The sequence below is a fragment of the Notechis scutatus genome, chromosome 1 (assembly GCF_049901735.1).
Source record: "Notechis scutatus isolate UNSWTSFEM ecotype Mainland chromosome 1, rNotScu1.2, whole genome shotgun sequence".
Classification (NCBI taxonomy): domain Eukaryota; kingdom Metazoa; phylum Chordata; class Lepidosauria; order Squamata; family Elapidae; genus Notechis; species Notechis scutatus.
Window position 1 is genome coordinate 279,195,840 of NC_142009.1, and position 72,089 is coordinate 279,267,928.

Sequence of the window (72,089 nt, forward strand, 5' to 3'; positions counted from 1 at the left end):
TAGGTGCAGGACCTTACATTTTTCACCACTGAACTGCATCGTGTTGGATGGAGTCCAATGCTCAAATCTGTCAAGAGCCTTGTGAATCTGGAGTTTATTTTCTAAAGTTTGGCAATACTCCTCAGTTTGGCAACATCTGCAAATCTGATGAATCCACGTCTATCCACTCATCTAAATCATTTATGAAGATACTGAAGAGCAGAGATGGTATTCAACTGGTTCGCACCTACTCGGGCAAACTGGTAGCGGTTATTTGGCATGGGTCGCCGAACCGGTGGCAACCCCTGGCTGGCCACGCCCCCAACCCGGTTGCCGTGTCGCTCACTTGCGATTGCTCTCCTAGCTTTCCATTCCCCATGACCTCTTTCTCCCTAGGGAAAAGGAAGAAAGGCATGGACACTGCAAGTATCACTTTCCCCGTGTGAGTTAAAGTGTCTGGAATGAGAGAGTGTGATCTGACAGAGGGGGTGGGGGTGAATCGAGCCTTGGAGCACTTTTGCAATGTAAAAGAAATGCATTTTGGAAGCAGGTCCTTTAAAAACTTCTCCAAGGATTCCCCATGGACACTGCAAATATCCCTTTCCCCTTGTGAGTTAAAGTGCTGGAGTAAGAAGGAGTGCCGTCTAACAGAGGGGGTGGGGGAATCCACTCAAGCCTTGGAGAAATTTAAAGGAGCTGCTTCCAAAATGCTTGTCTGTTAAGTGGTGTGTGTGTGTGTGTGTGTGTGTGTGTACGAGAGAGAGAGAGAGAGAGAGAGAGAGAGAGAGAAGGAAAGAAAGAAAGAAAGAAAGAAAGAAAGAAAGAAAGAAAGAAAGAAAGAAAGAAAGAAAGAAAGAAAGAAAGAAAGAAAGAAAGAAAGAAAGAAAGAAAGAGGAAGGTAGAGAAAGAAAGAAAAAATAGGAAGAGAGAAAAGAGATAAAACTCTGTGCTATTATTTTTAATTGTTCCATTATTTATCATGTGTTAATATTTTACACTGTCTCTACACCTAGAGTGATTCTTCTGCCTTTCTTTTTGCCCAGGGCTACCACATATTTTTCAGGGTTTACATGCATTCAATGTCAATAGTCCAGAGCATAAAATACACATGTGTTTAACAAGAGTTGAAAGGGATCTTGGAGGTCTTCTAGTCCAACCCCCAGCTCAGGCAAGAAAACGGGATGCCAAACTCTGAGTAGAGATCCTGGGAAAGGTGTCAGAATAATACTTAGAAGGGACCTTGGGGTGGACCCTATACCATTCCAGAGAAATGGCTGTCCAGTCTTGTCTTAAAAACTTCCAGTGATTGAGCACCCAGAACTTCTGGAGACAGGCAGTTCCACTGGTTAATTGTTCTCACTCAGAGGAAGTTTCTCCTTAGTTTTAGGTTGCTTCTCTCTGTTCAGTTTCCATCCATTGCTTCTTGTTTGCATTCTGCTTCTTTGGAAAATACATTGTCCCCCTTTCTTTCTGGCAGCCCCTTAAAAGCCTGTTGCCTATCACACTTGGGTAAAGCGTGTGAGCCATTTCATCCTTTCAGTGGTCCATGAAAGTACATCTATAGTATGCAGATGATAAAGTCAAAAAAGGTGAACAACATTTTTACAGAACTATAGATAAGTTGAGGCTGGGTGACAAGGAATGGCTGGGAGGGGAGGGGCCAGGTGAGGCACCCCTTGATGTGAGTGACATTGAGTTGGCCACGCCCACCCAGACACATGACCACCAAGCCATGCCCACAAAGCCACACCCACCCAGTCACATGACCACAAGCCACACCCACCAAATAAGCCACGCCCACAGAACTGGTAGTAAAAAAATTTGAATTCCACCACTGCTGAAGAGTACTAGACCCAAGACAGAACACTGAGGAACCTCACTGTATACTCTCCTCCACATACAATAAATGCAGTTCCATTAAGGACCACCTGCTCAGTATGATTGGTCAGCCAACTGCAAATCCATCTGGGTTCTATTTGTTCTATTTCTATCCACACTGTTCTATTTGTTGTCTACTATATCAAATGCCTTACTGAAATCTAAGTATATTCTATCCGTAGCATTTCCCTGGCTCATTAATTTAGTCACTTTAGCAAAGAAGGCAATAAGATTTGCCTGGCATGATCTGCTTCTAATGATCGCTTTGTGCATTTCTAAGTGCTCAGAAATTTGCTGCTTGATAATCTTTTCAGGATTTTTGCAAGAATCGATCTGAACTTGATGGATCTGCTAGATATTTTTTTTTCCTCTTTTTAAAGACTGGAACCACATCGGCTCATCTTCAGTTCCCTGGCAGTTCTCCAGCAGCCTCTCAAAGATTTCATTTATTGGTTCTGAAATTACATCTGCCAGCTCCTTCAGCAACTTGGGTCCAGGAGAGTAGCTGGGTATTCTCTAATTCCTTACCTATTTTGACCTGCATTCCTTTTCTCGCTCCACAACCTGCTTTTGACAGGTTGAACTATTTTTTTCCCTTTTGTGTAAAGACAGGATTAGAAACGGAATTAGCAGTTCTGGTTTGTCCCTGCTGCCTGTCACCTTCTTGCCATTCTCTCCCATTAGTTGCTCAATCATTTCCTTGATTTTCCTCTTATTCGTTACATATCAAATGAAACTATTTTGTTGTTGTTGTTGGAAGTCTTAGATCATTCTGAGTCTCAGCCTTCCTGACTATGTCCTTGCAGATTTGGGCTATTTGCTGGTGTTATGCTCCACTTATAAGCCCCTCTTTCCATTTTTTTTATACTTGTCCTTCTATATTTTTGTCCCTTATTTTTTCAGAGAGCTTTGTGTAACCAAGCTTGCCTTGTCAGGGGTCTCCTGTTTTTCTTTCTCTGTTTTGTTGGGGGCAATTATCTCATTTTTTAGAGGTTCCCAAGCATCCTGAACTGCTTTTCCTTCTAGAATTTCCAGCCCATTGAATCCTTTCTGTTCTTTCTTAGTTTGTTGAAGTCAGCTCTCTTAAAATCTAGAACTGTAGTCTGACTGTATCCTTGCTTGCATTATGGTGAAATCTCATATGACATAGTTATACCCTCCCAAAGTTCTTACAACCTCCACTCCCTCAGTTTCTTCATTCCTTTCAGTAACTCCAGTAAGTCTAATATAACTGACTGTTTAGTTCTCTCTCCATCTACTGAGTGATAAAGTTATCAACAATGCATGTCAGAAACCTATTTAATATTCTACTTGCTGCAGAATTTTCTCCCAGGGGATATCAGGGTAGTTAAAGTCCTATATTAGTAGAGTGGCGTGTTTTTTTGGACACCTCCAATCAATCAGAATAGAGCACAAGAGAACCTGTAGGTCTTCTAGTCCAACCCCCTGGTCAATTGAGAGACCTATACAATTTCAGACAAGTGGCTGTCCAGTGTCTTGTTAAAAACCTCCAGTGATGAAGCACCCATGACCTCTGAAGGCAAGCTGACTCTGCTAACTGATTTACAAATATATCTATTAAACAACGCTCCATGGAATACATCAGTTAAATAACTCTCATGGAGTTTTCAACAGAATCATAGCAATGGCCAAAACTACAGAATTTGGTTAATGATCACCTCAGGTTCTTTTCTATATTTGATAAACAAGTCAAAGCACTGCAATCCTTCCGTCAAAATAGAACACTGTTTTTGAATTAATCTGAAGGCTGAATTTCTTATAGAAACTTTTCTCTGTTTGAGCAGGGGATGTCTTCTTTTCCATAGGTCAATCAATTCATTTGAATTTGGTGTCAAGAGAAGGCATCTGTGGACAAAGGCGAAGGGAATGGTGTATAATACTAACCAAAGTCTAGGATTCCTGAGAGCAGCTGTGGATTTCAATGAGACTTTAAAACAGCCAGTTAATTATAATTGTAAATGTGTAGTTAAGGGGAAGGCTTTTCAAAATATGGAGCTATTGTTAAACTGGGGCAGGATTTGGTTGATCTCTGACTCTTAGGGTTAAATGTTTGCTTTAGTAACACAGCAGGGAAATGCAGATACTGAGAGAGGCAATGGACTTGTGGTTGAGATAAGTTCCAGCCCCCCCCTTTTTTTTCTGGGATACTGAACCACCGCAAGTACTTTTTTGATGACACAAAGGAATATGTCAATGAAATTCATTCAACAGAACCAAGGCATGTCTCCCTCATGCTAATGATTCCCAGGATTGAATTCTTTCATTAAAAAAAAGGCCTCTATAGCTTAGTGACGATAATGCAAACACACATCTCATCTTAATAAGAACTGTGTTTTTATAGTAATATCATCACTGAGATCAAAGTAATGGCTAAAGGTTTGGGTCTTCCCATACACATTGGGCTTTAAATGTTGTCTGCTCTGAATTGGCATCCTCCCAGTTTGATTGTTTTTATTGTGATATTTGTGGGTTGTTTTTTTTTTAAAAAAAAATCATGTTGCAAGCCACCCAAAGCACTTGGCAAATTGATTAAATGAAGAAATAGTTTGAAGGAACAAATGCATTCTCTGGTATAAGAAGTGAGATTGTGAATTTACTTACCTTTTATTTGTACTTCATCACAAAAACAGGTACTGCTAGTGAACAGAAAATAAAGGGTAAGTAGCACTGAAATGAGAAGATAGGAAGTTACTATATGTTGGTTTGGAATACTGTTCCAGTGGCTTCTGGAAGGAGCTTTTTCCAGCAAGATTATAAGAGAGATTAATTGAATTTAGCACTTTGCCCCTGCAGGAGATGTATACTCACGTAGAGCTAATAGCCACTTTAAAAGAATGAATTTCAAATGGAAAAAAATGCATGGAAAGAAGATTAAATACCCTTTTCCCCAGTATTCTTTCCCAAATCAATTTAGTAGTTCCATATGTCTAAAGTGAAGGAGAGAGAGAGAGAGAGAGAGAGAGAACAAACGAGATAAATGGATTTCCTGTGTAGTTATGTGCTTACAGTTTTGGAATGAAGTTATTTGTTAGATGTTGAATAAATTGTTATTCTTAGAGAATTAAACATTGGCAAAGATTGTTACTTTTTACATTAAAGTACTAAAACATGGAATTGACAACTGCCAGTTTAACTTTTCTACTGAAACTTCCTCTGGGCCATCTGACATGGGTAAGCTAATTAAATTGTTATCTGTGAATTTGGAAACCTTTTCATTCCATCTGACAGCATAAATTAGAATTCTGTAAATATTTCAGTCCTGGAATTTAACATTAACTCATACGATACCTCACTGCTGTTTGTATATGTTGAATTGTTTCCATTTATTATCTTCCTACATTTCCTATCCTAGTTAGTATCCATGTACGCTTTATCATTTTTGCCATCTCTTCACTGACAAGTGAGGGAGACCAACCATTCAGAATAAGTTGGATCCATATTTCCTGCTGAAAAAAAGCACCTGATTGCTAAAAGACTATCTTCCAAAGTTCATTATTTTCATAATCACTGTGGATAAGAAACATTTGTAACAGAATAACAGAGTTGGAAAGGACCTTGGAAGTCTTCTAGTCCAACTCCTTGCTCAAATAGGAGACACTATATACCATTTCAGACAAATGGTTGTCCAATCTGTTAAAAGTCTCACACAACTTCTGCAGGCAAGTCATTCCACTGATTAATTGTTCTAATTGTCAGGAAATATTTCCTTAGTTCTTGGTTGGTTCTTTCTTTGATTAGTTTCCATCCATTACTTCTTCTGCCTTCAGGTGCTTTGTAGAATAGATTGATCGAATCTTTGTGGCATCCTCTTAAATATTGGAACATTGCTATCATGTCAGCCCTAGTCCTTCTTTTCTTTAACTTGCACATTTATAGTGAATATCTCTTTAAAAATGTGCAATATCCTGACATTTCTTTTGTATTTGCATAGTACTGTATTAACTGGTGATCCTTAAGCAAAATCACATCCTTTGAAGGATTAACCCAAGTATCCAAATATTACTTTTTTCTCACATCAGTACTAATTTCTAAAAATGCAAAGAAAAGAAACTTATCAGTCTCAATCTATTTTGAAGGATTATTCTTTAAGCAGTGTGTGTCTCTCTCTCTCTCTCTCTGTGTGTGTGTGTGTGTGTGTATGGATGAGTCATATTGTATTCTTATTTTATTTATTTATTTGTCAAAGTTAGATTCTGCCCATTTCACTGTCTAAGTGATTATGGGCAATTTACAAACAAAAGCTCTAAAACCATAAATAATATATTTAAAAATAGGGTTAAAAAGCAGAATTAACACACAATAAAAAAAAAGTTAAAAGATGGAGGGAGCACTTTCAAATTTATTTATTTGATTTGATTTGATTTGTCAATCGCTTACAAGATAATAGGTATAAGTATATACATAGTTATGAATACATGAAATGGGTACATATAAGAAAAATAAAAGAAACAATAGGACAGGGATGGTAGGCACATTGGTGCGCTAAGGGGTGAGGTCAATAGTAGACAGTCTAAGGTTAAAGTTTTTGGGGTTTCGGGAAGAAACCACAGAGTCAGGAAGTGTATTCCAGACATTGACCACTCTGTTGCTGAAGTCGTATTTCCTGCAATCAAGTTTGGTGCGGTTAACTTTGAGTTTGTATCTATTGTGTGCTCACAATATCTGAATATCCACTATCTGAGGGTTGCATTCTTCCATCAATTTTTATTAGCTGCGTTCCTAGTAAAAACTGTTGCTAGAGAATCTGTTGCTAAATGAATCATGACATAAATTAAATCCTGTCACAATGTTTTTCTTAGCAATTGGGAGCAAGATGTGTGATTTTTTGATCTGCTGGTTTGATCCATTTTCTTCCTCCTCCTGATCTCCTATGAGCCAGAACTTCCTTTCAGTCATCAAGAAACTAATAAAAACAGATGCCATGAAGAAGATTATCACAATATTTATGGTTTATAATTATTTCTACCAAAGATTGTGGGAGATCTTCTCTTTCTCCTTCTGTCCCTCCCTCTTCTGGTTATACTCAAGTACTATCTTGGCTCTTAATATTGGAATAGTCCCTAAGGCACTAGGCTTCTGCACAAGTCTATCTTTTTCCCGCCAAGAATTTTATTAAGATTATCATAGTATAAAATACAAATGAAAATAAAGGTAATAGGAAGACTTAGAATAACTTTATTGTCATTTTGAATGTACACTAATCGGCATACATTAAAATGAAATTTTATTGCACATTGCTCTCAAAGGGTCATCACCTCCAATATATACATAAACATGACTAAATTAATAAATCAATAAACAAATACAAAATCATGCATACACCCAAATATATTATATGATACAGAGAAATAACACAGTCTAGTTCAGATGTATACATGCACATGGCGAGAAAAACTAATCTTGTGAGTTTACCAGACAGATGGCATAGGGAACAAAGGTGTTACAGAATCTTGCTAGAAATACTTTGAAACCTCCTCCCAAAGGCGAGCAACAGAAACAGACTGTGAAGTGGGTGTGTAGGGTCTCTAACAATACTTTGAACGCCAAGTACATAGTGCTTATAAGCAGCATCCTGAATAACAGAAGCGAGCTTCCTATATTCTTCTCGGCTATCCTTACCACTCTCTGTATGGACTTTCGATCTGAGGCACTGCTACCACCAAACCAAACAGTGATGCAGTTTGTTAAAACCCTCTCAATTGTGTCTCTGCAAAAAATGGCCAGAACAGAAGGAGAAAAATGTGCTCTCCTCATCTGACGCAGGAAATGCAGGTTTGCATGCTTCACTAAGGATGATGTGTGGAGATACCAGTTCAGATTATTAGTTATCTGCACCCCCAGATACTTAATATTGTTGATCTCTACATCTGCACCCTTGATACAGAGGGGAGTATGACTGTGCCTGCTCTTTCTAAAATCTACAATGATTTCTTTTGTTTTATTAACAATTAGAACCAGATTACTTTTATTGCACCAGTCCACCAGAGCCTTCACCTCTTCCCTATAAGCATCTTCACTGTTGTGCTGGATGAGACCCACCACTGCTGTGTCATCTGCATACTTCACAATATGATTTGTAGCAGATTTGGCATAGCAATCATGGGTCATCAAGGTGAACAGTAGTGGATTCAAAACACAGCCCTGTGGGTAACCTGTACTCAAGGAGAAGGAATTGGAAACTTTTCTTCCAACTCGCACAAACTGCGGCTATCAATAAAGAAATGGGGAAGAGGAAGAAAGGGAAAGGAAAACATATAAGGGAGAAAGCATTGATTTTCAACTTTTTTTCAGCACAGTAAAATACAAAATAAAATTACATCCATATTTTTCTCTACCAACTTAACAAGTACTCACCATTTCTACAGCAACAAACTAGATTAATCAGCAAAATCCAAAGTCCTGTCACATATGCAAAGCTCCAAAGCAGTTTCCAAGTAGAAACATGATTGTTTCTCTAATTAAAATAGTCGGTTTTGCCATCTCTGCTAACTCTGTCACTTTTTCCACCCATTCTTCTCTTGTGGGATTGACATATGTTTCCATCTCTGTCCATATAGAATTCTCACTCCAGACAACATGTACAATAGCAACGTTCCAAATCGTTTTCCAACTTCTTGTCTAAAACTTCAAGTTTCAATTTTATGTTAATTTTAAGAATCCTTTGCATTATAACATGAATCTGGGCCCATCAAATCTCTATAATAAAGTCTGGTGTTTAACCAAAGAATTGCATTACACAGAGCATTTGCATTACACAGAGCAGCATTTCTCCACCTTGGCAACTTTAAGAAGTGTGGATTTCAACTCCCAGAATTTATCAGATTTAGTTACTGCCCATCTCACTGTCTAAGTGAGGCTTGATATCTGGGAATTCTGGGAGTTGAAGTACATACATTTTAAAATTGCCAAGGTTGAGAAAGATTGGTGTATAGAATGAAGGTGATTCCATCTTTCTTCCAGCATGGTCCCTGTTGTTTTTGCACTCTTCTAGCTCTTTACCGGAGCCTCCCTTAAAAGCATTATGGCCCTAATTTCAGTAATGACAAGACTATTTCTCCTATCTCTTTCCCTGGCCTTTTTGACTTGTTAAGCTGTGATACTGGTAACTGTATGGAGACTGTAAAGCAATGAACCCAAGTCACAGAAATGCAATTATAAACAGACATGACTCCCCTAGGTCAGTTCAAACAGGATGGAAAAAATTCTTCCCAGCCAATAATGAGCAGCCAATACCTTATGGGCTGAACTCATTATCATCAAGAGGATGGAATGCTATTTGCTGGCTGAGAATGCAATCTTTCTGTGTGAAAGAAAGCTTTCCATTTGCCTCACCCCAAGCTTAGCTTTCCAAATCAATTTCTTGATTAAAGATTAGAGGAAAGAAATGCATGCACTCTTGAAAGGGAACCTCTAGGGGTATCTTAATAAGGATTTTCTTGCATGATGACATAGATTGGATTTGAATTGACAACTGGTGCATACTGCATACATCCCCACCTGTGTCCATCTGTTTGGAATAGAAATAATTTGGCAATTGAAATGCAGCCAGAGAAAAAGTCAGAAGTAGAAATGCACAACAACCATAAGATTCCATTCAAATTAAGCCAATTTGAGAATCCTCCACCATTGAAAAAGAGTTTAGGCCAATTTGGAGGCCATCAGTTCAACGTGAGGCCTGAATTCAAACTTTTCTTTGGAAAGCAAAAGTTGACTATCTTTGGAACTTGACAATTGACAGAACTGGATGTATTCCTTACCAGTAGCCATTACTTAGGAAAGAAAGAAAAATATTTTAAATGTAGATGTATTGGTTAAGCACTTTTTTTAAAAAAATTAAAATATACTGAACTTTTATTCTTAGGCCTCAATGGATGAAATTTATAGAAAGATCTGACCCTATAAAAAAATATAAAGTGTTGACAATGTTTAAACAGATCACTTTGGGGTTTCCCCCAAAATGTATTCATCTCTGATTCTTATAAATAACATTTGTCAACTAGAATCATCTCAATGCATTTCTTTTGAAATTTACCTCGGGATTTAATGAGATTAAGCATGCTTAAAATCTTTACCTTTTTTCTGGGTTTTTATCTACTATTTTAAATCAAGGGCTATGAGCAGAAAGAATGGAAGACAATAAAATAAAGCATCAGACACTAACAGCAATCAGACAATAAAATAATAGCCTTTACATAAGCATTTTGAATTATAAATCATTATGAATGTAAGCATTTGGATACAACTGTACTTTTTAACTACACCTACTTTACTATTGTAAGTTTGCATTTGTAATGACATTAATGTTAATATCCTGTAGTGTCAAACACTCTTTAAGGGCGTTCTTGGATTAGATTTTTTCATAAAGAAGCCATTCAAAACAAACAAAATGACCTCACCCCAAAACAGTCTGTAACTTACTGTAAACGGAAATTCCTTAAAACCTTAATGAGAAACATACTTCGACAAATGTAGGACAGAAGATAAAAAGTGAGATTTAAATTGGATAAGATTGCCTTTTTTCTCTCCAAAAATTTTACATTGTGTTAAAAAAAAAAGATGAAAAACTTTGCAAAGGGTGTTTTAAATTTATATGTGCTATTAGGGTAAAAAGAAAGCCAAAACAGCTGGAAGATCCCACAAAGAAACTACTACCACATTTCTCAATACATGGATAAATCACGCTACGTGATGGTTGCCTGCTTTACAATGGACAAAGATGGCCAATTTTAGAGCCAAATATGATATGATTTGAGAGGAGCCTCTCCTTTATGATACCCATTCATCATAATGGAAAAACTGCTTGTGCTAAATACATCATAATATATATGCATATAGATTTGTTATGTGTATATATATGTGTGTGTGAGAGAGAGAGGGGGTGGGGGAGAGACAGAGACTACACTACATATACATATAACAATAAAATAACAATATACACATACATACCTGCATACACACGCACACGCACACACACACATATATTTGTATACACACATTATATATTCATTCATTCATTCATTCATTCAATTTTCTTCAAGTTGCTTAAAATAATCCACAGTCTTTTTTTAATATTATATATTTACTGGTAATAGATAACATATTAATGTATTTCAACCCGGGTTTTCAGTGTAGCTATATGAAGCAGTCTGTTTAAATAGTCTGAAACAAAACCATTTTAAAATCATGTAGCAGATTTAGCTAAAATAGGTAATAGCAAAAAAAAAAAAAAAAGTAACAGAAAAGACAAACCAATTTAACAAAACCAATAGGATCAAATATATGAAACTATAAAATCTTTTTTTTTAAAATGAATCTGTTGCCAAGATTCACAGTCTAGGATTGATTGATCTGACTTTATAGAATCATTCAGCTCACATGGGTGACTCTGGATTGCTTACAATTAAACAGATAAAATCTAATAAATACATTTTATTTTATATATAATATAAAATAAAAACACATAGCATCTGAGCTTCATAATGGTCAACAAAGTAAAGAGCCTGTTGGTTTTTTTTATTCTTCAAAGTGACTTCTGAAATACTTGAAAATGTTTCCCATACCTTATATTCTGATAGTGAGATAATTTTAAAAAACATTTATTTAATATTTAGATTTTTAAAAACATTATAGTTAAAATTTTCTGTAGAAATATTACATATTGGTAGCTGATAGGAAATGCTATATTTGTATTTATATTATAGGTCTATGTTATATAATCTGAAGGATCAAATTAGCAACTGATCATTATAGAGAACATCTGTGCATATGGAATTGACAATGGCACATAGAACATGGATGGAGACCCTATACCATTCTGGACAGAGGACTGTAGTCTCTTCTTAAAAACTTTCAGTGACCCAACCATTTCTGAAGGCAAGCTGTTCCACTGATTCACACTGTTAGGAAATTTCTCCTTAAATCCTTAAGGCTGGATCTCTCTTTAATGATTTTCCACCTGTTAGTTCTTGTCCTGCCCTCAGGTGTTTTGGAGAATAAATTGACTCCCTCTTCTCTGTGACAGCCCCTCAAATACCGAAAGACTGCAATCATATCATTTTTCTCTTCATTATAGACCTAGTTTCCTCAATCATTTATCAGATGGTTTATCCAGTGGTGGGATTCACACTTTTTTACTACCGGTTCTGTGGGTGTGGCTTGGTGGGCGTGGCAGGGGAAGGATACTGTAAAATCTCCAGTCAGAGGTGGTATTTGCCGGTTCTCTGAACTACTCAAAATTTCCGCTACCGGTTCTCCAGAACTGGTCAGAACTTACCACCTCTAGGTTTATCCTCGAGTAGCCTTATCATCTTCGTTGCTCCTCCCTGTACTAGGATCTCAACATCTTTTTTGTATGGTGGTGACCAGAATTGGATGCACTATTCCAAATGTGGTTTCACCAGTGCTAAATTGGAAAAATGACAAGAATTGCTTTACATGGTATTCACACTACAAAATCCTGAGTACCTGGATTTGTTTTGATTTATTTGAGACTATTTTCAGATGACTAGCATTTGGAAAAAGGTGTGTTCTGTACCATGTGCTACTCTTCTTCTTTTGTTAATAGAAAAAAAAATCGTCAAAAAGTGTCTGTTCTCTCATCAAGAGGGGTTTGTTTAACTTTGAATAGAAGTTAATCATATAAAAGTGTTCTACTGTATAAACATTTCTTAATATTCCCTTTTAGAATATGTTATTGCTCACATTCTAGGATTAGGTTCCCTCCCTTGTTAACAATGAAGTTAATTTTAAAAGTTTTCCTTCCATCCTCTTAAATCCTTTGTCACAATATTTTTTTGTGATGAGTCACTACTGTTCAGTGGGAATCTCTATGCTCAAAGGGATTCAAGATCCTTTCTCTTAGCAAATCTACTTTATAGTTAAACTGACTTCATCTTTAAAGCACTATCTTAACTGCTGACATGATAAAGAATCTGTTCTCTTAGGTCATTGACTTCTTACACATCTTGTTCTGTTTTCCATGTTTTATATAGAAACCACCTTACTGTGGTTTCTTAGTGGGGCCAATTGATTTTCTGTAGCAAGTTAGTGGAAATGATATCGCCTCTCTCAAAATTATTTAAAAAAATTCAATGTCACAAGCTTTTGTTAAAGCTTTGATTGAGAATGTAGCAAACATGACAAGAAAGACAGAGGACAAATATTTTCAATATCAGAAATGTACCTTCTGAAACAAGCTATACACTTATCATAAATAATGGCTAGATTCTTGGCTAAACAATATATATAAGAGCCATGGTGACGCAGTGGTTAGAATGCAGTATTGCAGGCTAGTTTTGCTGACTGCCAACTGCCTGCAATTTGGCAATTCAAATCTCACCAGGCTCAAGGTTGATTCAGCCTTCCATCCTTCTGAGGTCAGTAAAATGAAAACCCAGATTGTTGGGGGCAATAAGCTGATTCTGTAAACTGCTTAGAGTGGGCTGTAAAGCACTGTGAAGTGGTATATAGTTCTAAGTGATTATTGTATATATATAATGTGTGTGTGTGTGTGTGTGTGTGTGTGTGTAAAGCTATTGTCTAAATCATTTCCATTACCAACAACTAAAGTCAAATAAATTGAATATTTATTGGGTCTTAGAGTATATACTCATATAAATTTACCAAACTTTGGTTTCTGCAACAATTGAGATTCAAATACCTTATTTAGAAGTAGATGGGATTGTCCCAGCTGCTCACATAGGGAGTAAGTTTAGTTGAATTTTAAGTCACGAATGCAATCAAAATTCAAACGGAATTAAGAACTTGCTGGAAGTGAAAGGGGAAGGATCTAGCAGGAACTGGAGATAAATTATGCAAAGTTAACTTTTGTTCTAGGACCAAATATTTAAATATATCTAGAACCACGCTCCTAGTATCTACTTCAGCACAACTGACACTGTTCGTTCCTGATCCTCAATGTCAAGCTAATAAATATACCCAGGGGTGGGATTTGACAAGGTTAACTACCAGTTTGGGATTTACGAGCTTCCCTGCCCGCGCCTGTTAATTGTCATTAGCACGCTGCATGCCGAGAAGCAGGCTTTGAAAAAAGCCCTCATTTCTTGTTTTTTTAACTGCATCTGTGCCTCATTTGGCAGCTGAAGTTGAAAAATCAGGAAATAAAGATCAGGTAAGAGCCCAGGTGGGTGGGTGGGCAAAAACATCAGCAGACATAGAACCAGTTCTGTCTGCTGCTCTTCAGAGCTACCAGTTCTACAGAGGTGGACAGAAGTGGTAGAAACCCACCCCTGAATATACCCATTCCAGATGTTTACTTCTTAGCCATGTATTCCTTGGTTTCCTTGTTCTCCAGATGGATAGGCCTTCACCTGAATATCTGTGTCAATTACCAAAGATAACCCTGCCTATCGAGTCAGGTCACCTCAGGATGGCCTGCTGAAAATTCTGTCAGCCAATTGATTGTGGGTGGACACATTTGCTTGCATATTTTAGTATGTTGTGCTAGGTATTTTTGGACAAGAGGGGAGTTTTGGGGGATTTGTTGTGACAGTAAAAACAAGGGACTGAGGTGACTAATAAATATCAGTTGATAAATAAATAGAGTTTGGGTCCAAAGGGAGGCTATTGTTGCCTCACTATTATTGCTTGGATCAGGACTTTCAGTGACTGATTCCTTGAATTGTTCCTACAGTCTTCTTCTGGTTATAAATTCTACAGGTTACAAATCTGTAAGGTTCTCTTTATGTGAAGCAATAGACATCCATTAGCAGAGAATGAACTGGGGGGTGTTGGTAAAGTCTGTTTACTGGCCACAAGTAGCAAATTGGAGGAGTATACCTAAGCTACAGTTTATGCATACCCTTCTAAACACTGTGCTGTGGAAGAATTGTCCGGTTAAACATAAGGACATATGTTCATTAGCAGGGCCTATAACAGTGTTGGCTAAACTTTTTGGACTTCTGTGCCAAAAATTGTGTGCACACTTGCGCTCATGTGCTTGCATGCTTGCGTGTTTGCATGCCAGCACCCAGAAGGCAATGTGTGTGTCCCCCCAAGCCTCCTGCGCATGCACGTGCAATCCCCCCTGCCACCCCCTTACCTTCACTGCGCTTCACAGCTGATTTTTTGGCTGGTTTGAGGCCTTTTTTGGCCTCCCAGAGGCTTGAAAAAAGCCACTGCAGGCTTTGCAGGATGAATAATAGGCCCGTTTCATCACTTCCAGTATTACAGGAAGCGACAAAACGGGCCTATTATTCATCCTGCAGAGGCTTTTTTCAAGCCTCTGGGAGGCCAAAAAAGGCCTCAAACTAGCTGAAAAATCAGCTATGTGGTGCGCACATGCACAGTATGGTAAGTTTGCTTGCGGCTCGCATGCTGGCACAAATGGCTCTGCGTGCCACCTGTGCCATAGGTTCACCATCATGGGCCTATAATATTAACAGCTATCAGAACTCAGCAAGATTTTTAAGCCACAGTTCTGTGGTCAGTTTTCATTTCTCAGTATTCATTTTGACAGTTGCTGTTTCTTCTCAAAATTCACTAGTAACACTTTTATTTCTTAACAAAAGCATGCCATCTTGGGGGAGGGGGGGAATGGCTGGAACAAAACAAGTAAAATTATTACCAGCTGCTTTCTATTCATCTAACAGAATGGCAGAATATAAATCCATTTTTTGTTTTGGACATTCCTGAAACTTGGAATGTTTCTCTGCTCATTAAACTCCCCAAATCAAAGAAGTTTAAAAATCAATGACCAAAAGATTGAGAATTGAGATGAGAGTGCTCTGTGCTATTAAGACATCTGGGATATACTGTATAATCATATTACTTTAGTCAGCTACATTATTAACAGTGATCCATTGTGATGGACCATAGAAGATAGAGTTTGTTAGGAATTGATAGTCACCTAACAATTGGGAAATATATAAACCAGGGTAAACATTTAATACTGTCTCTTTAAGGGAATGATAAAATTGTAATTGGGTGTGGTTCCTCAAATGGCCATAAGAAACCTGGGTTGTCCTGTTGTTGATAGATGTTCTGATGTTCGGTGTTTTTGGTTCCTGTATTTTTCCCTATTGACTGTTGCTGATCGTCATTCTTCTTGGATTGCTGTAAGTCTGTTACTGAACTGTGTATGATACTGGACTTTGTTATTTGGATTTTCCGTGGACTGAAAACTGACTGCTTTAACTGTGTATGACTTGGACTGCTTGTTGGACTTTGCTTAACCGTTTACTGGAAGTAAAATCTACATTTTACTGCTCAGTGTATCTGTGTGCTGGTCATGTGTTATTCAATACCACTCTCACTACGTCTCCCTGTATGCACTCATTCTCCTAACAGGGAATTACTTCAACAGAGTTTAATCTCAGTTCCATAGTAAGGAGACATATGGCATATCAAAGCCATATGTCTCCTTACAATGAAAAGGAATCTCTCCCTGTTATAAAATCCAGAAAAGAATTTCTACTCCTCACATTACAAAAAAGTTAGAAACTTGGTTAACAACAAAAAAGATTTTACTCTTTGGTTACTTTTTCATTTGGAGTTTTGGAAGGTACTGGAATGAACCCAATTTAACCACAATATCTTCCTTCCATTCTTTCCCAGCTTCCAAAGCTCACTCCTACACCTATTGTTCCCCTGGCAATATGACTTTCCCCCATGGAACCTTCTGTTTGCCAAAGCCTATTGTAAGACCATGATTAAGCCTACAAGTTTCAACTGCTCATTATCTGACTCAGAAGAGCATCTGTCTTGAAGGGTCTGCTGGTTAAGACACGTTGCACAGCTGCACCAATTCGTATCCAAACCAAAGCCCAGCAGATGTTTACTACAGCTTACTGTTATACATGTTTATACAACCATACTGTAACCACATACAACTCCCAATTTCTTAGGGAGCTATTGTCTTAAATATTGTAAATTCAGTATTAGCATGTTAAAAGTGTGTTTCTTTCTCTTCCTGCATATATATTTACTTTTGCCCAGGAAAAAAAGTTTCCTGGATGGATGTCTGTCAAAAATAATAAAAATAAATAAAAATACAGCGCAATAATGATTAGTACAAATATAAAAAGATTAAAGCATATAAAAACACCTTCACAACCAACAAATTTAGACTTAAAACATTAAAATCTAACAGGTTTTAAGGAAGAGCACCATACTCACATTCAGGACAATATTCCAGGTCACAGAGTAGACAGACAGATGCTAATGAACAGGATATGGGAGTAAAACTTTTCTTCCATGTTGTGTCTCAGCAAATATTTTGCCTGTGATTAAGGAAGTAATAAATATACTAGTAGCCACTGATGGCATTAATGAATCCTTTTAAACTTATAATCATCACCTCATCAGGCAGCAGCAAATTTCAATGCTGAATTTAAAAAAACAACCACAATCAATCTTTATTCGGTTTCAATAAATTCTCCTAAGTTCTATTGTATGAGCCATGAAGAAAACTCTGTTTTCTATGTAGAATATCTGTAGCTTGGGTGGAGGATGAGGGTAGTGGTTTTTTCTCTTAGCTTGTAGGTTGGTTTCCGAACATTTCATGTGATCAGTAGGTCTTGTGATGGTGAGGTCCGACCCACAACCTACCTTCCCAACCTCTCCCAACCAGCATTTCATTTCCCAATGATAATTTATCAGTACTTTTTTTGCATTAAAATTTTATGAAAATTTATGAAATTTTGAAACAGTGATGTTGGTAACTTTCGTAAATAATCTAATCTGGGAGGTAATTAACCAATTAAAAGGTTAGAGGTATTGGACATCCAAGGGAGGTGAGTGTTACATTAAATAAACAAACAAACAAACAAACACATACATACATACATATTAATGAACAATAAAGTACTGTCTTGATTCCTCAGATTTTTTCACCATTCTGTTTTGGTATCTGGCAAAAAAAAAACAACGGATGATATCTCCATTACAGTTGTTTCCATACAACTCACAGTTTTCACACAACTAGTCTGCAAAGCATGTCCCAAAGAACAAATCTAGAATGTTCACACACTTCCCAGAAATTCAATTTCCCTCCCTTTTACACCAACGGAATAACTTGCCAATAGAACAAGGAGGAAGTGGTGATTACATATTTCCTTCTCCAACTTCCAACTTGTCCTCAAAACCTTTTTAAGAGGATTAGAGAAACCTTTGAATCTGAACTGGACTAGAAGGAGAGGAGGGGAGAATTAAATCACACAAGTGGAAGTATACTCACACAACATGGGATTTAAACCTTTCTTGAAAGAAGCAATAGATTATATTTAGACCATGATTCCAACAGTGATGTAAACTTGGCTGGGGAATTCTGGGAGTTGAAGTCCCCCAGCCTTAAAGTTGCCAAGGTTGGAGAGCCCTGATGTAAACCATCCCCCAGGAAAGAACTGAAAAAATTAGAATGAGAAATTCAGGCTATAAAGCAGACATTCAAGTTATCTTGATTCAAGAGGTATCAAAGAAGTCACTGTTATCAAGGTGGCTCAGGCCATTCTGAAGAATGACAGGAAGAAGCATATCATAATGCAGGGTGATCTTGTAAACGAATTAACTCCCATTTCAAATTTGCCACAAGGGCTTTATGCTATCATAAAACAAAAGACCCAACATATATTTTAGTGTCTTTTATTCTTTTTGTCCAATCCCTCCTTTTTCTACTTCTCCCCCCCTCCTTTTATTTTCAGGATATATGGATTGCGGTATTATATCTTCTGAAAACTGTTTTGGATATCCTTCTGTTTTTATGAGAAGAACCTTGGCTATTAATCCAGTCACACTATTAATTTAGATTCCTTGTCTCAGTTCAAACACTCTTTTATGCTTTATTATTTTCATGTGTGCCTTGGTGAATAAACTAACCGATTTCTTATTGCCAGCTCCATTTATCTGGACTACAAAATATTATCTCTGGTTCACTTTATCTAATGCCAGCTTTATGAAGTTATTCTTTGAACTTTCTGTTAGGATCTGAGTTAATATAATTTTAAAAGAGGAACTAAAAACAGTGTTATTTGACGTCCTGCTCTAGTGGAAAAATTATTACTACCTTAGATGATTTTTGGCTAAGTTTATTACCTTATAGAAATTCACTGGGATTAAATGTTTTAAAATAGATTACCAATATCATGTTAGTTGTTGATCTGATGTACATATTTATTATGCTGTATCTTACTGAATTTATTGTGCTAGTTAGTTTTTTGGCTATGGTACTACTATTGATGTTACATTGTGTTGAGGAACAATTTCATTTCAACTGTATATTGTACTGACTACTCGTTAGTTTGCATTATGTATTTTGCAACATTTAATTATAACACAAAATAAATTCTAGCCATTGAGGGCTGCAGAAGACTTCACTAGCCCTTTACTGGCATCTAGCGGTTTTTTGGAGTTTTACAGCTGAAAATCAGCAATTCTATTTCTATTGCTTCTGTATCTACTAAATGGAAATATGGGTTTTCTCTCCTATTTTTGATCCTTATATTTGTTTGTGGAGATATTTGGGTTGTTCTTTATTTAGGGATACAATTTTAATTTCTCATATTATACAGAAATTTTAGCTTGGCTTCCAGGATGACTGTTGAAAAAGCATATGATGAACAATGATGAATTTCTTTATTTTGGTTTTCAAAGTACTCAATGTCTACTAGTGCTGTACTTGCAAGTAAGCTAAAGAAAGGACTTGATCATGGGTAATATCTGTAAATAGCATACATTTATATATCATAGTTCACTTCATTACTTTTATTAGTGTAGCCATACAGAGTTTTATAACTAGCAGCAGCAACATCTAGCAATAGGAGAAAAACACTACTATAGCAATGCAGATGCTACCTTGTGCTAAACTTGCACAAATGTATGTGCTACACACAGAGAGAACCACAAGCAGCTTTACATGAGAGGACAAGAAATTAAACCAGTTATGGAAACATCCATAAGAATATTTGTGGGCTTATTATATTTGCCACTTTTTTGGTGCTGTATTATTTCATACTCCAGTTAATTCATTGTAGAAATGGCATAAGTCCAGGTGTCTGTTCCAAAATGGAATATTGTCAGTCTGGAAACAATCCAGATTGTCCTGAGGGATAGTAGGCTACAATTTTCATTTCCTGTCATCACAATTCACCAGCATCCTACTACAATAATAGATGGAATGCCATCATTGTTCACTGCAACTAAATATTCTGTTCTTCTCTTCAAAAATAATATTAAGGCTAAGAGTGAATAGCTTCCTTACTCTGTAAATTATGCCATTGTTTTTACTTATTTTGTTCACTTACCACTTTTTCTTAAATTCTGCTTAAAAAAGAAAGAGAATAGGGTACTTCCAAACTTTAAATTCTCCTATTTTATCAGTTGTTTTGGAATTCTGGCCTAAACTGAATAGGTACTGCAACCTTCCTCAAGCAGTAGTAGTACACGATCAGCTTGTTTTATAAATTTGCTAGATAACCTGGGGGTCCCACTGGGTTATCGCTTCAGAGGTATTTTCTTACCTAAATAGAGAAAGAAGAATGGCCACAAGTGGGCAAAAAAGCAATGGGAGCAGGAGCAACTTCCAACTTTCTACTACTGTCAGGTCCCAGAGTTCTCTATAGGGATGCTGCCATTCTGGCGGGAGCAGGGAAGCTTGGGGGGGGGGTTTCTGTACATGGGGTTTCTTTTGCTTTGCTTTGTGGGACCTTGTGGGAAATAGGAAGGGGGGGGGGAGAATGTGCTTTGAGCCATCTGTTTTATCTCACCACTGGAAAAGTGAAACAGAAGTGCCTGGGAGTTGACAGTTATCACCTTCTCTGCCAGAGGTTCTCAAAACATCTTCCCACCTAGGAATTGGCTCGATGTTGATATGGACATTGGGAGAGGCTTTGCTTGTAGCGGTTTAACCTAATGCTTTGAGTGGGAAACTTCAGATCCTGCCTACATTTCCTTTGCTATCACTGTCTTTCAATAAAGGTGCCTTTTGAAATGATAATCGTTTCTACTTTCTTGAGAAGACTGGAGAGGCAGGATCTTATAGCCAGCTTCTTCACTGAGTTTCCTGACAACGGCTAAGCTGAAGCAGCCACAACTTCCCCACATTTCATTCACTTGGGAGCAAGGGATCTTGATATTCTGGATGTTAGTCCATTTGAGTTATTTGTTCAATAATTGTTAATTATTTGTTCAATAATTGTTGCCCTATACTTTCCAATTTTGCCTAATTGAAGGTTACAAAGTATCAAGCAAGCATAAGAGTTTTAGTAGTATATAGATTCGGTAATTTACTTCCAACTCTTTTGTTCTCTTCTCTTCAACCCACCTTCCAAATTTTTAAGTGTAACCTGATTCCAAGTGAAGCCTGAATGCAAGCCTGGGTAATAACTTTTGTACATATCTTGCAGAGAGGTTTTACACCAGTTTCCTCTAATCTGGGGCCTCCTGATGCATTGAACTAGACACCTTATCATTTCCTGCCAGCATTGCCAACGGCTGTGCAAACTTGACGTGATGATGGTTCTAGTCTAATGCTATTGAATGGTGTCAGGTTGGGCAAAATTATTTTGTGTTGATAAGGTATAACATTTTGAACGTATTAATTCAAATTTAGGGTTGCATAAATTTTCTTTATCTAATTTCAGCAATATGGGTTGAATAAGCAACTGTCTTGCACAATATTTGGAAAGGGATCTCTAAACATTGAAGGTAATTTACGTCAACGTAAAAGCATGTTTCCCTGATGAGTAGTCAGCAGCTCTGGTTAGTGTTTAAATTCTTTCACCTATTACACTTTGCTGGAGAAAATTCTGCTTTGAGATTAGCGTACTATATGAAGTATTCTGCAGTATTTTCCATAGAAAAATCTTGGTTTCCTGTGAGCTTAGGTAGGTTAGGCCCAGCTTCCAGAATAAAATAGGTGAAAATGTATTAGTATGTGCCGGATATCCTATGCTTACTGTACATCTGGTTGCTTTGATTTACTTATTCTACAGATAGAGAATACTTTTCCTTTTAAATGAACATGTACACAGTAATAAAGGCTGAACTTCTTTAATCACAAAGTTCTATCCAATTATGAGTGTTTGATAAAGAACACTTCAAGACTCGCCCATGGAATTAAGGGTTGGTGCTTGTTATGGTTCTAGAATTTCTTGTTCTTTTTCTTGTTATGGTTCTAGAACTACAGGTTACTTTCATGGGCAGTTCCTTGTTCCCCCTGAAAAAGATGTTGACTCTTAATCAATTAAATACAAGATGGTTACCATCCAAATGGGCAGGGAGCCAAGGAAGAGAAAGGATTCATATTCTTAGAAGCACTTGAGGACATAAGCTATACCCCTAGGAAGTGTTCATTAATGGATTTCTCTCCATCACTCCCTCTTCAGATAATTCAGGAAGTGGACTCTTGACTGAAAACTCACGGACAAGACTTGCTTAGCCTCATTACTTTGGACAGGTTAGAATGAGCCCATAATGAAGTGAAGGTTTCTCTACTGTCATTCATCACAAACAAGTGAAGGAGAAAAAGAAAGGAGTGAAATTAAATTCTAAGTTTTTTTTCCTCCAATCTGTCTGAATCAGTGGGTATTTTGCTGTGCTACTCAAGGGTATGAAAGCATAGACATTTTGATGCTCTCGTACCCTTGAGAGCATAGACATTTCTTTCAGCAAAGGAAGTGTGGTTCCTGCTCACCATCTTCACTCCTCACACAGCACTTGAGATACTAAGGCTATTTTTTCAGATGATTGAGTTATCCTGAATCCTATAGTCAACCCAAAGCACAGATGTGGAGAAAATGAATACTATTCATTGAAAATACTTGTATGCAGCTCCTCAGGATAATTTTCCCTGAGTGGCTTACACATGGCAAACCTTTGCTTCTTCTTGCAACTGTATTTTTAGAACAATTTTATGAAAATGTGCAGTTAGAAATATAAAAGGTTATTTAATTAATTTATTTATTTATTTATATGCTGCTAATCTCACTTTTCAAACTTGCTATCTACAAACTAAAAAGTAAAAAAAAACAATAAAGAAAAGGATAAAGAAAATGAGACAGGAGCATATAAAGAAAAATAGAAAGAAGGAACAAATAATGTAGTAAAAGAAAAGAAAAATATCTAAAGAAATTACTTCTCCCCCTTCATCACAAGTAGAAAACAATTTCAGTAAATTATCACCTTGTCTGAGAATACAACAAATAGTTCTTCTTCCTATATCTCATCTATTTTCAGTAAGCAAATTCTTAAAACCTTATGATTCAGTCCTAGTCACAAAAGTCCATTAAGGGTTACCAGAAAACAACACATATATTTTAATCTTAATCAAATAAACCAACTTTATATGCCTTCCTTTATTTTAACATAGTAACTGGCTACCAGAAACAATAGCATATTTACATTAACTTTGATCAAATTAACCAACATTGTATTTCTTCCTTTCATTTTAACAATCTTCATCTCTTTAAATAGCATCCCAGAGCTTGATTTATTTTCATTTTCTCTTTGTCTTGTTTCAGAAAATCTTTGAAATGTTAACAAATCTAATCTGGGTCAGTCACCTAGTGCACACTCTGCAAGAGAGCAGTTCCTTGAAGATGGGCTCCAGTAGGAGTCCAAAAGTTCAGAAGACAAAACTTCTGGTCCCAGTGACTGACCCAGACTGCATCCTGGGACAGGTATATTTGCCTTCATTCATTAACAATTCTCTTTTATAAATCCAAAATAATAAAATTATCGAAGTCACTCTTCTGGTTTATTATATATATATTTCTTGTAATTATTATGGCATCATCCAGTTTCATTTGTATATCCAGTGTAATATCTTTTTTTCATATCATTTTTATAACATCATTTTTAAATCCACATTTGAATCAGCCATAGGCTGCATATTATCCAGTGTAACTTCTTCCTTTTTTGATAACCTTTTAAATCCAGTTTGTCCATTATAGCAGAAAATCTTAAGATTAATTTCTGAGTCCATTGTTCCCAAATATCTTTAAACTCACCCAAAATTACAATATTTTTCTCCATTCTGTATTAGAGAGTTGAATTTAAGTGCTCTTCCTCTTTAATTATAATCTTTAGTTCTTTTTTTTCCCTCTAGTGTCCAATCTTCAGTTCCATCTTATCATATTTGTTTGTTTTCTCACAGTAAGGTTTCTGTAATCTTGCTCCCAAAATTTCTTTTTCCAAGGGTTGAAAAAAAGTTACCCAATGAAAGTAATAAAACTTGACAAAACAAAGGTTCTTAATAAGTGAAAAGCAATTAAAAAGCAATTCCAAAAGAGATTCAGAAATGAGGCTCAACTGAGATTTTTGTCCATACAGGCTACATTAACAGCTATTCGTTTATGGGACTCCCACAACTCCCAGGCATTCCACTCATGAACCAATCATAAAAACTTCATTTCCTGTAATCAACTTGTGAGGCACAGCTGTTTGGAGTGAATATCTCATAATACCTCCTTTTTCTGATAGAAAGCAGCCAGAATACAGTTTCTGATCACTGATTTTCGCTACAACACTGTCCCCAATTCATTGATGATTTTCAGCTCACCATGTCCTTCCTGGAAGTCTTCTTGCAAGCATTTTTAAGATGTAGGAATTTTAGAAAGAATTATATAATAATGAGCCCAAAGCAAGATACTTTAAGAACCAATTTTATCCCTTCATGAGAGTTAGCCACTGTACTCTGATGCAAGATCTCCATTAATAAAATCAATAATGTTAAATTTTAGACTGGAAAAAATTACCATTTCAGAATTATATCCAAGGAAGTTTTCTTTTCCCCCATAATTAAGAGTGATCATTATTTATATAAGTGGTTGGGAGCAAAACTACTGAAATGATTAAAACCAGGAATGTTGGAAGAACACCTTCTGTTTCAATGACTGTTAGACTTTACATCCTATTGAATAGAGGAGGAGGGGACACGTTAACCCCCTCCATCTTTTACTCTGCCTGCTCTGTGTTATTGCTAATCATAAAATACTTTCTTCTTGCCTTTGTTTTTAAAAGCACAGGTGCTCTCTTGAGTCTCACCTAGAAAGAGCTACTTAGCTTGGAACTAAGCTTTCACTCTTCCATGTATATCCTATATTAAACACTCTTTCTGTGAAAGTTAGATGGGCTGCTTCACTAGTCATTGTTCATTTCAGAGAGGTTCCTCCTCTCTAAAAACACACTAATCATTTCTTCTAAGTGGCACCATCAGAACTGTTTGTAGGATCTAGCATTTTCATCTAATGGTGAAAGCAATGCTGTTCTCTTAGCAATGATGCAAGCTCCATCTCTTTTGTACATGTGTACAGTGTTGTGACACATGTACAAAAGAGGCTAGGTTTTATCACACGGGTGTAATGTTACTTTTGACATCTCCTTGGCCAACCATTGCAAATGCTTCTGTATACCATGAAGTGGGGGAGTGGTGGGATTCAAAAATTTTTACTACTGGTTCTGTGGGTATGGCTTGGTGGGCATGGCAGAGGAAGGAACTGTAAAATTTCCAGTTAGAAATGGTATTTGCCAGTTCTTCAAACTACTCAAAATTTCCACTACCAGTTATCCAGAACTGGTCAGAACCTGCTAAATACTACTTCTGAAGTGGGGTCCTAAGCGAGTTGACCATAATGAGTTGGCTGTGGTGAGTTGTCCCATTCCAAATGTGACAAAAAAAAAGTCACCATAGGCAACTAATATTACTATTAAAAGAGGCAGCTGGGGAACAATTCAAACATCAATTCATATTTTCTCAAGCTCAGCCTGGGCTTTTCTCAATGCTTTTATTATTAGTAAAGTACCGTAAATGAAGATGTTGGTTCAATTGAATTGCAACAACTGTAAGTTGAAGGATTGATGTTTTCATAAGTTGTATTGTGTCCAGTCACACTCAAATGAATAAATATTTGCTTCTTTTCAAGGAGACATGCAATAGAGGAAAAAATGTGGTTGGAAAAATAGCTCCTACTCATTCCCCCACATTGTTCCTCTAAAAAAGATCTTATCCTTTAGCTATATTCTCATAAAGACTTTCTCTACTCAAGACCTTCATGATTCATGTTTTATATATATTAAGCAAATTTATTACCCTCTAGCTCACTTAAGAGAAAAGAAAAAAGAGTCAAGTGCCCCTCTATATTTATAATTTAACTGTTCACACTACCTTTCTTGTAAACCAGTGGCTGAATTTGTTTTTTTATCCATGCTGCATTGAGAGATTTGCAATAGATAGAATTCTTTATTGGCCAAGTGTGATTGGACACACAAAGAATTTGTCTTGGTGCAAATGCTTTCAGTGTACATAAAAGAAAAGATACATTCATCAAGAGTCAAGAATCATAAGGTACAACACTTAATGATAGTCATAGGGTACAATGAGCAATCAAATCATACTAGGAAACAGTCAATATAAATCGTAAGGATACAAGCGACAAAGTTACAGTCATACAGTCACAAGTGGGAGGGGATGGGTGATAAGGAGTGATGAGAAGATTAATAGTAATAGTAGTGCAGACTTTGTAAATGGCTGAACAGTGTTGAGGGAATTATTTGTTTAGAATGATGGCTTTCGAGAAAAAACTGTTCTTGTGTCTAGTTGTTCTGATGTGCAGTGCTCTATTGTGTCATTTTGAGGGAAGGAGTTGAAACAGTTTATGTCTGGGATGTGAGGGGTCTGTAAATATCTTCACAGCCCTCTTTTTGACTTGTGCAGTATACAGGTCCTCGATTGAAGGCAGGTTGGTAGTAATTGTTTTTTAAATATTTTGACTTGTAACCCAAATGAATGAATGAATGAATGAATGAATGAATGAATGAATGAATAAATAAATAAATAAATAAATAAATAAATAAATAAATAAATAAATATTATCTACCATAGACAACATCTAATAGCACATACTTTTATGATTTGTGGATTTGTTCTTATATTTTGGAGGACTAAAAATAGTTATTTAACTTCCACTAGGAAAAAAACTGCTCAAAGCTATCCTCCTTCAAACTATTTCATGGTGGAAAAAAGAGAAACTATTCTGATACATTATAGACACAAGCAGATTTTTAGATTTTTCTTCTTTTCATTCTCTTTTATCTCAAGTGAAAGGATAAAGGGATTTTGGATGTTTGATGGTGTTACAGATATCATTGCAGGATGGAAGCTATTTCAGTAAAACCACCTTTTGCAATTGACTGATGGAAAATTTGTTCAAGTAATGTCTCAGTTGTCTTGGGATAGCATGCAAGACCACTATTGGTACTACTTTTGCTTGCTTTTGCCACAGTCATTCTATTTTTATTTTGTAGATCTTTGTATTTTGTAATCTTCTCCAGTTTCTTCTCTTCTATTCTGCTGTCTCCAGGTGCTACCACATCCACTATCAAGATTTTTTTTGTCTTTGTTATCTACAATTGTTGTCTGGGGTGTTAGATGGCAGGTGCCTGTCTGTTTGAATTCTAAAGTCCCCAAGCAATTTAATTTCTTCATTTTCTATGACTTTCTCTATTTTATGGTCCCACCAGTTCTTGCTTGCAAGCAAATGACATTTCTTGCAGATCTTCTAGTGTACCATTGTTGCTATTTTGTCATGCTGCTGTTTCTGGTCAATCTATGCAATCTTCTTGCAGCAGCTTACCTGGTGATCCACTGTTTCTTCAGCTTCTTAGTATGGGCGGCATTTGTATGCATTTGTCCTCAAGGATCATTATTGTTGTTATTGTTATTTTTATTGTTATTATTTTTAGGATTTGGATTGCAGCATTGACTAATGGTTTTCTTTTTCTTCAGGATTCTCATAATCAGATGGAGACCACAGATTGGTTTAGGGTGATTTTAGCAACTACATCAGTAGAAGGGAAGACAATCTAGAAGTCTACTTCAACCTACTGAGGACAGGAAAAGGAAATGGTACACATGGAAGAATCTTCTATTTAGAAACAGAAGAAGGAAGAAGAACCTTAAATGGAATTTGTCTGTCAGCTGAAAAAGAAAACGAGAAATAACTGTGAGATAGGCGGATGTGTGACAGATGGCCCTTAACCAAAATTTTTCATTTTATGAAATAACAAATACTATGATACTCAACTTATTACACTGGAGCAGTATTAACAGCTTTTGTCATATTGAATAATATGAGTATTTGCAGAACCTTTTTATTTTGTCGTCAGTTACAATATTCAGTCCTTCCTAGAAACAGAATTAAGAAACAGACCTTTTGAACTAATGGCATATTTCCCAGATAGACTGAATCATTTATACTTCCAATTTTTTTTGAAAGGAGTAAACTCTATCTACAAGCATATAATTTTTTTTCTTTTCCATATAAAAAACCCCTCCTTATTTCCCTTCATAACAGTCTTTCACAAAAAATGTTTTTAATCACAATTTCCTTCCTTTTTATTAGTCAAGTTTTTTCAAAAAGTCTTTACTACATTGCATTTCCACCAAGGTGTAACCTCAACTCAGCCCCTGATTCTTCAGCACCCAGGTTTCTTTGTCTTACAATGCAACAAGTATCTCAAAACATATCCAGAAAGCTTTTTACCTAATCCCCTGAATAACTGTACTCCAGCAGTTCCTCACTTAATCAGGCAGTAGAAGCCCCAAGTACATTTTTTTTGGTTCAGAAGCTCTCAAGATTCCCTTCAACAGCTTTCAGAAATTTTATTTCTGACAGTTCAAAAATATCCTCAATATCCTGCAGAAAAAAACTGCTGAAAATAAAATTCAAAATCATCTAATAGCATGAAAACATGCCCTGTGCTAAAACAAGTTACCATGAGAATAGGAATAATAAAACAACATTGTATTTAAAATTTGTTTCCAGGAAGCTAACTCCCTCTTCCCAACACAAGACAGAAAAATAGGCAAAAGGGCACATTTTAAATTCAAGCTGTCACAGCATTTAACAGCCTTCCCTAACCTAATGTACTTCAGGTACCTTAGGTTTCAACTCCCAAATATCCTTCGGCAACTGTTTTCTTCAACACTCCTGAACAGTTGATATAAGACACATGGCAATATCGAAACTGGATTTTAAATTGCTAGATTACTTTTAAGCAAGGAAGGTATAATATAAACAAGTTCATTATTCAAAGGATCAGGCCATCATCCACAAATTGATAAACTGGATTATAATTAGTCACAGTAAAGAATGTGACTTGACTCGGTAACTCAGATAAGATTTTCTAGTCTGTATTGCTGTGTGCCAATTAGTATGTGTGCCAACAGGTAAACATGCATGCATGTAACAGTGATTTATGTATGAATTTGTCTGCCTCAAATAATCTTTCTCATTAGGGATTAATGATATATCCAGCACAATACTGAATTTCCTGTGGCCTCCATACAGCAGCTGCAAACAAATATTTATATTTGTCAACATGTACTAGTCACATTTAAAAGTGTTTCTTCCTGCATAAATAAAATCAAGAAACCATGTACAGTATTTGCTTCAAAGAAGTCTTAGTGTAACTTTGTTGTTGTGGGTATGCATATAATTTATCTTTGTCTGTCTGTCTGTCTGTCTGTCTGTGAGAGAGAGAGAGAGAGAGAGAGAGAGAGAGAGAGAGAGAGAGAGAGAGAGAGAGAGAGAGAGAGAGAGAGAGGGAGAATGAACCCTGAGAAGATTCCTTGCATTCCAGAATGAGTACTACTGAAAAGTGACATCTATTATTAACCTTCCCCTGTAATGATTATGCAGTGAATGTCCCTTTCTCTTTGCAAAACTTCCTCAGACAACATTGTTCTGGCTGTGACGCTGCTGAACAGCAAATATTCAAGCCATATATGGGCAGCCCCTTTTAAGCAGCCAGATATGATATGATTCAGAGAAATTTAGTATGGGAATTCCTTTTGATGTAACTGCAGAAAGCTATTTTATAAATTTAGGGATAAGTAACTAAACTTTTAGACTTTGTTTAGATTTTATTTCACTTAAAGCTTTTAAAGTATGGTTCCTCATCCATTGTTAATAACATAATTTTATCTTCATTACAATCTTATTCACTAATTAGTGTGCTTTTCTGTATCTGTCAAAATCAAGTTACACTGCAATTTGAACACTCCCTACTCCCAGCTTCTCAGTATCTGTAAGTACCTGTAGACCCCAATGGATTTATTTATGCTTATTATTTAATCACTTTTGTGACACAGTTATTTAACTATATTTCTCGCTTGCCATATTATGCCATTATCTTAGGAAGCTAATAATAAAACTCCAGTTAAGAAGATTATGAAATCAACCTTCTAAAAATCCATTAATTTGGTAGGAAGAGAAAAAAGAAAAGTACAGCTACTTTCCAAAGTTACAACCCAATGTGTATTATATGTTAGCCAAACTATCTCACTATCTAGGTGGTTCATACATCAGCAGGCAGTTTATTATTACTCCAGTGTTATAAGATTGTTAGTGGAATGTCTGAATAAAGAGATGAAGTCAGTGATAAAAGAATTTAGCAAACTTTACTTGATTTAACACAACCAACAAAATAAAAAAAAAAAGAAATTTTGAAACATAATCATCAGCAGATCACAAAACAAAGGATTGATGGAGAATGAAAATTGCATGTATTCACAGGAAATCTGAAATCCGCATTGCCTTACATCATTACTAGGACACTATTTCTGTAAAGATGAAGTAGCCTTTTTACCCTGACATAATTTTATTTATTTATTTATTTATTTATTTGATTTGCCAATTGTTTACAAGATAATAAGTATAAATGTATACATAGTTGTGAATACATGAAATGGGTACATATAAGAAAAATAAAAGAAGAATAAGAGAAACAATAGGACAGGGACGGTAGGCACGTTGGTGCGCTTATGCACGCCCCCTACAGGCCTCTTAGGAAAGGGGTGAGGTCAATAGTAGACAGTCTAAGGTTAAAGTTTTTGGGGTTTGGGGAAAAAACTACAGAGTCGGGTAGAGTATTCCAGACATTGACCACTCTATTGCTGAAGTCGTATTTCCTGCAATCAAGTTTGGTGCGGTTTACTTTGAGTTTGTATCTATTGCGTGCTCTTGTGTTGTTATGGTTGAAGCTGAAGTATTCATTGACAGGTAGGACATTGCAATGTATGATTTTATATACCATGCTTAAGTCAGACCGAAGACGGCGTAATTCAAGGTTTTCAAGTTCTAGAATTTCATTATTCATCTCTTTTCCAGTGGTCATGGCCAACACTATGCAATGCTATCTCTATAGAGCCTTAATCCATCATCTTTTGCAACACACTAAGTGAATCATTTGGTCCAGGTTTTTTTAGCAATGGTCATCCATCAAATGACCAATGTTTCTATCCTATTTTTTTAAACATCAGAAACTTGAGATGTTTAAACTGTGGTATATCTAGTTTAGCCTTATTGCTACACATACATGCGAATTCAGTGACACTTTGGGCAGTGTTTAACCTCTGTTCAGTCATCATTTTTCACTTTTAGTAACCATGCAACCAAATTGTTGATCTCTGAAACATTCTTAGGAAATATTCTTAGGAAATCCCAAATTTGTTACAAGCTCTTTCAAAACTTTATCAAAATCACAGCAACATTACTTTAGTACTGATCATCAAGATTCAAGATTTAGAAGTGTGTGTGCCAAATTTCTGAATAATAAAAATAATCATTACAACATCCTAGGTTCTTCCAAAGAACTTGATGCACCCGAAGGCTAATACCAGTTAAACAATTGGCAGCTGTAACTCCACATTATTGTGAACAAATAAATAAATAAATAATAATAATAATAATAATAATAATAATAATAATAATTGTTGTTGTTGTTGTTGTTGTTGTAGTACACAAAAATGACAGTATACACAGCAGACAAGAGAACCATGCTGGGTTTCGTATCACAAATCACTTTCCAAGTGTTTAGGACTGCGTGATGTATCGGCGGATTATGCAAGCAGATCCCAGTAAGGTGGCCTTCTGCAGCTGACCAATGGTGATCTTGTCAGCGCCAATTGTTTTTAAGTGCTTGCCTAGATCTTTAGGCACAGCACCCAGTGTGCCGAGTACCACTGGAACCACCTGCACTACTACTTCTTCTTCTTCTTCTTCTTCTTCTTCTTCTTCTTCTTCTTCTTCTTCTTCTTCTATTATTATTATTATTATTATTATTATTATTATTATTATTATTATTATTATTATTATTATTATTATTATTATTATTATTATCACAGTCAGCTAGATGTTCAGACTGGGTTTGGCATTTTTGTTTACCTATCAAGTCCTTACCAATGACCTGGGATAGGCAAATCTGGATATTTGATGGTGTTACAGATATCGCCACAGGATGGAAGCTGTTCCAAATAAAGCTGCATTCTGCAATTGACTGATGGCAAATTTGTCAATGTCCATGGTGTTCAAGTGGTACTCCAGTTGTTTTAGGACTGCACCCAAGGCCCCTATTACTATTGGTACTATCCTTGCTTGTTATGTCAGTTATGTTGTGGGCAAAGTGCCTGTCAGTCTGAATTTTGAAGTCCCACAAGATCTTGACTTTTTCATTTTCCAGAACCTTGTCAACCTGATTTTTCCAGTAGTTTTTACTATACTCAAATCCAAACTTTTGGCACAGTTTCCAGTGAATGATTTTAGCAACTCGGTTATGGTGTTCTAAGTAGTCAGTTTGTAAAATTTTGTTGCACCCACTGATTAAATGGTCAACTGTTTCATCTTTCTCATTACAGAAGCGGCATTTGCTGTTATTATTGTTGGTGGTGATGATGATATTATTATTATTATTATTATTATTATTATTATTATTATTATTATTATTATTCACAAAAAATGATGGTGTACACAGCAAATGAGATGACTATGCTGGGTTTCATATCACAAATCACTAGTCGAACACTTCCCAAGTGTTTAGGACTGCATGATATATTGGCGGATTATGCAAGTAGATCCCAGTAAGGTGGCCTTCTGCAGCTGACCAATGGTGATTTTGTCAGCACCAATTGTTTTCAAGTGCTTGCCTAGGTCTTTAGGCACAGCACCCAGTGTGCTGAATACCAATGGAACCACCTGCACTGGTTTATGCCAGAGTCTTTGCAGTTTGATTCAAGTCCTGATATCTAGTGATTCTTTCAAGTTGTTTCTCGTTGATTCTGCTGTCACCAGGTATGGCAATGTCGACGATTCACACTTTTTTCTTCTCCACAGTTGTGACATCTGGGGTATTGTGTTCCAAAACTTTGTCAGTCTGTATTCGGAAGTCCCACAGTAGTTTTGCATGCTCATTTTCGACCACTTTTTCAGGCTTATGATCCCACCAGTTCTTTGCTACAGGCAGATGTTAGTTGTGACACAAGTTCCAATGGACCATCTGAGCGACTGTGTAGTGACATTCTTTGTAGTCAGTCTGAGCTATTGTCTTACAACAGCTCAGTATGTGATCAATGGTTTCATCCACTTCTTTGCAGAGTCTGCATTTGGGGTCATCAGCAGATTTTTCTATTCAGGCTTTGATTGCATTCGTTCTGATGGCTTGTTCTTGGGCTGCAAGAATCAAGCCTTCTGTCTCTTTCTTCAGTGTTCCGTTGGTCAACCATAACCATAAATTATTATTTACTTTATTCATTAAACATAAAACTCTGTCAACTGAACATTCAAAAATGCATCACTGGTGCTAATGGTTGATACGGGTTGCTGCCAGCATCCTAGGTATCAACCAAGTACCTTCTTAAGATGTATGATGTTCTGAGTAACACAGTTTTTTGCAGTTCCGCTGGTGTTATTGCAGGAAGCTTCAATTTCTTGATGTATTTTACAAAATTCTCACCTTATATCCTGCAATAATACTTTTAAAACCATCAAACATCCAATATCTACTTTTGAGTTGTACAAAGATCATCTTTTGTGTGTGTGTGTGTGTGTGTGTGTGTGTGTGTTTATATATATACACACAGGTATGTGTTTACTGAAAACACAATATTTGATAGCATCATTTTAACAAGATGCAAATGTTGCTGCCTTTTAAATTACATTCACTTGTGATTTTCTTTTATGGAGTGCTTTTTAATCCCAACGCAATCATAATTTTACTGCATTCTACCATGCCAAAGTGTTTTGTTACAATCTGTCTGTTTTGGAGAAAAGGGGCTATATCAGCAGACATTTTTTTGGCAAATAAAGATATAGAATCAGCAGAGCAACAGCATAGCAGCAATGCCAAGAGAAAGAACATGTTCTCCAACATATTCCAGTCTCTTCCAGTATCTAAAATCTTTTGATGTAGGATCTATTAAATTAGGGCTGCCCTACCTAGGCCAGGATGAACATCCAGATGACCATGGGAAGGCAGCCAGGAGACAGCTTTGCCTAGAACTGAGAACCACAGCACTGTATAATGTTTGCAATGATATGCTAAAATGTACGAGTTCCATTCTGTTATTAAGATTCTGTCCCATCCTAATCCATGTCATCACAATAATAGACCAGATGGTTTGTTCCTCTTCTATTTTCTTTCTTCAACAGAAAGCATCAAACTACCAACATGAGTCCTTCTCCAGTGTCATCATCCACATTTATTTTCCTCTAGAAGGTAATAGAGTGGAAGATAATAAGAGTAAAACAATGGTGATTTAGAATTAGGATGTTTTGCCATTAGATGACCATGGGCTTTGGAAATGAAGTTTCAATTACCACATCTGGAGATGGCAGGGATTGTTTTTCCGTAACAGGAAGATAGGATTTTAGCACACATACACATTTAGTTGAATTAAAGAATATTTATTTATCCATTTTTATGCCACTCATCTTCCCCACAGGGTGCCTATATTGAATCCAAGATGAATTGAATAATAAAATATAGTAAAGTAATTAAAATCTGCAGTCCCTCTCGATTTGGAATATGCCTTCTTGGAGGCATAAGTTAGTAGTTCAGGCAGCAGATGTTTCAGGATATACACATCTGTCTCTGAATTTCGGAAAGTATCTGAGTTTCTTTCGAAGACCTGCTTGAAGATCAAGACTAAGATCTATATACACAAACAAACACATATGTGCAAAACAAGCTGCCTCCTTCTCCTGCAATTTCAACGATCCTTTGGCTCAGAGTAACCCTGAGTAGAGGCAGTCAAACCTATATTTAATTTAATGCTTTTGTGGTTATGTAATTTTATTTGGGGTATTGCTGTACATTGTTCAGAATTCTCCAGGACCAGGACAGAATATAAGCATTGTAAATTAGTAAATGAATGAAATACTCATGATTATGAATTGAGGATTCAGCAACATCCATAAAGGTAGAAACCAAAAAACAGGATTACTAATACTCCTGAAGCTGTGTTTGGCACAATTATCACAAGCACACAATCTTTACTGTTACAACAATAACATTAACCTCATGAATATATTTTGGTGCATGCAAAGACAAAAATAAAACTAGAGCTCTTCTTTCTATTGTTTTTGAGAGGTTCAACCCTGGGCAGTCTGAAACATTATTTAATTGCTCTATTTCTGGCACATATTTGTAATCTAGCAGTTGCATGCTTCCATGTCTGTATTTGTCAACTGGTGATAATTTTCACATATTTGATACATGACAGAGCCTCACAATCAGCTTGTACTATGTGGTAGCATTTACCACATGCCTATATTTGTAGGAAATTGATTGGGACAGTGAAGTTTTCCACTGCTGTAATTCTTAATAGATGATTTGAAATAATAACCCAAATGAGTTCTGGTGAAGTAATCCTGCAGATAATTTCTAGAAGCTGTGCTAAGCAGCCCCTGAAAACCCTCGTATAACAAAACATAGCATCTCAACAAAACATAAATGATCATTTTTGAAAGGAGATGGTGCAATAAAAGCTGCAGACTCTTCATAGATACCTTAAAATAGAGAAAAACATCTCCCCACCCTTTTCCCAAGGATGAAACAGTGTCATTCTGTCCTGCATTCAGGACTTAGGGGTAGAAAAGTCCAGTTCTAACCATCTGCCAGAGTAGTGGATACACTACTTAATAAGGATGGGATGGGCTCATGTCTCAGTATTAAGCCCAAGGAACCAAGAACGACTTAAGGAGTTCCTTTATAGTAGTTTCTTCATTTTTGTTTACCTATCAACAGAAAACTTGCCGGACTAAAGCACTTATCTGCATAACTATTAAATATACCCTGTGAACTGCTAGGGAGGTGTCTGTTTTCACCCCTTTTCTGTATACCAAAGAGTCTAAGCTATTGTATGTTATCCCTTTGCTCCCTGGGAAAGAGTCCTTCCCTTTTGCACCTCTCAACTACAATCCACCCAACTCAGTGGCACAATACTACACAGAAGGAAGGACAATCATGAATGAAAATTAAAACAACAACAATAACAACATAGGTATGATGCTATAGTTGCTAAGCTTCATGACCCTGGACCTGATCTAGTTGTGGTGGTCCACCCTAAATAATAGGGTACCTCATTTCACAAAGTATTGTCTAAGGGAAACAAGTGTTGTAAGAGGTTGCAGGTAAAAGGGAAATATTTCTATCAGGCAATAATAAAATATATTTTCCCAAGAGCATTGCTAAAAATATTTGAGTTCTAGTCTATGGTATGTGTACATTATATTGAAAACTTACAATCCCCTGGAGTCTCTCTTTGTTTTAAATAATAAAATTTGAAATAGAACAAAACATATTTTCCAAATACTGTTCCGGGATTACTGAACACCAATGTTATTTTTCCTCATGAGTCAAAACAAAGAGATATTATTTAGTCCCCATTATGAAAATTTAGAGATATAATCTGATTCATACATTCATATTTTATGAGACATAAATTGTTACTGACTGAGACTATTCTTATCAGAATTCTTTTACAGTTGAGGCAAGGCAGCTCTGTCTGAACTGTTAGGTTTATGGATGGCTTCAATATTTAGTTGGATTTGTTTCAACAATAATTTCTTCCTTAACATGAAAGACAACCTGCATATAGTGGAAGCTTTGTATGAAATAGCCTAGCTGGATTACATTTTCAGTGGAACAGTTCCACAAATTAGCTTTACAAAGTTATCTATATTAAAGTTACATGACCTGAAATGATTGAACTACTTGGAGAAATATTGGTAATGGAAGGATATGAAAGAACTGGAGTAGCTTCCAGTTTATAAACAACACAGCATTAGCTATCTGCTTCAAAAGCTACTAGTCATTTACTCTAGGACGGAAAGTACCCAACACTTCATGACTCAAAGACTAAATATTTTTAGTTCACTCTAGGGATATCCTCAGATATTTCTCAGACTTGTTCTCTTAATCAGACCAAAGAATGATACTAAATGGGCATGACAAGAAGAAAAACAACAAAATATTAACTTAATAAAGCCAGATGATCCCCACCTATGTTATGTGTTTACTTAGAGTTGATTTAAAAATGTACCGTTGTAAAAGGTATTCTCTGAACATAAAGTTACTCCAAGGATTTAGGATACGAAGGGTCAGAGGGTAAACCTATATAACAAAAGTTCCTTTTCCATTGAAAAAATATGTAAAATGTATAGAGAAAGGGTGTGATTAATATTCTCCTACCTGCCTTTGTCTTCACTTCTTCTGATTTGTTTCTTTACCTATAAAGTTTAGCCTACAACTTTATGGGGAGAAATCTGAGATATCATGAATAGATCATTGGCCTGGGAAGAATAAGTATTCAAGTCTTTGCAGTTTTTCTTTATATATCAATAGGGCTAGAAAGAAGGATAGGGCTCTATAATTGATCACCCAATGCTATGGAGACAGACTAAATTGTTTCATAATGGAATTCAAAATGTCTGTGAGGCTCAGCGATGTTTAAATCAACTATATAGTAAAAAAAAAAAAGAAGCATTTATTTCAGATGACATTTTCCACCCATAGATTATAGTTTATGTGTCTTGAGGACCATTTTGTAACTTCCCATGTACTCCTAAACCTACACTACTTCCAGAAAAGATAGAGCCAAACGTTTTGCTGTGGCTTTGGGGGGAATTTAAGGGCTTTGGAGGGAACAATCCCTTAAACTTTGCAGAACCTTTAAAATGTTTGAGTTCCTCAAAAAAGCTGAAGCATTTGACTCATTCATAATGTTACAAAACACAGCCCCTGGCTACTCCAGAAACCCATTTTTTTCCCATTGGAAAAATGGTTTTCAGAACTTTTCTCTATTGGTCAAGAAATTAGGCAGAATAGAATAGTATGTGTACACAAGCAACACCAAAAGGGGCCTCATTTCCATCAATCTGCATAATACTATTTTTAAATTTTCCATATCTCCTGCAGAGCTGGTTTTCTTAAAGAAGGCACCCAGAAGCTTTTATGAGCAAGGAGATGCTAATTTAAAGTAAATGAGGCAACCAGGAGGGATCATTATGTTTATAGTCAAAAGTCATTTCCAAGTAACATAAATGGAGAAAACCTTTTAACATTTGGAAGTGTCGAACAAGATTTGTTTATTGGTTTACTAATCTACCACTCAAATCAACAGCTCTGAGTTGCTTATAATTCAGGTTCCAATAATAAAATAATTACATGGTGTCAATAAGCTACAATCGAAAGCACTGCATCTACCCCCAAGCTATCCAGAGCTTATCCATCATGAAAGAACTTCTGAAAAGTAAGGTTTTAACTGATGTCAAGAACAGCACCAAGGCCAACATTTTCTCCCTTGAATCCAGAGGTACATGATTGTGTGTGTCAGAAAATTCAATATGGTGACCAAGTGATTGAAGCCTCACCTTTTTTTTACATGCATGAAACAGATGCAGGGCATCAATTGTCTGTATGACAGCTATCTTGATTTTTTTAAAAATAAATCCTCAAGAAGCCTCTGCTTCTCTTATAAGTAGCAGAAGAAAACAAAACTATTATTGATTTGCTGTTAGAACAGCTATAGCAGGGGTCACCAGTGGTGATATTAAATTTTTTTTACTACAGGTTCTGTGGGCATGGCTTGGTGGATGTGGCATGGCTTCATGGGCATGGCTTCGTGGGTGTGGCAGAGGAAGGTTACTGCACAATCCCATTCCTTCTCCACCCCACCAGCCTGCTTTCCAGCTCCATTCCCTGTGCAGGGCAACAAAAGAAGAGCCAGCCGATCAGTTGGGACTCGGGAGGCAGAGAATAGATGGAGGCGGGACCCGTCAGAGGTGGTATTTGCCGGTTCTCCCAATTACTCAAAATTTCTGCTATTGATTTTCCAGAACTGGTCAGAACCTGCTGAATACCACCTCTGGGGGTCACCAACCCCTAGGCCACAGACTGGTATTGGACCACGGTCCGTTGGGAACTGTGCCACACAAGTGGCAGATAAGCATGTAAAGCATGTGCAGAATTAGGTTGTACATGCAAAACCATATGCTCCCCCACCCTGCCATCGCTGCTGGTTCATGGAGCTACAAAGATTAGGGGCCGCTGGCCTGTAGAATCAGGAAGGCATTTAGCCCAAAAGTGGATTGGTTTGTTATATTGATGCCATGCATTTGCCCTAAAATAAGTGATCCTTATGGCTAATAAGAATAAAATGTAAGTAAGTAGAAAAATATAAGGAAAACATTAGAAACAAACGAATACTTATACCATGAAGGTCATCTATAAACCAGCTGTCAGCAATAAAGCCACTGATTTGGAAAAATAATTACAGACAAAACTGGTGTTTGTTGGCATTAAAATAGTTCCTTTACATTTAATTTAGCAATTAAATTGTGAACATTGCCCTTTTGCCCACCTGTCACTCTGATTCATTCTGGGAATGGCTTGGGGTTTTTTCCCCCCTTCTTTCCATTCAGAGCTAGAATCTTTTGGTGAGAACACCTGTGAAATACATCTGCCAGCCTGATATAAAAAAGGAATTTTGCAATTTTGGTGCAAAGCAACGTTTTGCTTGTTCTAGAACAATTTGTTCTGAGCCAGAGCGAGAAAAATAGGTTCATCTCATCACAATTATTAGTTGTTTTGGAATCTACTGGTAACTATTGCACTATAGACATTTCTATGGAACATAAGTGATCAATTTACCATACATTTCCATTAAAAAAAAATCCCTAACCAATTAATGTATTTTTCCTGGAGATCAGTCTAAAATGAACATGATGCAGTCACTGATGGAGAATGCCATGTTTCTGAAACTGGGCCAGTTTCCCCACTGGCATGGCCTTCCTTCTGAGTAAAAGGAGGGGGCAGAGACATTTCACTACTATGATTCCTGATACACATGATATACATTATACATGTTCATTTCTCCCACACCACTAAAGGAAAGCACTCTGAAGTCAAGCAGAATTTCTGACCTGTAGCAAAATATGATCACGGTAACATAAATCATTTCAAAGGACCACCATTATCCAATACAGCTAGTCCTTGACTTACAACCATTTGTTTAGTGACTGTTTGAAGTTACAATGGCCCTGAAAAAACTGACATGATCGTTTTCCATTCTTATGACCGTTACAGTATCTCCACAGTCACGGGATCAAAATTCAGCCGCTTGGCAACTGGCTCATGTTCATGATGATGACAATGTCCTGGGCTCATGTGATCACCTTTTGCAACTCTCTGACAAGCAAGTCAATATGGAAGCCAGATACACTTAATAACCATCTTACTAACAATTTGAAATGATTCACTTAACATCTGTGGCAAGAAAGGTCACAAATGGGGCAAAACTCATTTAACAACTGCCTTGCTTAGCAGTGGACATTTTGGGTTCGATCCAGAGGTGGTATTCAGCAGGTTTTGACCAGTTCTGGAGTAGCAGAAATTTTGAGTAGTTCGGAGAACTGGCAAATACCACCTCTGACTGGAGATTTTACAGTATCCTTCCCCTCCCACGCCCACCAAGCCACGCTTAAAGAACCTGTAGTAAAAAAAATTTGAATCCCACCACTGGTTCAATCATGGTCATAAGTCGAAGACCTGTAATACAATCTATAATCATGGCTGAAAACATGTCCATGGGGGAACTTGGTACAGGCAAAGAAGTAAGGTGCTAGGTGCTAGGACCAAAGCCAAGATAATCAGGAGAGAGAGAGAGAGAGAGAGAGAGAGAGAGAGGGAGGGAGGGAGGGAGGGAGAGAGAGAGAGAGAGAGAGAAACAGTTCCTTAACTTTGCAATACACTTTTCTCATTTGCCATCTATAAGCTGACACTGTTGTTGTGGTTCAGTCGCTAAGTTGTGTTTGACTCTTTGTGGCCCCATGGACCATAGGACCCTAGGTTCCCCTGTCCTGCACTGTCTCCCAGAGTTTGCCCAAAATTCATGTTCAATGAGTCAATAACATTATCTAACCATCTCATCCTCTGCCGTCCCCCTTCTCCTTTTGCCAAGACTTACATAGGCAACCATAAAGTCAGAGGATGAGACTAAATCTGGGGCAAGAATGTTTCCAGTATAGTCAGCTGGAAAAGCAAAAAGCTGGTTTCCTGCCAGATCGGTGTAGAGATGGTGTGGAACTTGTCCAAACATAAGAGAGCTATGCATAAATTGGCCGGGTTATGAGACTTTTTTTTTTAAAAAAAAGAAACAACCCACTATGAATTGGGTAATAGTAGATTACTAAGATGGTGACAGAGAACCTCTGCATTGTGCCATGAACATTCAAGAGTGCATTGTGGCAAGTGGTGATCATCACAAAGGAGACATGTTATGAATTAACATGCCAAAGGGACACCTCACCACAAACCAGTGAAATGAACTGCCTCTAGAAAGACATAGACAAGAACAGGTTATCCATGTTACTCTTAAATAAACAACCCATACCCCCACTCCAATAGAGATTTTGTTTTATTATTCTTTCCTATGGAAAGAATTAGGTGTCTCCATCGCAAAGTAGAGAATTTTGCCAGGTGAAGCAAGGTAAACACTTCACCAGCACTTGGTATTTCCCTGCCTTTTGCATGATACAAAAGAATATGAGATTACCAACCTCCTTGCTGCCCACACAAATGATTTATCACCCCCCATCCCGACAGAGATTTTATTGCAAGAGATGAGAGCTGTGACTAAGATCCTAATCTGAGGAATATTCATATATAAAGAATTAGGTGTCTCCATCGCAAAGTAGAGAATTTTGCCAGGTGAAGCAAGGTAAACACTTCACCAGCACTTGGTATTTCCCTGCCCTTTGCATGATACAAAAGGAGGGAGCTGCCCACACAAATGATTTATTTTGGGTGTTAACAGTGTCTCAGACAGCTGCTACTACTAAGTTGGCTGTCAAGTGTTGCACTTGAAGTTGACATGAGTCAGGCTGGTGCATAGATTGGATGGCCTTTGGCATGTTTATTCACTAGGAGTTTCCTTTGCTATTATCACCACTTACTGTTTAAATGCACTCTTGGATGTTCCTGGCATGATGCAGAGGTTCTCTGTCACCTTCTCAGTAACCTACTATTACACAGTCCGGAAGCTTTCCATTCATAATGAATGGATTCTTATTTTTTTCTCCCCATCAGCCTAAAACAGAGTTCTTTGTGTGGTGCGGATATTCTTTAAACAAACTATATTTTTTTAAAAAAATGCAAATATCATTCAAGAATTACAACAACATTACTAGGTTCTTTCAATGTACTGGTAGTTTCTCCTTTGGGTACCTGGAGAAAAGTCCATCCCCATCTTCTTTTATAAGTAATCCTTGAGTTACGACAGTTCAATTAGTGACCATTCAAAGTTACATGATAACCCCCTCAAAGTATTTATGACACAGTCCCAAAATTATGAATGTGGCAGCACCATAGCATTTGTTCACCCTTATGAATAACCGCAGAGGCACTGCAACATTAACCTTGCCTATTCCCCTGTCCGGCTCCCCACAATTACTCCCCCTCCCATCCTGCTGTGCTGGATCACTTATCTTCCCTTAAAGCATCCCATCGGCTTGCAAACATTTTGCACAGAGACTGGAAGTTTCTGGGGGCCATAATCTTGTGGAGCAGAGAGGCTGGGGAGTATCTTTGCAAGGTAAGTGACTTGGTGCAGCAGGATTGAGTGGGGAAACAATTGTGGGGAACATAGGTATCTCAGTGGGTTGGGGGGGAGGCCTTGGGTGACCTTAATCAGGTGGCCTGTTCCCACCCTGAGATACCTCGTGTTCACGTAACAAACTGCACATTCGATTAGTGAATGCGTGGGCAAGAGCAGGGAGTTTTCATGTTCATTTTACGTGATTCACTCCAACAAATCCTTGGGTTACGAATGTAATTGGCAGGCTCCATCACATTTGTAACTCAAGGATGACCTGTATATGAAATCATCTGCAAGATTTAACTTTAAAACTGAACTCTTGCAATAAACATCAAAGTCCTAAACTAGTAAAATTGGTTGTATCTAAGAGTACTGAGCTTTAACAATGCACCTATCACAGTCAGGAAGTGGACTATAATCAGCTAAGGAATCAGTAACCTTGTGATCCTTGGCTTTCTTCAGCTTTCACAATTATAGTTGTGGCAGAGATGCTACCAGACTCTGATTTTTGGCTAGCATAGCTGTTCTAAATGCTCACAACCATGCAGCACAGTTATGTTTTTAGAACAGGCAATGATTTTACTTATGACTTTCTATACTGTCAGCAACTGATTATGTTTTTGATATGTTTGGTAAAAGTAGTTTTGAATAAGATCAACAAGAGTGCTTTGGTCCACATTGTCAGCCTCTATCTTAGATTAGCAAAAGTAAAGACATGTGGGAGGACAGTACATCAGTTATCATGGGCGTGTGTTATTTACACTGAGTAAGCTACAAATGGCTGAAGAGAATTTCTGAAATGGATCAATTACAGCTACAAAGTGCCATGACAATAAAGTAAACTAAACTAAAAACTAATTTGCTTTCTTGGCTTCTTTCAATTTAGACCTTGGAGCATTGTCCATCCTAAAACCACAAAGAGTTATATAAGTCCAAATGTACTTAATTTTGTTTGCAGTTTTATTACAAATTAGGCAAACATACTTTACAATCTAATTCCAAATATCAAGCCACTCCATTAACTAATGCACATTATCTAATAAGCTCCAATGATGTTTTATAAGGTTGAGTAGAATGTGAAATAATTGAGCAATACAATAAAACAATGCATCTTTTCTCGCATAAATTAAAAGAAGAATTTTCAAGAAAGTGATTTATACAGTTTTCTTTCTTCTTTTTATCTTTAGGCTAAACTAAAAATGCATATCAGGAACCCATGAGAAGAATCTGGGAATTCAATTTGATTAGGTTGTTGTTAATATGTCTCTTGATGTTACAAATGTACAGAGAATAATTTTGAAAACAAATAACTTTCCTGCCTTCAGAAGTTCTGGCTGCTCCAACACTCACTCACTCAATCAATCGGCATATATATGGAAGGAACCTTGGGGGCCTTCTAGCTCAAGCAGGAAATCCTATACCACTGGAGGTCTTTAAGAAGAGATTGGACAACCATTTGTCTGAAATGGTATATGGTTTCTTGGTTGAGCAGAGGGTTGGACTAGAAAACATTCCAACTCTGTTATTCTGTTAAACTGTTGCATTTCTATTGTTCTCTAGTATTTCTGCAGAAATATTACTACATAACACCAGGATGATAATGTTCTCCAACTCTATTTGTCAACCGTCCTTGTGATTCCCAATATAGACTGTCTTATGTTTTTACATCTATATTCCTCTCACGTTCTGCAGTCTATGGAACAATATACCTAGCATTTTTTTTAATGCACTCCTTTGATTCTTGAGTCCGCTTTAGAGAATGCTGGCATTATATAAAGGCATGCCACTTCTTGCTGAATGCAGCTTTAATTCTTACTGCAGTAATTAATTAAGACTACATAGCTAGTAAAATGTCAGTATGCATTTTGTGTCTTGTGTAGCATTGTCCAGAAGTCATTTCATTAATGTTTTTTAAATCATTAAATTTGTTTCTCCCCTGATTCTTTCTTGAACTGGATGACCTACGGAGTCCATTCCACTTGAAAGATTTTTTTAATGTATCTTATAATAACATGGAATTTGTGTATCTGCTTCCTGTCTGGACTATTTTGCAAAGTTGACATCATGCAAGTTTGAAAATACATTTCCCCCCTTTTGCCTTCACAGTCCAAGAAATTAAGGGAGGCTTCTTTCTGAGTTGTCTGCCATGTCCACATTCCTGCTGGAGGTTAAGTTGCCTCTTATCAGACCATTCCCCTGGCTCTTCCCACTGTCTCCCAAGGTCATTCGCACATACTGTTCAAGGGACAATCTCTTGAGATGACTGAGTAGACTGCCTACTGCAGGGGTCCCCAAACTTGGCAACTTTAAGACTTGTGGAATTCCTCAGCCAGCTATGCTCTTTTTCCAAACCCTTTCCAAATAAAATGTACATTTGTCCAGAGCTTCTCAGTACTATATTGTATGCTTCGCTGATAAATTTTAACTTGGGAAAAACAAATGTGGGTGCATTCTGATTCCAGAAGTTTTGTTTTGGATTTGCTGTTTATATGTTTTTCAGAACATTCTGTGAGCCATTCAGTTCATAAAGCAAACAACATACAAGTCAATCATGATGGAACTCACTATAGAACTTTTCCTGAAAGCTACATTTTTTTTAAAGAATATTCCATTATGTTCATAGTTTCTGAAATGCAACCTTGACACATTATTAAATACAAAATTCTGGCAGAAAAATAACACATTTAGTAGTAATCCACATCTTAATCCCCTTATTAGACATACCAGCTTGCTATTTCTGTTTAGCAAAGGTCTAGCCATGCTAGTATATTGTTGCAAACAAGAAGATTAAGACTTGAGACTTAAGAAGTCAGATTTGCAGAAGAGCTATTTCCTGTTCTCTCTTTTCTTACAGCCACCCAAATTCTTTCCAAGTAAAAATTGTGTCTGGACTATTAGCAATTCCTCTTGAACAATATTGGTAGACTATCGAGACTGTTATCAACTCTGATGAATGTCCTTAATTTAACCTAATTTAGGATCAAACCAAACAATGTTTTAGTGTCATTATCATTCTTTTAGGAGATACAAGATCTTTGGTTACATTTACTGGCAATTAGTTCAATTAGTCCACTGGCTTTACATATCAATTAAAGAAACCTTTATCATATTGAAACACAATGCTAAAGTCAATGTCACATGGCAAGACTACTAAGTGAGAATTGCTCTCAAGGAGTACCATGTATACTTGACTGTAGGGGACTGAGACCAGAGTACATAGAGAATACAGTTTTACTTTAGTATAAAGTAATCAATATGGGATATTATATCCCATATCAATATGGGCATGGCAGGGGAATGTATTGTAAAATCTCCATTCCAACCCCACACCAGGGGAAGGATACAGTAAAATCTCCATTCCCACCCAGGGATGGGATTCAAATTTTTTAACAACCGGTTCTGTGGGCGTGACTTAGTTGGTGGGCATAGCTTGGTGGTCATGTGACTGGGTGGACGTGGCTTGGTGGTCATGTGACTGGGTGGACGTGGCTTGGTGGTCATGTTACTGGCTGGGTGTGGCCAACTCAATATCACTTACATCGAGGCACCATCTCCTCGCCTGGCCTTTCATGACTGTGGGGATGCTGCAACAGTAGTAAGTGTGAAAAATGGTCATAAGTCACTTTTTTCAGGGCCATTGTAACTTTGAATGGTCACTGAACACAAGCAAAATACGAGCAAAGGAGGGGGGAAAAACTGCAGAGAAGTTCCAGAGACAGGAAATCTAGTCCTGCCAAGAATGTAATAAGGGTTAATGGAGAGGCAGTTTCTGTAAAGAACATCAGAATGTTTCCTTCCTGCCTTCCTTACAGGATTAGGCCAATAATTTCTTCTAACAACCGGTTCTCTGAACTGCTTAGCATGTTAACAACCGGTTCTACTGAATAGGTGCAAACTGGTAGAATCCCACCCCTGTTCCCACCCCACTTCTGGGGGAAGGTTACTGCACAATCCCCATTCCCTCCCCACCCCACTGACCTGCTTTCCAGCTCCGTTCTCCTGTGCAGGGCAACAAAAGAAGACCCAGCTGATCAGCTGGGACTCAGGAGACAGAAAATAGATGGGAGCAGGGCCAGTCAGAGGTGGTACTTGCCGGTTCTCTGAACTACTCAAAATTTCTGCTACTGGTTCTCCAGAACTGGTCAGAACCTGCTGAATACCACCTCTGACTCCCACTCACCCACATGCCTTTAAATGGCATATGGGAATTGGTTTGAGTCCTAGCTAAGCAGTGCTACTGTCCAGAGGTGGTACTCAGCAGGTTCTGGGGAGGGAATTGGGATTTTGCAGTATCCTTCCCCTGCCACGCCCACCAAGCCATGCCCACCAAGCCACACCATGCCCACAGAACCGGTAATAAATTTTTTTGAATCCCATCACTGCTACTGTCTCATTCTTCTGGTAATACATTTTTGAGGTCAGTTGCATCATATCATTATTAATAATTGATCATGATCCAACATAAACTGTTCAGTCTATTCCAGAAGTTTCAAAGTTTAGCCAACATTTCTCTTTTTGTATCGTAAGGAATTTCCTTCTGGGATATGAACACTTAGCATTCTGTAACAGGATCTAATGCTGGGAAAGATGGAAGAAAGAGAAGAAGAGCAAGACCAACAGCATGGTGGATGGACTCTGTTATAGTAGCAATGAGTACATTGGAAGACTTGAAGGGCCAGATTAGGGATTAATGGAGAAAATCTATATGGCCACTAGCAGTTGAAAACAACTTGATAATACATAATCATTCAATTCATCAAATAATATTGAGACTTTTTTCTGTAAATAATTTGTTGCTTGTCCACTATTTTATTTAAATTTCTATCATTTGTCATACCAAAGTTTTTCATGCTAAATCATGGAATATTTAATAAATTTCTTCAGGGCTTCCTGAAAATAAAGAAGATGAATTAACTTTGTTAAGTACTCCAGGTCACTACAGGTAGTTCTCAATTTACAATGACAATTGCAAATCAGCCATTCAGCAAAATGTCATGTGATTGCCTTGTTCTACAACTGCAATCCCGGCACTCCAAGTTATGGTCATTAAATGATTATATATGCCAGTGGTGGCTAACCTTTTCAGCGCTGAGTGTTGAAATGGGAGCATGAGTGTGCACATGTCAGAAACCAGAAGATTAGCTCCCCAACATGCATGCGGGAGCACTGGAAACCGGAAGCTTAGCTTCCCGGTGTGAGCATGCATGCTGCCCACCTTGTCTTCCGGTTTCTAATACGCATGCATGCCAAAGACCAACTGGCTGGTGCGCATGTGTACGCTGGAACCCAGAAGAGCAATGGACGACGGCTGGCATGCCCAGAGAGATGGCTTTGCATGCCACTTCCGGCATGCGTGGCATAGGTGTTCCGAACTAAGCAAGCTCGTTGGCTTGCAATGCTAATAGTTTTCCTTCCACGACAGGTTTGTAAACCTGCACTTCTGATTGGCCCGCTGATAGCGGATCGTGATTGGTCGCTTTTGGCTGATCTGATTGGCTGACAGCGGGTCGCCGCTGATTGGACGCTCCCAGTGCGGCAAACTCAAACTATTGGGTGTTGTGACAGCAGCCAGCTCTATAAAAGGAGCTGCTGCTGCCCAAGGCTTTTGCTCTGTTCTGAAGTCACTAATAAAGAGTTGGAGTCACTTCTTCGATGCCTCGTCTCCGTTCTTGCACCCACGTTCCCAGACATAACAATAGGTTTGCCAAGTGGGGTGTATACTATTAAGTGGGTGAAGTCAAGCAGGATTTTCATTCCCTGAGTAGAGAGACACTCTCATATGGCCAGAGCTGGCCTCTTAGGCCTCCTTTACTTCTCTGAGGCACCACACACTCCTTTCCTTTCCAGAGTGCTTCTTTGCTCAGAAACTGAAACTCCTTCTTACTGAAACTCAGGCAGAATTTAAGCCCCATGCTCATGTGTGGCTTGTTCAAACCTATTAGGGCCTCCCATCCAGCCTGAAGCATTCCTCACTTCTTACCTCACCATGCTGACTCTCTCTTCTCCTCCTGTATTTCTGTTCTGTCATCTCTAAAGAGCTGCTTGCCCAAAAGAGTTTATCTACCTCCCATGCACAGAAGGGAATTTCTTAAGCATGGCACAGGAATGGAACCAAAACATTCAGGATTTCTGCTTCATTTTGCACTCTGCCAAAGGAGTCCAGCTTCCCTTTGTGCACAGACAGGAACTCCTTTAGCAGGTGTAGAGATTGAGCTGAAACCTTCAAAACTTTTGGCTCCATTTCTGCACCCCACCAAATGAAATCAGCTCCCCTGTGTGCACAGAAAGGAATTCCTTTGACAAAGTACAGGAACGTAGCAAAAATATTAGGAGTTCAGCTTCATTTCTGCACTTTGCTGAAGGAGTTCAGCTCACAGGAAGACAGTTATTTCAGCCAGCCCACAGAGGTAGCAGCAGCTTACAATGTTACCTGCTGGCTTCCCCATTGACTTTCTGGGGAAATCATCAGAAAAGATTTCAAATAATGATCACATGATTGTGAGGTGCTTGGTAACCATAAGTGAAAACAAGTTGTCAAACACCCAGATCCCAGTCACATGACTACAGGAGTGGTCGTGCAACATTCTGTGATGGCAGGAAATGTTTTACGTTTTCTCAAGCTGTCATAATTGCACACCATTGTTAAAGAGTTGTTGCTTCAAGCCTTTCAGAGTATGTATTTCCCTCTTTGCTTCATAGAGGAGCCCTTTGCTGATATGCAATTAAAAGACAACATCTTTTAAAAGATGTTATTAATACAGAACAGATGCTACATTTTAAGTTAATAAACATATAAATGTATATTTCTTTCTCATTTTCCTTTTTGGACAGTCTTAATAAACAGAGAGCTGAGGAATATTCCAAATTTAATTAAGAATGAAGCTTCTAAGTGTTCAGCTTTGATTGGATCATGTCCATAAAATTTTACTTACAATATGTAACGTATTTGTAATGAAATAATGCTATCTGTTAAAAAAGCATCTCTTGAATGTGTGAGAACAGGATAAATACATTCAGTAACTATGTTTCTAGGTTAATGCCATTTCTACAGCTCACGCCCTGGTTGGCCTCTTTCCATTTCAACAGATGCTCCAGGCTGACAACTTCTTTTTATAAGCTGGGAATGAATGGATCTGTACCTCTTGTCCCATATTATTGTCTTTATACAGTAAGCATCCATAATTGTTAACTCTTCACCTTTGGATCTTGACAGGATTCAAAAAAGTAAACGGTTGATGATTTTTCAAATATGTTAATTTGTTACTGAGATTTGATCTGAATTTCTGAAGACTTTTTCTATTTTAATCTTTTTTTAAGCCATCCAAAACTCCATGTGTTTTCTTTCAAACTTGTATATTTCCAAGGTTTTCCATTTAATCTAATGTTGCAGTCCAATCCATATGCGCATATCGATCTCATTACAGCCAAAATAGACTAGAGAAAGCAGCCCTCCCTGGCTTAGCGCCCTCCAGATGTTTTTTTTCACTGTAACTCCCTATATCCCTGTGCATTGGCCAAGTTAACTCAGGCTGATTTGAGTTTTGCTGCAAAATACCTAGAGAACATGCTAGGGTAGAGTGATAGCAAGCATTGGGGGGGGAAGTATTGGTAACAAAGGTGAGATCAAAATTATGGTTGGAGTCATCAGTGGCAAAACAGATGATCCCAGAAGAAGGGAATAAGAGGAGGCATAAGAAGCACATGCAAAATAGGGACCTGGCTGTCATGTTTAGAGAAGTGAAAGCAATAGAGGCAAGCATGAGCAGTAATGTGTGAAATTACGTGATGGAACTCTAAAAAGAAAGATAGCTTTTGGAGATAAATTGTAATCTACAAATCCTAAAAAGAAAATGAAGTGTACAAAGCAAAAAGGAAATCTGAATATATATGGGTTATTTTGAAACCCAGTAAAAATTAACATGCTTTTATGTCTTCAGGCATAAAAGACTGAAGGATCTGAACTTAGCAGTAACACTGATTTGTGAATGGATGGAGATATGAGCAGTCTATCGTTCCTTTACCTAGGCAAAAAAAAATTTTTTTAAAAGCTTCAGAGACCTACAGTCTAATATCAGGATCAAAAGAGGGTCAAATCTTGCCATGGAACTTATCTATAACATAAAATTAGTGGTTGTAAAGTTGAATATTTTATTGGAAGCAGTACTCTCCATCCCATATTTGGGTAGACCAGGTTGCCCTGATAGATTGGTTTCACCAGAAAAATACTCAATCTAACATTGGTTCTGGAAGATGAACTGAACACAATGATGAAGCAAAAAGGTAAACATAGATGTCCAGTAGTTCAAAGGAAACCAAATAACAGTGAAAGAAGTGACTTAGATGCAGCATTGTCTCTTCTTCCTTCTTCTCTTCAACAATAAATAATCATGGTTGGAAGTTAAATTGATCTTTTTCAAAGATTCATGTTATGTCTGGCTTCAGTTTTCTTGGGAGTATTGTTCACTCTAGCAACATGGAACAAGACTAATTAATGAGGCTTATTACAATTAATCCAATTGAAGTTACTGGAAAAATTTTCTTTAAACCAAAAAAGGCATTGTGCCTATGAAGATTTTCAGTCATCCAGATGGAGTTGTCTGAAAGTTGAGTCATGGCAACAACACTTCCTTTCTTTTCTTGTTGGTTCAAAACATTTCACTGCTTATCCAAGTAGCTTCTTCAGTCAGAGTAAGTTGGTTGGGGGTTAGAAATGAAACCACTCTGGAAGACATATATGGGGTCTTCCTAACCAACTTGCTCTGACTGAAGAAGCTACTTGGATAAACAGCAAAATGTTTCAAACCAACAAGAAAAATCCAGTTACCATGACTCAACTTCCAGACAAAAAGGCTATTACAGGACATAACATCAAGTAATTGTATCTATAGGAACATCACAGAGGAAGATCTCTTCCCAAAGCAAAGACCCAAGATGAGGAGAGGAAAAACATCCTGATATTGCTTTGTAAACTACTGCCAGTGAGGAGAAGAGAACATTAAATGAATTTCTTTTAGAAAAATGAAGCAAAATTAATATCCATAACGGAGACACTGATTGCCCTATTCTTCACAGTTTCAAAATTTAGCTCTCAAGGCCACAGGGAACCAGGTCACAAAAGGAAACATTCTGCCAGGACTTTGTCCAAAGGAAGAGGATTTTTGTTGTTGTTGTTGTTGATCCAGCATAAACTGCAAAAAGAGAAATATCTGATGGTAACAATGCATGTGACGGATTTGATATCCCTGAAAAGAAGCAGATGTTCCTCCTGATGCCACCACTGCAGAATTGTGAAAAGTTAATAGCACTTTTTTTTTTTGACCAAGCATATGTAGTATGGTACAGTGGGGATACTTGTCAAATTTCTCAATTCTAGATTATTCCAAGAAATATCTATGCAACTCAAGATCCATAAACATGATGTTCACGATCATGATGAAGAACTATTTTTACACAGATGTTTTACTTAACTAAATTAAACAACAGTATATTGTGCATAGGCCTTGAAAAGCAAACCTTGTAAAATTGTAGAAACACATTATTATAAAACCTAAAACAATGTTATAGGTCCAGCCTTCCTGAGCAACATTGGAATCCTAAATTTATAGCACATCCTGAACAGCTTTGCCTCCAGTGAAGGTACCTTACTATCTGAAGCAGTGTGCTTCATATTGTATATTGCCTGTACTAATTCACCCTTTCCCACTTTTATCCGCTCTGCACTGTTTGACGTATAAATAGTATTCTGGAGAAACTAGTTACTTCCTGGTGAGGGTATTCAACTACATATGTGAATCTGCATTTATAGCTAATCTACTGCAGAAAAAAGGTACAGAAAGTCCCTGTTGTGATAAAGAAATCATAAGGATTTTAAAAATATTTTATTAAAATAAATATTTTATTTACCACAAATAAATGCCCATGGACTGTCTTTAAATAATAAAGATCTCCTAAGGATAATAAATGTATAATATGAAGTAACTATAGATTATCATACTAAATAATTACTGTTTCACCAATAAAATAAAATAATAAAATGATTCAGGATCTAGCTTTTTTATCAAATTTGTGAATAGTGAGGACAATCCTTGCCACATTCATACATGCAGGTAATATCATGATGCATACCGATGTGATGAAATTTACATTGTGTGACTATGATCATTTCTCCCGGTTTCCCTCATATTTGGCTTTTCCTAAATGGAAAAAGCTACGGCCCAAGATGCATAATGTTCAAAACACACAACTCAGTTCATATTGACTAAAACCCTTTTCCCAGCAAGAGCCATTTCACCTAAAATTACCTTCAAAGGGCATTATCTCCCATATCTGTTAGTTCCTTCCATGGTTGGTTGCAGTGGTGGGATGCAAAAATGTTTACTACTGGTTCTGCGGGTGTGGCTTGTTGGGAGTGGCAGGAGAAGGATACTGTAAAATTCACATTCCCTCCCCACTCCTGGGGAAAGGTTGCTGCAAAATCCCCATTCTCTCCTCACCCCACTCACCTGCTTTCCAGCTCCGTTCTCCTGTGCAGGGGAAAAAATGAAGAGCCAGCCAATCATCTGGGACTTGGGAGGCCGAGAATAGATGGGGGTGAGGCCAGTCAGAGATGGTATTTGCCGGTTCTCTGAACAACTCAAAATTTCTGTTACTGGTTCTCCAGAATTGGTCAGAACCTGCTGAATACCATCTCTGGTTGATTGGCTGTGATGATGGTCCCTAAGAGGACAGAAGTTATTTCAGATGTAACTTATGGAAGTCCTGAGAGTTTTTAAAAAAAACACATTCACCTGATTCTTCTTGACTGGATTGGAATCAGGACCTAATTGAAAATATGTTACCAGTATTTATTAATATATGCATGAAAGTATATGTTATATGTGAGATTATTTTTGTGCACATACAAAATTTCATACATTTTGTATTGGCAAGTGAGAATGTAAGTACGTGAGTATAGCATTACAATAAGCTTCACTCAGCCCATTCATTGTTCTAGTACGTGGAGACTTCAGAAGAAAAACTTGGTGTCAAAGATCATTTTCTCAGTGTTTAAGAATCATGTTTATATGGAAGTATTTTGCAGGGGGAATGCTCTGGATTATCCATAATTTGTAGTCTCTCATGGTCATTCAATGAATGATTAAACTTTGCGTTGTAGTTTGTTTTATTCCAGTTGGCCACAAAAAGAAATAAATGATATCCCTCTGAGTATAAGTTGAACAGCTGTTAGCTGATCTTAATCACTGAGAGGGAAAGAATGCAAATTCTTAAAAAATATTTAAGCCAGTTTAGAGTTTCCTGGAAAGCTCACTAATATCACTAAAGCTGTGAAGCAGGGAATGTAACTGAAATTCAGTTTGTTGCTTTACTGAAATGTGTGTATAAATATTCATACAAGGTTTCTTTCCCTGTTGCTGTTTTTGCTCCTGAAAATCTTTTGATTTATTTCTGGATTGTGGGATCTTTTGCAACCTACTGGTAAATGTAGTTGATTATAAGATCTTGATTTGATTATCCAGTTTGAAACTTCATGGTCTATCTTAATGATGGAGAGTGCCAAGGACTCACTGGAGTTTTGGCAAAATCACTTTGTCAATTATTTTAATGGACCAACTTAAACTTTACAAAATAATGTGTATGTTTTCATGTATTCATCAGGTACACCAAGCCAAGTATCCCCACCCTCTGAGAAAGGACAATATGGATAACCATGGCAAGGCAATATAGTGTGTGGACTCTATGCAACTCTCTATTTGAATAATCAAATCAAAATAATCAAACCCCAAAAACTTTAACAAACCCCAAAGACTTTAATAAACCCCAAAAACTTTAACAAACCCCCAAAACTTTAACCTTAGACTGTCTACTATTGACCTCACCCCTTTCCTAAGAGGTCTGTAGGGGGGCATGCATAAGCGGACTAACGTGCCTACTGTCCCTGTCCTATTGTTTCTTTTATTTTCTTATATGTACCCATTCATGTATTCATAACTATGTTTATACTTATACCTGTTATCTAACAATTGCTTGACAAAATAAAGAGAGAGAGAAAATAACAGAGTTGGAATGGATCTTGGAGATCTTCTCGCCCAATCCCCTACTCAAGCAGGATACCCTACCATTTCAGACAAATAGTTGTTCAATCGGTTTCCAGAAGCTGCCAGTTGAATTATATTCTCCACCTCCTTGAGTGAGGAATGAGACTTTAAATTTCAATGACTTAGATTGCTCACTGTTGCTGCTCCATTTTGTGCTTTTGCAAAGACTTATGGTATGTCAGAGTACAAAATTCTCCATCTTATTTCAACACTTAATGATACTCTTCAGGCTATCCTGCAATAGAAATTGAGTTCATAAAGATAAATGGGATTTGAGAGCCAATGTAGTGTTGTGGTTAAGGTGTTTAGTAGAAGCAAGGAGACTTAAGTTCTAGTCCTCTTTTAGATAGGGAAGCTGGATGGATGATTTTGGGCCAATCATATTCACTCAGCTTCTATCTATCAACCCAGTCTGCACTGGACTAGTGTTATAAATTATAATCTGTAATCTTTGATTGAGAATTCTTCATTTTGCAGTGGATTGATTTGGGATTAATATTATTTTAAAATATTATACCTTTTGTTGGACTGATCTGGTTGTCAGGATTCCGGCAGTTTCTTTTGTTTGAAGGCAAGAGTCTCCAAAAGATGTAAGATGTCTTGCAATAGTTACACTGTGGGGAAAATGTTGTGATAAAACTATGAACAAAATAAGCTCTTGTACAAGGACAGCAATTCAGGTTGATAAAGTAACTCATCTGCTTTATTTAAAAAAATGTATGAATACAATTAATAGGTCATTGTTTGCCCAAGACATTTTCTGTTTTAACTTTTGAAACAGATCACTGTGTTTCACACAAGATCATTAAAATATACCTACATTTTTTTTACAATGTTATAACATTTTTGTTGCCTTGGTTCAGTTCTAGGAAGAGATTTTGAAACCTATTAAAATGTTCTGGAGACAGTAGTGAGACATAATTTTCTTTCCATGAATAACAACTTTTGGTTGATGGCTCCCCTCAGAGGCAATATAGAAAGTATGCAGTCATCTTAAAGCATTTTTTTCTGTGTATTTGTATGAAGAATAGATTGTGCCTGGTGAGAAACTGAAAAAGAGTGTACCTTCTGCCTTCCAAACAAACAAAAATACAACATTTTTCTTCCTCAATATATATGAGAGCAATGCAAAAGCATAAATGAAACACTGCTTAATTGTGGAAAAGATGATAAAAATTAAAAAGACAGAAGAATAACTAAAAATGAATTCAATTTTATACAGCACAACTTTTAACTGATATTAACAAAGCATTTCAGAGTTCTTTAATTCATGTCAACCTTTTCTCAACCATGCAATTCTGGAATGGGGCTTCATAGATTCCAGAAGTAAATCCTCAGAACATCTGATGGCTCAGGTATTCTGTGGTGTTCAGGTCCCCAAACAGGCATGTTTTGTCTAGCTATGTTTGGGATACTCTGAACCAATTATGAATTAATTTCCAAAAATGCTGAATTGTACAGTCCAACATTTGCCATGGTACAGAGAAGAAACAGAACATTCCTGAATCAGGGTGTTTTGACATTTCTACTAGAATAGGAAATTCAAGTAGCATGAGGGTCTGTAAATGATCTGGATTTAAGCTGAGTAGTGGGGTAGCAGTATTTGTTAATACCTGACTGTTCAGTAAAATCAGAAAAGGAATGGGAATGGTTCCGAAGAGTTTTTTCCAAGCTAGGTCAGTGAATTTCAAAATGCTAAATACAGTTCAGGGTAAACAAATTTGTACTGGTAGTTCTTAGTGCTTAAAAAAAAAAAAAGCACTATCTGAATTGTCAGTGATTAACTAGGAAAAGTTTTTTGATACACAATAGCTAAATGGAAATAGTAACCCAGCGTGTAACTGATGAAAAAATGGTACAACCCATGTTTGAAATCATTAGGAAAAGAACTAGCAATAACAATAGCAATAGCATTTAGATTTATATACCACTTTACAGTGCTTTACAGCCCTCTCTAATAGGTTTACAGAGGCAGCACATTGCCCCAACAATCTGAGGCCTCATTTTACCAATCTCAGTAAAATTTACCATAGTTCTTCAACTAAAAATTGAAAGGCTATTGAAATAATGCTTTGGCATATATGTATGGTGAAATCAAACTTGGACTGTTGTGTTTAATTTTGACCACCTAGCTGGATAAGATTATTAAGGTTATGATCACCTTAATAGCAAATAATTTTTAAATGGTTCAGAGGGAGCCAAAATAATCATGGACTTGAATATTTCACCTATAAGAAAAGCTTGGAAGAAAGAACATGCATTACATAGATCCTATATTTTAAAATGTTCCCCTGGGTCTGCTAATTAATTTTTATTGTTTTTTTCTGTCATTTGAATGATTTCTCCAACCTTGGAAATTTATTATTGGGATTGTTAATTTTTCTTATTGGTGTTGATCCTTGTATGCTCCCCAGAGTCTTTGCATTGCATTGCATTGAGATGGGTGGTTATATCAAGCAATCAATCAAAACCTGAAATTATCTACATGCAAGGAGATTCAGGACCAAGAGAGAGAAGTATTTTTTATGAACAAATAAATGATGAAATTCATATTGGTTGGAGACTAGACTAGACTAGACTAGACTAGACTAGACTAGACTAGAATAGAATAGAATAGAATAGAATAGAATAGAATAGAATAGAATAGAATAGCTTTATTGGCCACGTATAATTGAACATACAGGGAATTTGTCTCCAGTACATAAGCTCTCATGTGCATGCATGCAACAAGTGATAAACCATGATCATAATCATAAAATACAATCATTATAAATAATAACATATAGCACTCAGTGACAGTTATAGGATACCAAATAAGAAATCAACACAAATCATAATAGAATACTAAATAAAAGCAATAAACATAAATCATAAGATACAAACAACACAATTATAGTCATATAACTCCAGAGGGTTAATGTCATTGCCCAAAAGATCATTGATTGCACTCTCCCCTCTTTGGAAGAGCTTTATAACTCCCGCTGCCTTAAGAAAGTTCAAAACATTCTCAAAGATCCATCTCATCCTGGGCACCCTTATTTTGAACTATTACCATCTGGCACACGGTACAGAATAATAAAAACAAGGACAAATAGGCTGAAAAACAGCTTCTATCCCAGGGCAGTAGCTCTTTTGAATTCTGCTGTGTAGTGCAGTGTTGGTGTGTTGTCGGGGGTTTCCGGTTCAATGAGTGAAGGGTGAAGGATGTGTGTTTGTGTTTATTTTCATGGTCATGGTCATGATGTACACTGAAGATGGTGTTTGATTTCATTGTACGAGGTGCAATGACAATAAAAAGTAAAGTAAACTAAACTAAACTAATAATCCAATTTACAATCTGTTCCTTGCAGAAATGAACATTAAATCATCCAAGGCAGGTTGAACACATATTATGAAGGAACACCCATTCCACTTTACTGGGAATTGGTTCCAATCATTTAGCGAGATTAGGATATTCTACAAAACAAGAAAACTGACTCAGATTACCTTAATATTCTAATAAATGAATGGACATATTCTTATGGTATTTTGCTAAGCATATATCTTAGTTAAACAGTAAAGCATCTTTTTAAAAATATATGAACTACTCCCACAAATTAATATGATGGATAGAAATCTGATTAATGCTATAAGTGCTGTAAACTATCAATTTTCATTATTACCAAAATTGATGACATTGTATTTTAACTGGTCAGAATAAAAGCTTGCAATAATTTATTTATTTTTTAAAAAGTAATTTTTATTGCACGTTTTAATTGCTATAGTAAAAGAGAATAGAAAAAGAAAGAAAGAAAAGAAAGAACAAAAAAATCAGAGAAAATAAAAACAATGGAAAAAGGAAAAAACAAAGTGACCTCCCACCTTCATCGTGACAAATATAAACAATTTTCCTATCTCTTCCCTCCTCATAATTAACAGATATAAAACTCTTCACCCCATAAAAAGCTTGCAATGATTTATCAGCCCAATTGTCCACTGCAAAGCTTTGAAATGAAAACTGGAAAGATCCCAAATCTCTTCCTTTTGAGTAATTTATGTACTGTTTGCCAACAGACAACAGCAGATAAGTGTTGTCAGATGTTAAAGAAAGGGCCAAATAAAGCAGTATTAAGTGAAATGTTCACAATGCAGCTTATTTACTTAAACAAACACTCAATTTGCATCCTTCCTTTCTTCCCCAGAGAGCCAGCACATATCAAATGGCCACCCATGTGGTCTGCTGGCCATTTCTCTCCAGCCAGCTAATAAACATCTTTAAAACAAAGAAAATGAAAAGACAATTAAACATGTGCTTGTATACTGACAAACAAATGCAAAGCACCTGTATCATGTAACTAAATTCATTTTAATGTTAAAATTGAATTTTAACATTAAGTTTATAATAGTTTCACAGGCCTTTTTTAAAAATAGTGATAAAAAGCAACAAAAGCAAAAATAAAAATATATACTTTTAAAATAAAAGTGAATCAAAATATGACAAAGGAAAAAAGTATAATATATCATTTTAACAGTAAATAGTTAAAAATCACTATATAATTATCTAATGAAAGTATTATTCAAAAATATATATTTCTAATACATTTATAACTACAGTATATATGAGTCGCATATTTCATTGCGCTTGTCCATACAAAGTCTATATCTATTAGGCAATCCATTCACAGGTGGCAAGTGCAATCAGTTTCTCAGTCCATTGAGGAAAACATATCTTTCCAATGCTTCAATGTCAGTATTTTGGCATAGGAAGGACAGAAAGTTGTTCAGTTATTAAAGTCCAGATACTTAGACTATGTAGTTCAAAAGAATACTATTGTCTGAAATTTTTAGCTTTTGTTGCACAATCATGTTTATATAGTCACTTTCTCCCAAAACATTATATATAGACCATTGTAAAAACATGTGCTTTAAAGAAGCATTGTCCTTATTACATCTCCAAAAAATGCTGCCCAGGGCAATCTTTTTCTATACAAACATTAATGGAATCCAATAAATTCTAACTATTAATTTTTGTTGTATAAGTTGTAACTTAAGTCAATTGACCTTGTTGGTCACACTCTCCATTTTATAGGCAGTATAGGAACTCTAATTCTTTATCTGATTCATCTCCTAATATCTCCATGTTGTTGTTGTTAGTTGTGAAGTCGTGTCTGACCCATTGCGACCCCATGGACAACATTCCTCCAGGCCTTCCTGTCCTCTACCATCCTCCAGAGTCCATTTAAGCTCACACCGACTCCTTCAGTGATTCCATCCAGCCACCTCATTCTCTGCCATCCCTTTCTTGTTTTGCCTTCAATCGTTCCCAACATTAGGCTCTTCTCCAGTGAGTCCTTCCTCCTCATTAGGTGGCTGAAGTATTTGAGTTTCATCTTCAGGATCTGGCCTTCTAAAGAGCAGTCAGAGTTGATCTCCTCTAGGGCTGACTGGTTTGATCCCCTTGCAATCCAAGGGACTTGCAGGAGTCTTCTCCAGCACCAGAGTTCAAAGGCCTCAATTTTTTGGTGCTCAGCCTTCCTTATGGTCCAGCTTTCATAGCCATACATTGTAACTGGGAAAACCATAGCCTTGACTAACTGATTTATTGATGACAGATAACTACAGAAATTAATAATATGGTTTTTTTTTAAGTTTTAAAGGATTTAATAAGTTGTTTTATTATCTTAATATCTTACTTGTCTCAAAAACTGAACATGCTACTGGTCCAAATAATGTTGTTAACAAATGTTGTAATTTTGCAGTTGGGCTACAGCCAGTGGATAATATTTAATATCTCTTAAAATATAATATAATTTAAAAATCAGCCTCATCATCTATCAGTTGATACAAAGTCAATCCAAAGGTGCTTTTCCAAAAAGTTGAACTGAAGAAGCTTCTTCGATGAGAAGCAAAACATTTTCAAAAAAACAGCAACAAGAAAATCTAGTTGGACTTTGGAAAAGCAACTTTGGGACAACCCTAACCTGGATGCCTGAGAATCTCCATAAACATACAAGGATGATATTCCCAGTTCTACCCAATTTTTATATCACCTTTACCCCCCAATTTTAAAAGTTGGGTTTCCCCATAAAGTCAATTTAGTACAGGAAAAAGGGTCAAATCTTTTTTTTTATTAGGCAATGGATTTCTGGGTGTGTTTTGCTAGCATGTCCTTCACAAAGAAAAAAGGATCCTGACATTTTCACAAAATATATATATGATGTTCATAAAAACTTTTTCATTTTCACTGCACACTTAGCTAGACAAGTACCAACTAAACAGCATATAAAAGATCATTTATCCATTTGTAGGATGAGAGGAAATTTGCTTAGTTTTTATTTATAGCGTTGATATTCCTGCAGTTTGAGGGTTTGTTGGCTTAGTAGATAATAAATAATTGGAGGCTTTTGTTACCTAGCCCTTAGTTATTTCCCTTTGTATGCTAGAAGTAACTTGTCCACAAGAGCTAGAGAGGTTGACCACAAACACCTCATGAATTGACCACAAACGTCTCCTATTTAGAGTAACTTATGTGTTGTGGCTTTGACACTTCACTAAGATATTTTATAAGTGAATCTGTTACTGGAATCAAGGAAGGTGATGTCACATTTACCTTAAGCAGTGGTGAGGGGTGTCCAGACAGAAGCTTGGAGGTAAGCAAAGTTCCTCATTAAAAAACACACCCAGAAGTAATCAACTTTTATGATAATGAAGTAGAATTAAATAATTAATGGAGTATTGTAGGATAGTTTTGCTTCGTACCAAGTGTGACTGTTATGTAACTTTATAACCAATTAACAATTCTCTTCATTTTGTTTCTTGTAGTAAATGGTATAAAAATATGTTATGGCTCCCCCTTCAAAGTTCAAACAACACAAAACCAAAAGCAGCCGTTCCAAAACTTAAGTCCAAAAGAAAGGAGTTTATCAAGATAACGACTGTCATCAATTATTTACACGCCCTGTTCAGCAAAAACAGTTCTGGCACAAATCCTCAAAGCTCCGAGCCTCTGCTGTAAACCTCGTGACGCAAACAGACACTTTGTTCCTGACAATCTTTCCCCACACAGCTGTGTCCTTTTATAGTCCTTGAGGCAACGTACTAATTATTGACTCGCCCTTCTCCTAACTAAGTTTGCCTCCGTAAAAAACCTAGATGGGCGTGTCAATCTCCCTAAATCAACGTCTGGCTTGATGCCTCCCCACAGCTTGACGTTTTAGCCTCCTTCTAGTTCTGGCATCAAGCCACGATCTGTCGATCTGTCCGTTTCGCTCGATTCTTCTGACTCATGTTGTGCTTCCATTTCAGGCATGAATGAGGTCGAGGGTTCAGGCGAAGAATGTCTGTGTGATAACCTCTCATCCCCCTGGCTCACATCTGTGTCTTCTAAAAATTCAGACTCCAAATTCTCAGCAGGCTCCAGCCTTACATTCTCAGAGTCATCAGAATCAAAACTTACAGCAGGATTGACCCTTTCAGTCACAACAAAAATAACTGTGCCTAATTTCTGATGCACTTCTGGAGTATGAAAGCCAAAGACATCCTCTTAATAAAAGACTTCTGTCTTTCCTTGATCCTGTGTAGAAATTGGCTTTTTCATACTGGGTTCCCGCATCTAGCCAGCATTCTGGCCAACACATCTTTAAGAAATAGCAGAGTGGGGAAAATTACAACTGTAATCTCTCAATGCTTTCTGGGAAGTCTTGTAATCTGTTGACATTATTGAAGGGAAACATGTGCTACTTAGCACATCGCAAATACAACTTTTGTGCTTCAACATTCTTTGTGAGGTAAGATTGCATTGTGGGTCAACACTCTATGTTGCTAAGCAAAGTCAAAATGAGAACTAGAGCAAAATACTGCCATATGCCTTCTTTCTTACAATTGTTTTGGCAGGATATATATTTGGGTCTGCTGAGATGCTCATCTTTGTTTATTTTGCTGTATCCTTTTTAAAGCAGTGATCTTCAACATTGTTTGGTTTAGTAGAAAGCTTTCATTTGATCTGAGTTAGCAATGAATCATGGGATCATAGACCTGGGAAGGGCCATTTAAACCACTGAATCCAATAACATGCTCTGTAGAAGGATCCAGATGAAAGCAACTTGGACTGCATTTAGTAATGGGTGATCCCTTACCAACTCTATAGATAGGTTTGCTTCAAAGTGTTCTTAATGACAGAGGTTTTTTTTTAAATCCAATCACAAATTCCTGTAATTTACAAACATTTTTGAATCTTGCCAAAAAATGAATGATGGAGAACGTGATCTCACTTTTTTCTCTATCCTTGCAGATACTGTCAAATCCATTCCACCCAGCCTCTTTTCTTAAAACTTTTCCAAATTACTTTAACAACATCTAAGCTTCTGATCATCCTCACTGGCCATCTTTGAATTTGTTCCAATTTTCTCTGAATCATCCTAAAAGGGTAGTATTCAGAACATTACTCAAAATGGTGCCTGATCAATGCCACATCACATTCCTGACTACTTATAAATTACCAACTATTCTGAGACCATTTGACAAGGTCCCACCATTGATTTCCATTTCCTCAGTGAATAACTGTTGATTTCTCTCTGTTAAGTTTCTTTTAATAATTTTCTCCCTATTTGTCTAACTTAGCAAGATAATTTTGTTTTTGTTTTTATTTCTATCTTTAAGATAGTGACTATCCTACAAGATATTTTGTTCTGAGATTGATTGATTGTTTATACAATTTTGTGTCACCAGCAAATTCAATTATCATAGGAGTGTTGCAAGGGATAAAGTTTGATTTAGAAAGTTTGTTATTTATTTTCTAGTTATATTAATTGTAATTATTAAATTTCTATACAAACAACTTGTAGCAAAGATTTTTGGCAGTTTTTTTAATAACATACAACAAGAACTATGCCAAAAATTAAAAAAACTTAAATGCTTCTAGATAACCTTTTGTTTAGGCTTCCATCACAGAATTTATGGTGATTATAAAACTAGATATCATGTGATTATGTAACCACATGACTTTTCCAGAAACTTCCAAGAAAAAAAGCCTTTAAAAACTAATAATAAAGTGAAGCAACCACTGAGAGCAGGAGTGAAATACTGACATTGTAAGATCATACTACTAGCAGTGGTGGAATTCTTTTTTTTTTTTTTACTACCGGTTCTTTGGGTGTGGCTTGGTGGGCATGGCAGGAGAAGGATACTGTAAAATCTCCAGTCAGAGGTAGTATTTGCTGGTTCTCTGAACTTCTCAAAATTTCCGCTACTGGTTCTCCAGAACAGGTCAAAACCTGCTGAATACCACCTCTGACCACTAGGGATTATTATTTTTTTGGTCCTACTATTCTCTCTGAAATACAATGTATTGCTGTATTGAGCACATGCCATTATCATCTTCAAGAATGCTTTATTTTTACAAATGGCAATAAATCATAAGGATGTTCTATCATCACCATGTAAACCAATGATTTAAACCAGTAATTAAAAAGCACTGTTGTTTTTTGTCAGGTTGTTTTGTTCTTGCTCACAGCAATTTTTAAAGTAAGGTAGGCAGCCTATAAATTTTATAAATAAATAAATAAAATGGTTAAAATGCAGTTAGGGGGTTCCTGAGGCCTTTCAAAATTGCCTTTTTGGCAGTTTCTAAGATTGTGGGAGCATTTATCCATGTTATATGCTGCCCTTAGCCAGCTCCTTCAGATACAGGATTCTGCTAGCTCCTTTTTAGTTCCTTAATAACAAAGACATTTGTCTCATGATCCATGAAATGTCATTAAATGTGAAAGTGAGTGCAGGTAGTCCTTGACTTACAACAGTTCATTTAGTGATTGTTCACAGTTACAGCAGTACTAAAATAAAAATGACTTATGACTGTTTTTCATACAACCATTGCAACTTCCCCATGGCCACATGATCAAAATTCAGATGCCTGGCAAATGACTAACATTTATGATGGTTGCAATGTCCCAGGGTCATGTGATTACCTTTTGCAAACTTCTGACTAGAAAAATCAATGGGGAAGCCAAATTCACTTAACAATCTTTTATTAACTTAACAAATGGAGTGGTTCATTTAATAATTGTGGTAGGAAAGGTCGCAAAATGGGGCAAATTTCACTTAACAAATGTCTCGCTTTGCAACAGAAATTTGGGGTTCAACTGTGGTCATACGTTGAGGACACTTGTATCTGAAATACAGTACATTTTACTGCTAGAGAAGCAGACTCTGATTTCAATTCTCTAAAACAGCTGCTTTCAAACGTAGTAAATGCATTTCCCTATCTAGTTTGGCTTTCATCCAAATCTCTGGAAGAACTATATAAAGTATAGATTCTTCAATGCATCTTTATAGCTCTACATGCTGAAGTGATATTATTTCTCCCTGGGAATGCTTTTTAAATGATCTTTCCACTTGATTTGATTTCTTGAGCACTTAGATTTTTTTGTGTGTATTTTATAACTAACTGTCGAAATCCAGATGGAGAATCCCAAAAGGTCCAATAAGCAGCATGTTACTGTAGCTAAATACAAGTTGTATCTATGGGTATGAAAAATCCAGCATTATACAATGAAAATCTCCCTTCTGAGCTGAGAGTGTTCGCTTTTCAAAAGGCATCACACAATTTCTGTAAACACTTGGAGGCTATTTGACAAGAAAGACTGTGAACAACGGTGGTAGAGAAATAATTATCTAGTGTCTTAAACATTATTTTTGTTTCAACTTAGGAAGGAAGGAAGGAAGGAAGGAAGGAAGGAAGGAAGGAAGGAAGGAAGGAAGGAAGGAAGGAAGGAAGGAAGGAAGGAAGGAAGGAAGAAAGACACAAAAAGGTGTTATGATAGTAGCTGCTTGGAATCAGAGAGCCATAGATAGCATCTATCTATGAAAACTGAGTTAGGTTTCAGGTAGATTCAGGTAGCATTTGGAGAATGAGTTTCCTACTCTAACCTTCCTTCCAAGGGAAGTAGTCTTTTATACTGTAAATGCACACAGAAAATTCATGTTCAATGCTACAGGGGAAATCATCAGGGACTGATACCAGGAATATCAGGAAAATGTGTTATTATTATTAATTTGAGGGACTTAGACTAAGTGATAGAAGTAACAAAGTGTAACAGGGAGCCCTGGATTTCATGATCTTGAAGAATTTGAGGACCAATAAGATATGCCATAGTAATGAAGCCAAGACATTGGCTATGAATCAAAGTAGAAAAAAATGAAAAAAATGCAGATTTAATATTTGGTCTTTGAAAGACAATATGTTGGCAGTCTCATTTCTTCATTTTCCAGATATGATGAAGAGGTGAAAATACTGACTGCTAACAAAAGAGTCAGTATGATTACTCAGGAATGCCAGATGTCTAAAGATCCTTCAGGACAAAAAAGCTTTCTTGTAGCTTTTGTATCCTTCAGAATTGAAGCCACATTACTGAGCCTCTGGGTGTATAACTTCAACAAAACATAATTCCAAAACAAGCAAGAATTGAGAGAAAAACTTTCAGAGTAACCAGAGTAACTATTCCATGTAACAAAGTGATTTCTATTTTAAGCTTTTAATATTGCCGTGAATAGTTCACCATTCCAGGCATTCTTTCCTTTTGCTATAGAAATTGCTGGCTTTGAGGAAGGTAATATTTCCCACTAGGGAATAACAGTTAGAGACTTTAAGAGACTATGTCTGAAATGTGATCCTCACATCCCTGCAACTGGATGCCATCAGCTTTAGTTAGACAATTCATTCTTCTTCATCTAGTTCTGGCTTAAGAGTGGAGCCCAATAAGAGGTCTTTCTTTGCACATGAAAAAGAAATCAACTTGAGAAAGGGACAGAAAGCAACAAAATGAAATAAACACCAAAATAGGCACAATCCACACAGCATGAAGATGGAACATTAGCGTTTCCAAATACATGTCAAATCACTTGTCTCTGTCTCACAGAGACACACACATACCATATACATGCCTAAGAGCAGCCTAAGGCAGCTTTAGATGCTCTTTTCTGAAAGTAGTGATTTCTTTTCATCTGGCCTCTGAAAGGAGACTGAAAGCCCTATTTTGGTTGACTGGTTGACCTGGAAATTATAAAGTATTGAAATCGACATGTATGTCCCTGTCTTAGCCAGTGTATGATGGAGAACACTCTTCTAGTATTATAGCTTGCATAATATGGAATTCCCCTCCTGTTGACTGCTTCACCCAGGAACCCAATGACCTTGCTTCTTCTTCTCCTCCCCCTTCAAACTCCAGCTGTTCATTAGCACTTATTCTCTGGCTGCAATTTAGCAATAAAATTAGATAGTAACCATTAGATAGTAGACAGATGCAAAGAACTCAAACTTTCTACTGCTTCTAAGTGGTTCTCTGTTCAGTCACCCATTTTAACGTTTCCAAAATGAAACTTAATTAATTAAAATGTATTTAGGTGTATTGGACTCCCCAAGGATTTGAAAGAATAGATATCAGATTTTCTATTTCGGAAGGGGAAAAATTGAGGACTCCTTGACCCATATCATATGATCATGTGACCATTTGATATATTTCTGCAATATTTTAAAGTATACAAATAGATTTAAAGGGAAATCCATAAATGCTAAGGTGTTAATCTGATGTTACAAAGCTTTGGAATCTGACTATCAGGTATTATGGTTCTATCAACCAAGATATGTGGCTAAAGGAATCAAATTGAGAAATTGGAAAAGTATTACTGTTCTAGGTGTTAAAGAATAGTTGTCAGAAATGTATGATTTATCTGTTTTGGAAAGGCAATATTTTCTACTAATCGATGGTTTAAGCAACATGTGCTACTAAGGCATAGATTTGTGGTATTTAATAATAATATTTAGTATTGATTACATTAACCTATTTATTAGTAAACCAGTGACTATTTATAAGTATAGTACATAGGATGATTTCCCCCTTTTTTCAGTTTGAGAAATTTTCTTCTTTTGGTTTTAAATTTTTTCCTTAAAGTTTAAAGATGGTTAATTATGTATGCTAAGGATGTAAAATGCAATAAATGAATAAATGTCTAGGAGAAATTGAAACTGACAGATTTGTGCATTTCTAGTGTGCAATCAAAGCCAAGGACACATTGTTTATTAATGGAAGTGATCATCAAAACCAGGGATCTTACTTCAGAAACCTCAGGTGACCTTTAAAACATTTCTCTACAAGCTTTTTGAAATGACTTCCTTTCACGTGTACATTATTTCTGTACAAGTGCTGTGTATTACTCCATAGCTAAACTAAGCCTGTTCCAGTTACCTCATAAATTTTTTGGCAGGATAGGAAGGAGAAATAAGGACATTCAATCAAAGCAAGACATCTCAACACCCTGGGGTCCAACTTAGGTGAGATATTGTTTACAAACAGCAGGAGGATCTGGTGTGCTGGCTTCTCTTCCTTGGCTGGCTTATGCAATGTGATCTAAACAATGGCAGGCAAAAAATGGATTACTTTGCATACGCTAAAAAAAGATAGGGGGAGATGACCCATATTATTATATTTGTCTAGTATTTTATTGTGAAGCAAGCTTGAACCATTGCTGTACTGCCACACAATGAACATAATCAAATTAAAAAGCCTATGGAAATATAAATTGCTTTGAATTCTCCTGAATTAATATAAAAATTCAATATTTCCTGTAGCAAACAATATGTCAACTCATGAAGCTTTCCTGACCTGCTCCCAAGTTGCCATAGGCAAGTGGATGGGAATTGCACCTCGCAGCTGCACCAAGCAATTAACACCTCAGTCAAAACAAGACACAGCCTAACTGGCTGAAGCCAAGACCATCTCCATGGAAACTCACAACAGCTGGAGGGATTTCTACGACCATCGAAATTGCTTCATTGGGGAATGTGACTGGTGACCCACTCTGGGGGGAGGGGGAAACAGGGTCAGAGACAAGGCGCGAATTGGGTGAAGCCAGAGTTGGCTTCACCTAGATAGTGCTGACATAATAAACAACTGGATTATTCTTGCTAAATGGCTTGAGGCTCTCAATTTTATTAGGGCTTTGGTCGGAACCCTGACACAATATTTCCTCAGATGCAAAATATATAAAAATTATTTATCAGTGAAACAGAAGCGTCCTTTACTTGGTAAATATTTATCCTACCTTGGGTATGAAAAGCCAAATACCTCCTTTAAATTTTTGTTTTTAAATTTGTTTGTGTCTGGTCAGCTTTATTCTAGAAATGGTAGGAGAGTTAATGACTTCTGCAGGTATATCTGCAGACTGATTCTTCCTGCCAGCCTGAGAAACAAATGCTTTTTTCTTTTCTTTGTACATGAAGATCCTCAGTCTTTCTCAGTGGCAACAACATTCTCAGACAAAAGCAATAGATGAATTGCCCAGTTTGCAAAACAAATACAACCATTTTACCTGAGGAAAATGATCACATTGTTCACAAATAAAGGAAAAATGAGTTCACTCATAGGGAGAAAAAAACTTCTGCTAATAAGATCCAAATTGATTTTGATTAAAAATTGTTGTCTTGCTTCTGTTTTTTGGATAGTAGCAGAAAAAACCTCCCCTCTTTTCAAAGGATACATGGACATTCTTTAAAAATATGAGTTAGGTCCAGAAATATGACATAAAACAAATGTTGGGTAATGGGCTGTTCTGTGAACTGTTGTTCAAGACAATGCACAAGGACAATGTCTACTTCACACATTGCACACAGCCAGAATTTTAAATATGTAGGCTGTTTATTCCTTCTTTATTTTCTTCTTACCTTTATGCAGTTTATATCTCTTTTTTCCCTTGTATTTCTAAAGTGGCTAAGAGCATATAAAATACTGAATACTATGTCTCTTTCTCTTTATTATCTGTCTATATCAGTATATCTCCACCTTAGCAACTTTAAGTTATGTCAGCATGGAAGATTCTTAAAATTGAAGTCCACGTATCTTAAAGTTGCCAAGATTGGGACACACTTATCTATCTGCATACATCCATAGTCACATAACATAACTGTCTCTTTTTCTGTTTCTGTCTCTTTCTACCTTCATCTTCATCTGGATTTCCACCTTCACACACATACACATAAACACAAACATTAAAATTCCTAACATCAATTAATAGCTAAATATCCAGTAAAAGGAACTTTGACTTTCTTTTAAAAGTCAGAGTGAATAGGGGCCAATATAGCTTCTTAGGAAAGGAATTTCACCACTTGGAAATGAGGTAGGAAATGGTCCTATCCTATGTGCTAGATCAGTGAGTCTTAAGAAGGATGACTTCTTCAGAGTGGCCTCTCCTGCAGAAGTTTACATCTGGACTGGCACATAAGAAGAAAAGCAATTCTCAGATTGTCAGGCTTCAAGCCAAATCATTATTATGTCAGTTAACACATTTTATAGTTTAGAAACTATTGTGGTTGAGCGTAGACATCATACTAAGCAAACAAAACAAAAATCATTGATTGGTTTTATATATGTGAATTTGTAAATTCTATGAAATGGATCATATCGTGCCTTATACTATCGAGTGCACCTTCTCAAACAGAATCTCACCCCTTCCAATCAAGTTTGACCTCTAGTTACTTCATGAACACATTCATACATTTTTCTTAGCAAGAATTTAAAAGTGCCATTATTTTCTTTTTTTAATTCTTTTAAAAATGCTAACCCATTCTTGTATTACTTCCATTAAAGTACTTATTAGACCTTGCCAGAGGTGGTATTCAGCAGGTTCTGACCAGTTCTGGAGAACCAGTAGCAGAAATTTTGAGTAGTTCAGAGAACCGGCAAACACCACCTCTGACTGGAGATTTTACAGTATCCTTCCCCTGCCACACCCACAAAGCCACACCCACAAAACCAGTAGTAAAAAAAGTTGAATCCCATCACTGGATCTTGCCCTACTTAAATTCTGAGCAGAGACAAAGTAAGTTGGATACTACCATCTGTTGAAACTAAATGAAGTAAGTCAAATGACAGTCTGCTTTGAGAAGATAAGCTTCCACACTGGGGTTTTCATCCCAGCTTCCACTGTACAAAAAACAAACAAAAAACCCTTTAATCCTCAAATTTATGTTGCTAGAGAGTAAAATCTAGAGAAAGTATTCAACAGACATTGAATTCTGTTCTTTATCATTTGTTGCTCCAGTAAAAACACCTGTCATGGTAGGCGCAATTTCCATAATTCCAACACTGTCTGCCTTGGAGCTGTTGCTATTTCCAAAGCTTGACATTTTAAGGGCCAAAAATGATGAACTCCAGAAGAAACCAAATAAAGTTCTTCCCAGGTTAGAACTGAAGTCAAATGACATTGGCTGTACTTTCAAAAAATAAATGTTGAAGCAGATCTACCAAGGTGTACATGTCCAATCCACTCCTGGCAACTCACGCTAGAATACCATCACAAAGAGCTATTCATTTGGCAGTGCTGATTTAATGCACAGCAGAACAATTTCATATGCTCTTTGCAGATGTAGAATCTATGGCAACACCATCCAGAGATTTTAAAGAAAGCATTTTGCTGTGTGCAGACAAATGTATCCTTGTGCAATTCTATGAACACTTCCAAAGAAGCCCCCCCATCCCTGAATTTAATGCAACATATTTCTTATTGGTCATATGTAGGACTGCATTTTTAATCTATCTTTTATTTCCCAATGCTGGTAGTGAACCATGAGCTACCCTATTAAAGCTTTTCATTATATAGCTAAGTAAATACTTATCAATCAATAATTATTCAGAGGTTAGTTTTATTGCAGCAAGTTTGTTTTTTTGTCATTTTTTAAAAACATAAATTACATTCTAAACAGGTTGCATAACATATTTCTAATATACTTATGAGAGCCAGTTTGATGTAGCAGTGAAGATATTGCCCAGTAAGTATATTTTAAGCCCTTGCTTAGGCATGAAAGGTGGCCATGGACCAATCATTCTCTCAGATTAATGGATAGTTACTGTGGAAGAAATAGGAGGCAGGAGTATTAGGTATGTTCACCACCTCATATATAAGAAAGGCAGGATAAAATAGCAACAGCAACAAATATTTAAATGCTAGCATAAGTGACCCTGGATTGAAAAGGTCATTAGGGCTATACTGTATGTCATCTTTAAAAAGACACTGATATGATACCATTTCACACAGAATAGTGACTTGAACTTATGTTTCATGCTGAATGCTATCTTTAAGGCCCTTCATGGCGTGGGGCTAGGATGTTTTTGGAACTGCCTACTCCTGGTTGTTTCTTCCTAACTATTAAGATTTGGAAGAAAAGATTCTCTTTGCGTTCCCACCCTCCCCCCCAAGGAAAT

The 72,089-nt window shown here is 36.8% G+C and overlaps 1 long non-coding RNA gene across 1 annotated transcript; it reads left to right on the forward strand.

Moving 5' to 3' along the window:
• The first annotated feature begins 1,456 nt into the window (after positions 1–1,456).
• LOC148133400 (uncharacterized) lies at positions 1,457–29,284 on the forward strand. Its single transcript, XR_015746745.1, has 3 exons — positions 1,457–1,542; positions 23,352–23,510; positions 27,617–29,284. It is a non-coding gene; the product is annotated as an uncharacterized LOC148133400 (long non-coding RNA).
• The last annotated feature ends 42,805 nt before the right edge of the window (positions 29,285–72,089 follow it).